This window comes from Octodon degus, unplaced genomic scaffold, assembly GCF_000260255.1.
Source record: "Octodon degus isolate 3935 unplaced genomic scaffold, OctDeg1.0 scaffold00147, whole genome shotgun sequence".
Taxonomy (NCBI): Eukaryota; Metazoa; Chordata; class Mammalia; order Rodentia; family Octodontidae; genus Octodon; species Octodon degus.
This window is the reverse complement of record NW_004524723.1, coordinates 6,171,024-6,228,401: the sequence shown is the minus strand read 5'-3', so window position 1 is coordinate 6,228,401 and position 57,378 is coordinate 6,171,024. Positions and strand designations below refer to the sequence as shown.

The window sequence follows — 57,378 nt, the reverse complement described above, 5'->3', positions numbered from 1 at the left end:
GATCTTAGCATCAACCTGGGTACTGATTTTAGGTATAAAAAAAAAAAAAAAAAAAAAAAAAAAAAGGGGCTTCCACTCAGATTTCAGAAGTCCTGGGAGGCCATGAAGTGTGCTCCTGAGAGAGCAATAGGTAAAGCTATGAAGGTGAAGTCAAAGGTTCAGAGGAAATACCAGAAACTTGAAGAGGAAAGGCACATGCATTGTCTGAGGAAAACTGCAATGATTGAGCAGAGTACAAGAGAGAGGGCATACGAGCTACAACCACCAGAAGTGCCATAGAGGCAGAGCCACATCAAGCTCACGGTTTGCCACAGATTGCCTCTGATGTTGATGTTGCATGTGAAACTACAGGACTTAATGTTTGCCCGGCTGGATTTTTGCTGGCTTTTGTCCCTGTTTGTAACTTTTGAAGCAGTAATGTTTATCTTGTGCCACTGAATGTTTGAAGTGTGTAGTTTTTCATTTGTACAGTGACTCATAGATAAGACTTTGCCCTAGATCTTGGAAGAGACTTGGGACTTGGACTTTTTAGCAATGCTGAAATTTTAGGACTTTAGCAATTCTAAGAGATTAAAGATGCCTTTTGCATAAAGATTAAAATGCCTTTTGCATAAAGAGTTTTACATGTGTCCTTGATGTGCCAGGGCAGAATGCTATGGTTTGTGTCTAGATGTGTCCTTCAGGACTCAACCTAGCCTCATGCATTCATGGTATGGATTTCTGATTGATTCCTGGTTCAATACTGGGATTACGGGTGTGAGTGCTAAAGCTACCCTGGGGCAGGAAACTTGTATACAATATAAAAGAGGGAAAGAAGCTTGCTCTTGCTCCTCACTTTTTGCTCTTGCTGCTTTTGCTGTCTTCCACCCTCCATGAACTATTGCCCTTTTTCCACTCTGTGTTGGAGCCAGCTAATTATGGACTGAAACTTCCCCAAATTGTAAGCTAAATAAACATTTCCCTCCTTAACTTGGGTGTTGGGTATTTTGTTTCAGTAGCAACACAAAAATAACCAATACAGATATCAGAAGAGGCCTCCCACAAAGTACCTCAAATGAGCTGACATTAAGTTTGGACTTGGGGCTTTCAACCTTTCCTGGTGATTGGGGTCTCCGAGTTGTGTGGAGGTGATACTTAATTCCCAGGGATGTGGCAACTCCCTGTGTGATGTGAGATTTGAAGGAGGGTCCACTATCACTCTGGATAGATCTAGGCAGTCAAGATGTAGGGATTAGTTCTTTAAGAAGGACTTTTACCACCTCAGGAGCCTGTTTTGACCTGGCAGGAAAGGCCTCTATCCACCCAGTAAAGGTGTCCATACATACCAGGAGGTGTGTAGGTCCCTTACTCACAGGCATATGGGTGAAATTTATTTGCCAGTCTTTTCCAAGGGGGATCCACATCTTTGCCCTTGTTCAGACAATGGAGAAGATGAGTCTGTGGGTTATGGAGAGCACAGGCAGGACATGCCATACAGACCTGGGCTATAACATTATGGACTTCAGGCTCTACAAAGAGCCTGTGTGACATAGTGATGGTGGCATCTCAACCTAGGTGCAGGGCATCATGTAGGGACTTAATAACTTTCCACTGTACTCACTATGGCAAGAACAGTTAAGAGTCCTACATAACATCATTGGACCTTTGAGTTTCTTTCTCAGTACAAATCATTTAAAGCTCTTCTATAGGATATCCTGGTTCTAAGTCAGGATCTTGGAATGAGACTATAGGTGGAGTTGTTGATGGGTCAGAATTATATTGACAAGCAGGCTGTTTGGCAGTGGAATCATTTTTACAAATTTACTTGAGATATAGAGTCCATGGAGGCTTGATGTCCTTCACAGTGGACAACTTCTACCTCACTTGGGAGAATTACTTTTTTAAGGAGGTTGAGGATTACTGGTCCATGTTTTATTGGAGACTTGTGGCTAGCAAAAGCCCTCTTTCTTTCCAGATGGCTGCATGTGCATGTAGGCCAACAGGACATATCGATCTTCTTCCCCCAGGTAAGTAGGAGAGCCTGGATGAGGGCATCAGGTTCTGTCTTTTAGGCAGAGGTCCTGGGTTAGTCTTCTTGCTTCAGTGACCTGGGTGGAGCTGTCTGTGGCATAGCCTGCTCCCCCAATGCCATCCTTTATGAAACTGCTATTATCAGTGCACCATGAGTTAGACCTCAGATTGGGGCAGTTGGCATAATTTTGACCAATAATGTGTTCACACTCATGTTCTATCTGTTGGTTGGTTGGAAGGATTGTTTCAGGCCTTAAAACGCTGCAAAAGTGAAGAGAGATATCTGGGTTTTCAGTAAGAATGGCATGATACCAGGTGAGGCTTTCTCCAGTCATACACAAATATTCCATGAATTCTAACAGTCTTAACTTTATGTAGAAGTAGAATGGAGAGCTTTTGTCCTAAAGCTATCTTGGAAGCTTCCTTTATTTTCTCCACATGTAGTCATGAAACTAGGGGAAAGATGAATTTGTTCATAGAGCAGTTTCTAAATTAAGTGCAAGGCCATGCACATATAGATACTAAGGCACACACATACTTACACCTCTGCTTGGCCCATCTCCTTTCCATCTGCTCAGAGAAGGGCTTTACATCAAGCATAAAAATAGAAAATGGGGGGAGCTTTAAGAATCTTTAGAGGGAAGGCACAGTCCTTTTCTCTTGGGACTCTGAGGAGCAATACCTGCCTGAATGTTTTTGCTTGGGAAATCTCAAGCCTGAAAGGTCAGGAATAGTCTCAGAACTGCTTAGGTTGGCCTGCTTCTTCTCTGAGCTTCAGTGGAGAAGAAGGTCTAAACCAATCAAGTGAACCAAAGTAGAAATCATGTATTTTTGGGGGCAGTATCTTCATCCCAGTACATTTATTTTTTTTCTTATTTACTTACACCGTATTATTCCCAAAAAGCACATAAAATGATTTTAATGGATATATAATGCATACGAAAATATAAATTAGGTGTAGTGGAGAATGAGCAAACAGAAAATAAGATACAGGAATGACTAGTGCAAAAATACTTCCCTCCTTCTCTTATAATAAACAGCCTATTATAGGGTACATATCTATAGAATTTTCATGCCATCTCAGACTGAAAATTCAAGTCTCAGGACTAGGGATGGGAGTAGATTTCCTCACATATAAAGACCTCTGAGGCCAGGGAGATAGCTCAGTAGAATAAGCACTTGCCTAGCAAGCGCAGGGTCCTGAGTTCAATCCCCGGTACTGCAAAAACAAAACAACAACAACAAAAAAACTCTGAATGGAGATGGACCAGTTTCCATATGAGTTTCCCTAATACTTCATAATTTTCTTCTTCCTGAAATGTTTGACTTCTTAAAGTTTACTGCTGTGGTCTGCACAAGAATGTCCCCCCAAACACTCATGTATTCAGAGGTGCAGCTTTTGGAAGATGATAAGAGACTCTAAACTCATGAAGCTAACCCACTGATGAGTCCAAAACTGAATTATGCTATGAGAAGCCAAGGCCTGGTCAGACTAGGAGGCTCCCTGGAGGCATTCCACAGAAGGATATACTCTTGTGTTCCACCTCTTCCCTCTCTGGCTCTGCTTTCTCTCCTTGCTTCCTGCTTGCCATGAGGTAGGCAGCTTTCCTCCACTGTGCTCTTCCACCAGGACATTTCTGCCTTGGACCCAGCTGACCATGGACTGAAATCTCAGAAACCATGACCCGAAATAAGTCTTCTTAAATTGTATATGCAAGGCATTTTGTTCCAGTGAGGGAAAGCCTACCATTACAATTCCTGAGTTCTATTTTGAGAATGTCCATGGTCCCAACTGCTGTGACCTATCACAGCCCAGTTAGACTCCATTATACCTGAGGGACTATATGGATATTCAGAGAGCATTACTCAAGGCTAAGGTTAGTCACTAATTATTGATCTTGTTTTAAAAATTCTTCTATTTGACAAAAAAATTCTTCTATTTAATTTTTGAAATCGAAGCCAAAATTCTCAGGTAGACTTGAAGTGTCTCTCTCAAGTCAATTGGAAATCTAGATGATGCTGATGACACAGGAAGCAAGAAGCAGCCATAGAAGTAGTGCTGTGCCCGACGACTAAATGACTACACTCCTTCCACTATGGGAGCTCTCTCTCTCCTGAGGAATGAAAACAGAAAAGTCCAGTCAGCCAAAATCTATCATGTGTGCACATAATACACAAAGCATGAAGTACATTCCTAGGTGAGCAGTGGATTCTGGGATGGCAGACATGAGCTTAAAAACATTTCACCTCTTTTTGGAACCAGTCTCAACACCTAGGCTTAGTTTTCTCCCTTGGCAGCATCCCTCAAATAGATTAAATTTCTGAAAACTTCTTAGTTTTAATCAATGCATTTTTTTTTTTTACATTTCTAGTCTCTTATGGACAGTAAAAAAGGTCCCTTATTCTAGTCATTAGTCCATCTCCTTATCATTCAATAGCAAACATGACTCTTTCCTGTTCATGCTCTGCTGAATCATTTTCTGCAGCCATTTTCTACAACATTTGGCTTTGTATCTCAGTATTTCTCTAAAGTTATTTATAGAGATGACTAATTACCTCTTCTTAACAAACTCAGTGGCTTTTCTTCAAAAGTTAATCATTTGGTCTTTGGGCTTTTCCTACTTCTTCAATAAACAGTGAGGTATACATTTCTCAAGTTTATGTATCTAATTATGTGTCGTTGGAGATCATCTCATAACCTAAAGTGCAAGGAATGTAATGAGCAAATTAAAGATCAGTAGTAGGGAACAGGAAAACAGATCCTCACAAGTGGGAAGGGGACCAAGAGCTGGATGCACCCAAGGGGAAGAGATGTAAACTAATTAAGATGTGTTTTGCATCTGTATCAGCTTCCCTGATGAATATAACCACTATGTGCTGCAAACATGTACTAGTAAAAAATTAAAAATTTTTGTGATACTCGGGTAAAATTAAAACTTATAAAAAATTTTATATACTTCCAATCCATGAATATGACCACCCTCGTCTTATCTGAAATAGGAAGATAGGCATGTGTCCATAATATACTATTCCAAAGGCATATATATTCCCATTTTTATTTTTAAAATACTTTAAACTTATCGTAAAAGTGAGATTTTTTTTCTATCAAGTTACTCTGTGATGCATGTTTCCTCTGTCACACAAGGAAAGAGTGAAGTAGGTTAAAAGAAACTTCCCGGAGTTGCAAAGAGGCCAGGAACAGAGGGGACATTAGGTCTGTAACCACTGAAGTTAAAAACTTGAAGTTTTTGCCTCTTGTATTTCTTAACTTGTTTGGCTGTGTGAAGTGAGACAGCTGGAGTCTGGATCAAGTGGAAGATCCCTCAACATAACTTTGGCTTTCTCCTTGGCATGATACAGATGACAGTTCTGCCCTATTTTGGCCTCCAACGAGATTGTGTGCCCCAGAGTTCTTGTCTGTAGCTATTTGTCAAACATTATTCTTGAAAGAGAGGTATTCCTGCAAGCTAAAACATATTACATATAATCCCCATCTCTCTGAATACCTAACGCAGTATTTGTGATAAACATTTTGTAAGAAAGTATGATAAAGCTGTAACTAATAAAGCTTGATTTCCCAGGAAATAGTGGTGCGTGTTATTAACGCAAGGAATAAACAGACCTTCAAGAGATAAGCGATCAAAGCCCACCACCTAGCGGCTGGCTGCCACTCGATTGTAGGAGCGCAGAAGCTCTGATGACGTCACAGGCAGGGCAGTCCGCCCGTGCGAGCCAGGGTGGGGAAGGCTTTCACACGGAGACTTTTGCCTCCTTGAAGGCACTCAGGATTCAAGTTAGAAAGAAAACACTCTCCTTCAAACTAACCAACCTGTCAAGTCAAGCCTTGGGCCTGGGCCTCCGGTCACTGTCAGATTAGGCTGGAAGGGTGAATGTGATCAAGTGCTAAACAAAGGTCTCTGGGGCACAAGCTTAAACCATGGGGCTTCTCCAGATGATCTCGGGCCAAGTCTTCGCATCTCACGAGCGACTGTACCACTGAAATTTTGGCTTACTTTTGGTAGAATTATTGTTGCATTCATCGTGATGATAAAGGAGGCTGTGATACTTTCAGAAAAGTGGGAAGAAATAAGGTACTATACTACAGGTCTGTAATCCCAGTGCTGGGGCGGTGGAAAACGGGAGAATCGCTATGAGTCTGAGATCCTTTACTAAATACTATTGGGCCTAATGTTACTTCTCTCCTTTTTGAAAAAGGGACCATGAGTATTATAAGGGGGACAGAGTGGGATTCAGAAGTCTATTTTCAAACTTAGACTTTACTTTTTGTTGCTGTGTGGTTCTGAGCCTATTGCTAAACCTCTCTGAGTCCTGCATGTTTGTTGTGAGGATTTCATGAAACAGGATTTGGAAATGACTTACCCCAGCCCTTCCCTTCAAGAAGCTATGTAGTTTAACTTAAAATAAAGATTAGAAAATTTCAATTTAGGAAAAAGTAAGGTTTCAATCTGGGGCCAAAAACTTTAAATTTGCTTTTTTTCCTGCTAAAATGAAGAGACATATTTAGTCACTATATGAGTAAAGTAAATATAGTTTGAGTTCTCCCAGCCTTGACTAATTTGGGATTTTTCAGGATTTACTTTACTTTTTTTTTTTTTTAACTCCACAAAATTAGAGCACTGTTATACAAATGGCAGTGAAATGTGGCACATCCAGATGGCTCAGTGGAATAAGCACTTCCCTGGCAAGCGCAAGGACCTGAGTTCAATCCCCAGTTCCACAAAAAAAAAAAAAAAAAAGAATCCATCGCAACACCATTCGTTTGTTCCTTCTTTGTAAGAGTCTTTTGTCCATGTTTTGTACATATTCTGAGTAACACTTTAGCCATTCTTTCATGTGCTACACAAAAGTGTGCAGAATGCCAAGCATTTATGATAATTTTTAAACAAGTGCAACTCGGAACTTAATTTTTTTAAATGGAAACACTGAAGACTAAGCTGCATCACATGCGAATGGGGCGAGCAGTTCTCTCTTTTGCTTCCTTTGACACACAGGGACCTCAGAGCTGTGGGTGATTATCAGAAAAATTGCAGTCTCATGTGGACTTAGATTACAAGGCTGGTACAGGAATTAAACACAATGATGCATTAGCTATCCACAGCCCGGTGCCCTTAGCAGGGGCACTGCACTACTGCTGGTCTTTGCCTCTCATGGGGCACCTGTGAGGATGTACCACGAAGCTCTGATTATTTCAGAAATGCCTGCTGGTGTTCCCTGCCTTCCTCACACATCTGTTCTCTCCAAGGCCTGCTCTAGAAAGTGCTGCCTGTGCTTCCACTCAGGGGCTTGCTCCTTTACACACATCTCATACACACACACACACACACACACACACACAATGTGCGTGAGAATTTTTCAAACATTGCAGCTGAACACTTCTGACTGAGAAGCATATCCTTCAAAGCCCATGACAGACTACAGTTTTTACACTGTCCTTCCAGTCTGGGATGTTATTCCCTCAGGCCCCATTATGGTTTGGTCTGTCTATCTCAGCAGAAGCCATAGAGAAAAAGATTTTGGTCAAATAGAGAAGAAATTATTTTGGGGATATAGTAGTTTGTAAGTTGGCACCTAGTTGTTCACTACTGCTTTTGAGTAACCGTGGCAGTTGTTCCTTCACAAAGTTCCTTTGACATTGTCATTTGGATGTATTCATTATAAAATGATTTTTTAAAGCCACATGTTTAAAAACAGAAGAAATGTCTATTTTCCAGAGGTCCCAAAGGCCTGTGTCCCACACTGCTCCCCTTTTGGTTGGGAAGCTATGATCAGTACCTTGTCTGTTCATAGGTCCCTAAAGTTTGGACCCGTATTTTGGGTACCAAGATTTGTTTATTTATCAATGATTCTTCCCAAGGAGGTATAAAGAGGGCCTCATCCTCAGACACACCAAAGTTTTGCATACTCACTTGAGTGTCCCCAGGCCGGCTGCCTGTTCTAATCTGAGGTATGGAAATAGGCTTGCTAAGAAAAGCGAGGCAGCTGTGACAGGAGGTAAGGTGCAAGGCACAAAGGCCTGTGTTCAAGTCTCTGCTCCTCTACTCACAAGGTGTTTAATCATTCGGAGCCTGGAGCCTTATTTCCTTATCTGTGAAACAGCTTCCCTTGCTAACCTGCCTGTAGGGTACAAGGAGTGCTGGACTGCCACTGACTCTGAGAAGGCCCTTTGGGAGCTAAGCTTTGGCACTGCCTAGATTCCTTCAGCCTTAACAGGAGGTGGAGCCTCATGTTACAAGGAAGCCTACAGGGAAGTTTGTGTCAAGCAGGGAAGAGGCACTCTTCTTGGAGGCCCCATGAGGTAGCCTGTGTCCCTTGTGCCCAGGCCTGGCTGAAGGATCCTCTCTACCCACGCCCGACCCTCACCCGGACACCCCAGGCTCACCGAGCGCCTCTCCACATTCCCATTTTTCCTGCCATTCTTGCCTGGAGTGACATCCAGTGATCGGTAGCTGGGTGGCTTCTCCTCAGGCCAGTTTGGGGAACGGGAATGGCCATGGTATCTTCGGGAGCCCCTGTCTCTGGGCAGTGCCTCCTTCTCCTCCTCATCAGAGCTCCAGGAACTGAGGCCAGAGGGCATGGGAGGCGAGTAGCTGCGGGGCCGGCGTCTCCTCACCCTCCGGCGGTCCTCCTCCGGGCTGGCCCTGTGGGGTCTCTCCCTGTGGTGGCTCCTGGGAAGATAATGAGTGGGCCGCCAATGTGCTTCACTGGATGAGGGACCATCGCTGAGGCTGTCCGGGTCTGACCAAGCTGCAGGTGACCCATGCCGCCTGGAGTAGTAGTGCCTTCCCCTCCCTGGGTGGTCCAGCTCCCTTCTCCCAGATGCCCAGAATCTTGACCCTGGGTCCTGGAGCTCCTGGTGGAAATCTGAGTAATGACACTGCCTTCTTCCCTCCCTCAGATCCCAGGATCTGGAAGGAACAGAGTTAGGCCACTGCTGGTGTGATGTGTCACTGGTCCTTCTCAAGGGCGGCAGGTCTCTGACCAGTGGAGGCAGGCGGATGACTCTGCGTTCTACAACCTCAGAGCCCAGGGAGGACAGCACGCTGCAGGGGTGGCCAGATCTGGCTTTGAAGTCGGGAGGCAGAGGCTGCGCTGGGTTGAAGTTCCGCAGTTCCTTCTCCAAGTACTCCAGGACACCATTGGCGATGGCAGGGTGAGTGGCGGTTTGAGTCATTGGCATCTGAGGGAGGCTGGATCTTAAGGACAAATCTGAATGGAAATAAAGACAGAACATGCCAAACTCCTGACTCAAACCATGCTCCTCAGATTCAGGACATCACAATATCACATTATTTACCTGACTCCACTCCCTCCCATCTTCAATCATAAAGGGACCCCCAGAGGCCTGATGAAGCCCAGGCTCCTACCCTTGCCCTCTGCCCTCCCCTGCCCAAGGCTCTGGCAAGGTTTACCTCGCTGCAGCAGCGGGTTCATTGCATAAGATGAGACCTGGGAGCTCCTGTCCGAACCCCAGAACAGAGGTTTTTCCATCATCTGAGGACCTATGGCCCGAGCCTGCTTCATGTAGCGGTGGCGGGCCAGGGCTGCAGGGGAAGAAGGAGAAATGCAGACCCTCAGCCAGGCAAGCTGCACCTTCCTCTTCTTGTCTGTCCTAACATTCATGTCATGAAGCCAGCTGCTCTCCTCCAAGTCCACTCCTCAGCTGGCATGACAGCAAACATTAAGGGGGTAACGAACCAACTTGATCTCTGGCAAGGAGCTGGGCATTAACTTCTTTGGATGAGGTTGCAATTCCCATCCTCTAGAAATGCACACTCTTCAAATGTAATTTCCCAGCCTCAAAACCATTTCCTCATCCTACCTGCCTACTCCCAAGCACACCTAAAGTGTGCGGTAGATAACATGGGTACTAGAAATCAATGAAATCTCACACCACGCGCCAGCAAATTCAGAACCCAAAAGTCAGAAATAGAAGGTACAAGTGCAAAGGGTTTAAAGGAAGTGTGAGTGAGGGGCTGGGGATGCATGAGTCTGCCAGGTAGCTCAGGGCTGTCTGCTCACAGTGGAAGGAACAGGGAAGCACACGAGTCTGTAGAGCATTTCTGGCTGGAGCCCCAGCACTGGTGGGTAAGAACCTGTGGGAGATGCTGAAGTGGGGCCCAGGAGACCCTGTCCACTCTTCACCTTAGTAAGCATTGGGGTTTCCTCTAGATAAGGGGAATCTTTAAGGGATGGGAAATGCAGGGAAACAGAAAGGGAAATACCACCCCTTTCAGGGCAAAGAAAACAATGCAAAAAGGAGCACCAGAGGCAAAGAAGCAAGGAGCAAAGGAGCAATGAAGCCTCAGTCCACTCTCCTAGGTGTAGCTGTTCTAAAGCACACAAGCTATAATGCACACAAATTAAAAATAAACACATTTGTTTTTGGTCATGAATTTCTATTTTGAGGCAGTTGTGCCGCATGGCTCCCAAGGTTGCTGCCTATTCACGCATGGAGGAGATGTGCTTGCACATCGTGCTTGTGCTCTGAGCGACAGCCTGATGCTCTCCCACCCTCCTGCCTAGGTTGTCAGGTCCTGTGGACTCCCCTAAAGCAGCAGGTGCTGTCTGAGGTGCCCTGACACAGCATAGGAGTCAGAAGGTAGGCAGTCTAGCTATGTAGTGGAGGTTTGCTAAGGCTAGTAGTGGCCAAGGGGCCATCTAAGGGGTCATTGGTAGCTCCACTGTGAAACAACTTCTAGCACAACAGGAAGTGGTTGCAGCAGAGCCCCCAGAAGTATCCGAGCTCCAGCCCTGAAGGTGAACCACAGCCGAGTTGGGAGGAAATCAGATGCAAACTTACGACAACTTAGCCAGCTGCCACCCCTACATGCCAACTGACAGCACTTGGCCTCCCAGAAGACAAATCCTACTCAGCACTTTGCTCTCCCTAATGGATACTTCTCCCGAGCTCCCTCTACTGGCCACCATGGACACACATTAAACTGCTCAATACATACAGTCATCAGCTAACTAATCTAAGAAATCTCTGAATGTGGGGATCAGCTGCGAAAGTTGGGCCCAACGAGGTTGCCTTTCTAGCCCATGGTCCTCCAGTGATTGGCAGAGCCAGGGTATAAACCTGTATCTGTCTCTTTCTGTCACACCACGACTCTGCAGACTTCTTTATTTCCTGTGATGAGGCCAAAAAACAAATCAGAACAATAACAAACCCACGAAAAATCCTTTGCCAGCAGAACCTCCTTGGTTTATTTCTGTCAAACTCAGCCCCACACCTTTCAAGACATACCTCAGGCTAGTCTCTGTCCCCAAGACCAGAGACATCCAATTCCACTGAGAAGAACCCTGCTGTCTGCTACTTCTTTCATTAAACCTTGGCTTCTTCCACCTGGTACCAAATAGCCAAGTCCTTGGGTCCCCATTCTGGACACTTTCCCTCAGTTACTCTGACATAAGGCAAGAAAATATGCATTTTTAAACCAAGTCTCCGATTCAATATCTGGAGGCAACCTAGAGCTTGCTAGAGCTCCTAATATTTGAGATATGCGCCATTAAATACAGGCTTTAAGAATAAGATGGACTTCAGTTTACACACTGGCATGCACTGGCCATGTGGATTTTAGTGAGTTTACAGAGCCTCAGCCCACTCTTCTAATCTGTACACTAAAGAAAAAATTCACAAGCTTGTTGAGATTAAGAGGTAATATACATGAAATGCCTAATAGAACTCACAGTGATTCTCATTATTATAATAAAACTGGATCTCAAACACATGCATTTAGAGACTAAACCACCAAAGGCATATTAATTTCTATCTCTGAGGGAAAACTCAGGCATATTCTTTAAGACAACCTTTTTATGGCAGAAATGACACTTGACACCTCACCTTAATCCAGAACCACACCTCTTCTCCCTCACATCTGCAATCCTCTGTGTCCACAAACACATAGACCTGGTGTCCTTCAGACTGCAAACTTTCCTTTCCCTTAACAAAAAAACCCTGTCCTTTCCCCTCTTTTAACTTGTGGCCATTCTGTTTTTTCCAAACTATCACCCCTGACTTCATTGGTCAGTCATTTAGCAACATCCTCAGGAGCTTCCTGGAAACCTGTGTCTCTTTAAGCTCTTGGCTTTTAGCTGTAGGGAACCACCACTAGGTGTGTGTTGGCTCCATTCAGACACCCAAGCAGCCCTCTTCCCTGTAGGGCATTCCCTGGTTGATTAGTCTGTTGAATATACATTCCCTCCTCGCCAGTACTAGTTAAACACTGCTGAAATCTCAGGTCTTTCCCTCCCTCTGAACTTTCAGCTGATGATGTCTCTGTTAGGGGCAAGGAACCAGCCCTGCACAGGGAGTCAAGACATGTAAGTCTAGCCCACACCACAAAGATGTAGTATAATTGTGGACAAGTGTCTCTGGGCCCCTCTTCCCTCAGCTGTGGGGGCTGTGGAGGAAGGTGTCATTCTCAGGGTGGTCTGGCTCACATGAAGTGTGTCTCCAGGTTCTCTGGGACAGTGGGCCAGTAACTCACCTCTAGGGGTGAAAGCTACTTCTCTAGTTCTCATGGAAAAAGTGAGACTTAACTTCTAAAAGTGCCATCTGCAAATCCTACTGAAGATCGTTTACCAGGACTATATGGATTATCAACGGCTACTAAAATTTGGTGTCACTTTCCCTGTTGTCCCTCCCAAACCTGTGATAACTCGTGGGAAAGTAGGAGTAGGCTGAAGAGTTGGGCTGTGGTTAGAGAAGCTGCAGTATCACTGGCCTCCTCCTCAAAGCTCCCTAGTACTCTGATTTGTTGAAATTGAGACAGGCTCCTATGAGGTGCCTCCCTTCTACCTGAATCATCCTTTACATTTAACAACTTCCTTTCTGTCTCCAGAGGTCAGACCCCCCTCCCTCCCTCCTCTTCCCTTCCTTGGGCCAGTTCTTTCTTAGCAGGCCTGATGCCATCACACATCAATGACTACCTCTCTTCTTAAGTCTTCATTTTCTTCTCATGCTATTAGCCTTGATTCTTTGCTGACATGTACATTGAGGGCTACCTTGGTCTAAAAGAACCATTAACAACAACAAAAGAAACCTTCCCCCTCCAATCATAATGCTTTTCCTGACCCTTGATGTAATTTCTCTTGTTACCAAACTTCTCAGAACAGTGACTCACTTTGAAAGTGACCTCAGCATCTCAAGTCTAGAGCTCTTTGTGGCATTACCAGTTCTTTTAAATGAACTCCAACCACCTCAGAAAAAAAAAAAAACACTCTCCCCAGAACCTGTTTGTCAGCTCACTGACTGAATGTATTTGTCCCCTGTGCTAGCTTTGTCTCCAATCTTGCTGGATTTCATGTCTCATGGGTCTACAGATTCTAAGAAGGAATCCTGTGAAATTCTTCTCATCTCCCATATCATTATTCCAGTGGTAGAGATTTTCCCATGGCTTCTTCCCCTGCTGCCTTGAACAGTGGGGATTCCATGGCCCAACACTGAGTTCTCTGCTATTTGGCCCTCTTTAAGGAGTTCACATTGTCTCAGCTGATGCCAGGGTCATCTACCCACAGAAGCTAGGGTGATGTCTAGGTGAGACACATGGACACTTGCAAGTCACATGTATGTGCACCGAACCCTATGTTGCCGTTGCCACTGCCACTTAACTGGCTGTGAGACTTCTCTGACCTTCTGGCTCCTCATCTGTTAGAGAGAGATGACATCTGCCTTCTAGGGTTGTTGTGATGATTCAGTGAGGAAATGTATGCAAAGGCCACACACATGATGCTATCCAATAAAAGTTAGTTCTCTTTTCCCGTAAGACAGCAATCTTGGAGCACAGGGCTCAAGCCAGACTCAGACAATTGACCTTCCTAATAAAGATTAGGTTTTTGTTTCTATTATAATGGGCAATTCCTTAATTTCCCTTTTAAGAGTTTCCTTTTAAGTGGACCAAAATAGTAAGAGACGTTGTCTGTGGCTGCTCAGATTAGTCCACATTTTTCTGAATTTCGCAAATTTTCTACAATGTGGTAGCATATCATCAGGAAAAGGAAATTGTTATTTAAAATGGAAACAAAAACTTCCATTTAAAACAACTGATTCTACTCCATCCATTTACTAATAAAGATTTTTATAAAATAATTCATTAATTCTTTGCCTTTGCCACATATTCTTTTGTCAAACTTTTATAATTCTATTTTGAAGGATCAAGTTTTAATCCAAATAAAGATTACATCAGAGCAAGCTGGGTGCAGTGGAGCTTGCCTGTGATCCCAGCACTGGGAAAGCTGAAGTAGGAATAATGCAAGTTCATACTGAGCCAGGGCAACTTAGCAAGAGCCTGTCTCCAAAAAACACAAAAAAGGTTGGTCATGTAGCGCTTCAGTTTAAGAGTCACTGCTTTAATGCCTTTCTACTCTGTTCTTTTCAAGTCTTCTTTAAGAAATGGTAGGAAAATATAATAGAATAAAAATACATATTCTTCTGTAAATGGTCCCTGACACATAGCTCTAAAATCCTTGGACTCTCCAGAGTGATGAGTATCTTCTGCACACTAACAAGATGGCTGGTGGCTGGGGACCTCCTAGGTGGCTTCAGGATGGGGGCTGCCCACAAGAAAGACCAGCATGTGATTACAGGGTGGGTACTTTCAGATAGGCCCATCCCTAACCTACAGGGAGGGGAGAGAGGCTAAAAAAAGTTCATCTGATCACCACTGGCTAATGACTTAATCAGTCACATCTTTCTAGTGAAGTATATATAAAAACTCAAAAGGTCTATGTACAGGGAGCTTCTGGGTAGCTGAGCATTAGAGGTGCTAGAGGTCTTTGCTTTGGAGAAGGCTTGGTAGTGCCATGTCTGTCTCACATAAGTGGCCTCGTGTATCTCTTCATTTGTATTCTTTGTAGACATTTGTATTCATTTGTAGCCTTTGTATTAAGTGAATAAATGTAAGTGAAGTGTTTCTAAGTTCTGGAAGCTGCTTTAAGAGATTAAAGTAATCTGAAGATGGATTTTTAGACACCATCAGTTTATGGCCAGTTGGTCAAAAGCTCAGGTAACAACCCCTTACTTGGGATTGTCATCTTATGTGGGAAGTAGTCTTGTGGCAGTACCATGGGATCTGTTGCTAACTCCAGGGAAATAGTGTCAGGGAGTTAAATTACAGGCTACCCAGTTGGTATCTGATAGCGATGGTATCTGGACACACATCTGGTATCAAAAGTAAGACCCTGTCTCAAAAAAAATTACCCCAAATAGTATTTTTAAAGTAGACTTCTCTCTCACTGTCTTATTCATATTATTCCTCTGGCCATCTCATGTCTAAGAAGGGTTAGTCTTAGTGGTATAGCCCAGGCAAATCAGGATCACTGAGAGAGTGCCATAAGTAGGCAGAGTCATCTGAAGGTGGCTTTGGGCATCCTAGCAGGTGAGTAGGGAGAAATCCTCATACTGCAGCCTCCCATGGGGCTTTCCAGATCTATGGGCACCATTTACAGGCTAGTCCTGGAATTGAACAGAGGAGAACCTGGAAGAGCTCATGGCTTTGTTTTGCACATGATAAACCAATCTGTTTGGAGTACTGAGCACATTAATACCGCCCCACCCCACAGCTGGTCTGTTCCTGCTTCACCTTCCTCGGGGCAGCAGCAGCGGGTAGGGCAGCAGGGGCAGCGGACATAGCAGCAGCAGTACTGTGGGCAGCACTGGCACCAGCATATTCCAATCAGAAGCAGCAGGAGGACAGCTCCCAGGATGATGAAGATCACCGTCAGCCAGTCTGGGGGTTAGGGAAAGAAGCTGAGCAGAGATGAACATTATACGGGGGTGTCTCTGGTTCTAACATTCTTAATCTAACACTGAACAACAGATGAGCAAAAAAATAAAAAAATAAAAAAATAAACAAAAAACCTAAATAAGCAAACCAAAAAACTAAACAAGCAAACAAAAAGTCCTGTTTAGCTTTGATAAAGAAACTCAGTGGTTCACAAATGACAATAATATGGGCTTGCTTTTGGTTTTGTTTTGGGTTGATGTTCCTATACTTGAAAGTGTTATGGTAACATCATAGAAAGTGCTGACAGCACTTACGCAGGACGATGAGCTTGACCTCCTTATCTGGGTCTCCAGACGTGTCCCCAGGAGCCTCAATGGTGCAGTAATACACTCCGTGGTCCCACCACATCACTTCATTAATCACAAGATCTGCTCCTACACAGGAAGGAAGGGGAAAGTGCCAGGGACCAGAGGACAAAGCACAGTTTCTGATCCATGGTAGCTTCAAGGCTTCAGTATCACCCTTTGATGTCCTCAGAAGAACCTTGGTAGGTGAGAGAAAGCTCTCAGTTTCTTCCTCTGAGACCTTCCTCTTTCTTTAAACAGGAGTGTGAGGGTAGACCTTACTCCTCATTGGGTCCCACTACATACTTCATAGGGCTTCTAGACAGATCACTCTCTACTGGTGAAGTGGAGATTACCAGTGATCTTCTAGTGTATCTTTTCCCTTTCTCCTATGATCACAGACTATTTGGCCATACATGCAGCTGCTATGGTTTAAATATTTGTTCACTTCAGAACTCACATTGTAATTCTATTGCCACTGTATCAGTGTTAAGAGGTGAGAGCTTTAAAAGGTGACTTGGTCATGTGGGATCCATACTGAAGGATAGGATTGGTGCTATGATCAAAGGGTGAATCTGGTACCTTACTGATTTCTCTCCTTCTGCTACCTGAAGACACAGAATAAGACCCTTGACAAAGTTCAAACTTCTCAGCCTCCAGAGCAGTGAACAACTGCAGTACATGTATACTTAGTATAATTACCCAGTCTCAGGTATTTTGTTATAGAAGCACAAAACATACTAAAATAGGGCCCTAGAATAAAATCCATACTTCCCATCCTTTCTTACACGAACCAGTGATTCGGTTCTAGCCTATAAAATATAAGAAATGTCATATAATGCTCCCCAGGAACTTTCTTAAAAATAGCTTGTGAACACCACTGCCCTTTCATCTTCTTTCCAGCTCTGTTGCCTGGTGCTATGGTTTAGACAGGTTTTAGCCTATTCCCAAGAGTGCATGTGTTGGAATCTTGGGCCTCAGTGTGGAAATGTAGGAAGAAATGTGGCACAACCTTTTAAAGAAGAGGCTGAGAGCAAATCAGCTAGGCCACTGACAATATTTCCCTGGGAAGACACCACAGTTAATTCCTGAAAGGGTGGGCTGTTATAAGAAAGCAAAACTGGTCCTCCCTGCTCTATGTCTTCCTACTCTTCCATGTGATCTTTCTTGAATATTCTCCTATCATGATGCTATCATCTATGCGGCGATCCCATAAAAGGCCCCTTACTAGAGCCTGAACCAGTGATACGGTCTAATCTTGGGCTTTATTTTTTATTTTTTTACTTATTATTCATTTATTTTTATGTATTTGGTACAGGATCTCACCATGTAGCTTGGACTCATAGTGATCCTCCTGTTTTCAGCCTCCACAGTGCTGGGATTATAGTTGTGTGCCACCAGGCCTGGACTCAGTGGCTGGCTCAGTGCACCTGGGGGCAGGGCTGGCACTGCATGTGGTGCTAGGGATTGAACCCTGGTCCCTGTGCTTGCCTAGGCAGGCACTTAGTACACTGAGCTATCTCACCAAACCTTAATCTTGAACTTTTCGCTTCCAAAATTATGAGCTAAATAAGCCTCTTTCTTTATAAAGACAAACCCTTCAGTAACAGAAAATGGACTACTGTATCTGGCAAGCAAATGTAATAGCTGCCATCTTGGATGAAGAGAAAGATGACATTCTTAAGTCAGGAAGACAGAAGTTGGATTCTTGAGGACTTAATGGAACAGAAACCCCATCTTAGGTCTGGGCTGTATACGCCTCTGGTTCTACACATGAGAGTGAAACAAACTTCTTTATTGCTTAAGTCAAGCTTATTTTGGGGATTTTGCTTACTGATAAGCAAACGTAATCCTAAATGTGAGAGGGGTATGATTATTTGGCTGAATTTCAGATGAGGAAAATAAAGACACAAAGAGACTAAGGAATTAGCCGAATAACATACAGATAATAGTACTCAGTAGAGGTGGCTCCACACCCATCTCTCTGACTCAAAGCTGGTGGCTCTTAAATATCAGGCTCTATTACCTTTTCTAAACTGGGTAGGAAATATCACAGCCTGGACTCTTTACCAGCCTAAGATATACAAATACCCATGGATCTTGAAAGAAAAGGTTGTAGAAGATGAAGTTACATCAGTATGGATGGAATACCAATATTTTAAATAGTAAATCATACCCAAGAAAATTTAAGTCCTATGAGTCCTAAATGTTTTGATACCTAATTAAGGTAATAAATGGTTAACATGCACTCCAGTTTAACAAATTAGACAAATATTTACTCAAGACCTTTTGGAGGTTCAGCATTATGTCAGACACTGTGGGAACACTGAAGAGAAATAAGATTTTCTCTATTCTAGAAGCATTTAATAGCCAGTCTCAGGCAACAGAACCCCTCCACATCCAAAAGGTATGGCTGTACCTGCTCTTAGCCTCAGAAAGTACAGGAGGACATCTTCAAATTCCTAAAGACCTTAGCCAGACAGGCTTGTTCTTGCTTGGTTAATGGTCATATCTGTAATTCTTTTTTAAAAATTTCAATTATTTATTGATTCCTAAAAATTTCATTCCCGTTAATATGGACCAACATAAAAAAAAAAAATATGGACCAACATGTAATAACTCCTGTTGTTGAAATATTCTATAGGTAAGTAAAACCAGCTATTACACATTTACATGAAATAGATTAGATATGGATTCTAGAACCATTAGCCATGACATACAGTATCATCAGTATTTTTTAAATGATCAAGAAACACTTAAGGGTAAAATTCAAGGAATAAATATAAGCTACAAGGCCTAAGCTAATGAGAGGCAATTTACACTGAAGAAGTTCACTAATAACATACAACAAAAGAATTTACTCTTAGTTTTTAAGTTTTAAGGCTATCACTGTACAAAACTTAACTAGTCATAATATGTTTAAATTCCTCATAACAAGTGTAAGCAGTCCATGAGAAATAGTGCCCAGTTTGTTTTGTATATAGTGAGTCTTCTACTCACAGATGCTAACTAGAAGTGGTGTGGACACGGGCTAGCAGAGAATCCTTGGGCATGTGCTATACTTCTAAGTGGAAGTGGATCGGTACAATACAGCCACATCTTTGGAAATGCCCTGTTCTGGGGAACTCAAATCTTCTAGAGAGGAATCTTAACTGCCGACCACCGTGAAACTCATCAGGTCATGTCTGCTAGAAGTCCCTTCTTCCTTGTGGTTTTGACATTTATATCATGTGCTCTTCTAGGTTATAACTGGAAGAAAACTGAGCAACATCTTCAAGTTTATTCCACTTGATTGACAGAAGCAATTTTGGCAATGACTGGGAAATTCTCTCTGCAATCTTGTCACAAAGTCCAAATAAGATCCATTTCATTGTCACACAGCTGAGACAAGGGATACCTGTCCAAGATTTCCTTCAATACAGGAAGAAATGTTTTTCCACCTCGACTTGATACATTAGCACTCTCACTGCTTGCAATTTCAGCTGCCTTTTCAATAATCTTATCGAAGGGAGGGTAATTAACAAGGTTGCTTTTTATTCTCTGGACATTTAATACACAAAGCGGTTGCATTTTCAGTATATGGATTTATTTGAACAGTTCCCATTGGATTTAACATTTCTTCAAGTCTATCAGGAAACGAAGATCAGCTGTGTAATGTTATGCCTCCAGACCTCAACTGTCCTGTAAAGTAAAAAACCATGGTATTCACCCATGCTACAGGATAATTCACTTTTCCAATGGTCTGATATTTAGAGGGATTAATAGCTTTGGTTGATTTCTTTGTTTTTGCTTTATCCAGAACTGCATAAACAGCAAAACACAATCGAGCCATTCTTGGTATTAATATCAAATTCCAGTGTTTTGTTCCAAATATGATCACTTTTTCCCCTGATATCTCAGAGCTTACGATGGTTTTACGCAGGAGTTCAGCGCCATGAAAAAGACCAGCCTTGACATGAACTTTTACAGTTTCTTCTGTGTTAAGTTTATTTCCCTTAACCAGAATAATTTGGAAAGGCTTGTTATTGTCCCAAATATGATTAATAATCCATATTTTCTTTAGTGGTAAGAGAAGAGGAAAGTTAGATGAATTCCAATTAATGGTCGCTTCGATGGCAATCATTTCCTGCTCATGCATCTTCCTGACCTTGCAGCACTCCACAAGTACAACATGGGGCAGGCCCTACTCACAATACTGTTCCGGATGCTCAACTTTCCTCCATAAATCTTATCTTGTAAGTTTTCAAGGCTGGGTGGATCATGCTTCGGTGGGTATGTCTGCTTCAGCCAGTCAATCCATAATGAGGCCACAAGTGACTGAATCTTTTCCTCACTGAATTTGCACATTTTTCTTCGAAATTCATGCACTTCAGGATCCTTTAAGGCATCAAAGTCATGGAGCCCCTTTCCTATAAGGACTCCAATTTTTAAATCCAATTTTTCTCCTGGATCACAACTTTGGGTCACTAACTCAAGAACTGTTTGATACAAGAAATGGTAGCTTCCCGAGGTACCTCCAACTGGATATAAACCCCAGTGGGCAAAAGGCAGCCCACAGGTATGGAGCCATCCCAAGCTACCTGTGAATGCACTGTCCAGATCTCAAGGATGCCTGCCATAGCAGCAGGCATTATGAGGCTGAAGCACATTCATAACCACACGGCCCTCAAAACGACAGCATCTATTTCAGTCTTTTAGAAACAGAAGATGATTTTTTAAAAGTGAGGTTTTCATGGAAGCTGTTTTCAGTTTAGGATATACTACCTGGAGCTCCGCCACCGCCGCCACCGCCGCCGCTGCGGGTTCCTCCGGGGCAGGCAGTCAGCATCCAGGCCTGCGACGGCCAGCGACGGCGCCCCCACGCCTGCTTCTCTCAGCCCTTCCCGCTTGTCTGCACAGCTCTACCCCGCCCGCCCACCACCCACCTCCCTGGCCCGCGGAGCACGCCCGACAGCCCCCCCCCCACCGCTGTGCCCACGCCTGTGTGCGCCTGTAATTCTTTATTCTCTCTTTGTCACGTTATTGAGGAAATGAAACAAAAACATGAAGTCACGCAACACTGGAGCACATTCTGACTTCTGTTTCCTTCTCTTTTACGTCAATCCCTACAAACTTTTTCCAATCTATCATTTTCCAAACCCCCCATCTTTCCCGCGAACATGAACACACTCACCCCAGACTGGAAAGAATGATGAAAGAGCTTTGGGCAAAGATCTTCCCAAAGCTTGATGGGCACTGTGAACCTGCATAATGTCCGCGTAAGAAGGGTATTCAGGTACGTTAATGGTTTAGATGATCCAACAACTGATTTGACCGAGTCATCTTTTTTTGTTGTTGTTGTGACTGCTTGTTTTCCACCAGTTATCTTAAATCATAAAAACACAGGCCTGGAGTATCAGAGAGTCAGGGCTCCAGGAAGTCACAACAAGCCCAGAGGTAGAAATAAAATCCAAAGGGAAATTACCACTTCCTTATAGGAGTGAGAAAGAGGCAGGGTTTGACCCAAAGGGAGTAGAGGGGTACAGGGAGTGGAAGGCGCTGTTTAGAATCAGATAAAAACAGAAGAGCAGAGGTCTCATCTCTGGGTTTGTTCATTCTTCAAAAATCATAAACGAGACTTACTAATGATAGAGGGCTTAAGCTTTGGGGTCAGATAAGAGCTAATTCTCCTGGCTCTGGAGAAACTACAGCCACCTTGAATCTTTGCACTTGGAAACTGAAACAGATATTCCCTAGGGAGAAGGGTTCAAGGGCTAGCCTAAGAAAATCTGAGGATAGGTGTAAAAGGATCCAATTTAAGTGTAACAGAGTTGGAAGCAATAAGCCAACTGGCTAAGTGATCTACCTTTAATTGGCCACGGAGTAGAATACTCACTGATTTCCTAACATTGGGACTGTGGGACCCGTGAGTGGCTAGCTGGGTGCTCGCTCCTATGTTTTTCTTTTAGATTTTTTAAAAATATTTCAATCTCGCTGAAATAAAATTTCAACACTGTGACAATGACTTATTGCAGTAACGCTGGATTATGGGTTAGCAGTGAGAGGAATGAAATCATCCACCTCCAAGTTTACGAACTGATAACTGATGATCACCGCGTCCTCACTGCTTGCTGAGTGATTTTTGACACAGTATCTTGCCCAGTCCTCCGTTCTCTATGATGTGGGTATTGGCCCAAGTCCTACCATACAGACACTGCCTGCACTGTGCGCTTCAGTGTAGGGAAGCAGATCCTCATTTCTCAGATGAGGAAAGAAAAACCAGGGAAGATGACTGCTCTGGCTCTGATGCCCGAGCTGGTGAGCAGAAGGCCTGGGATTCTCACACAAGACTCTTGATACCAGCCCAGTGCTCCTCCTTCTCTCAGTGAAGACAGTGGCCTAAAGTGTTCACCTGCTCGCAAGCCCAGTATTTCCTTTGTATAAAGTAAAAGAAGTGTCCAGGTGGAGACCCAGGGACCTGATTGGATCTTGATAGCAACTTATGGACAGGATCCAAAAAACAAATCCATACCTCACTTTAAATTTTTTTTTCTTCTTTTATTTACTTATTTGATACAGGGTCTCACTATGCAGCTCAGACTCCTAGTGATCCTCCTGTCTCAGAATCCCCAGTGCTGGGATTATAGGTGTGTACCACTACACCTGGTCCCATTGGCTTGCACAATGTGCCTGGGTTCAGGGGCCAGAACAGCATGCGGTACTGGAGATTGAACCCAAGTCTTTCACTTGCCAGGCAGGTGCTTCAGCCACTGAGTTATCTCCCCAACCCCTAAACCTCACTTTGAATCTTAAGAAAGCCGAGGAACCCACCCAGACCTTTAGCCTGCAGAACATCCTCTGATCCACACAGCAAGTTCTAGGGAAGTAATTTCAGACAGCACAGCACATTCTAAGAATCTAGCACTTTTCTCAAACAATGACAGTGCCCCAGTAGATCAGAAGAGAATGGGAAATCCCGTGCTGACTCAGCCTGCCAGGCCTGTATCTGTCTGTACCTCCTCCACCTTGATTTCCCCCGCCACCTCCCCCTCTACTCACGGTTCTGGATGGTGATCTTGCGCTGTCGGTAATCCACCCCCAACACCGGCTCATTCTGCCCCCTCCGCTGGGCCACGATGCGCACTTCCCTCTGGTTATCATTGCAATCATTGGAGGGGTCTTGGCCCAGAGATAATGCTGCCTGGTATGCTGAGGAGAGAAGCCACACTGAGTCCAAAGAAGCCCCCAACTGATGCCTGGCAAGCCCAGGTGATGACAGAAACCCCACTTTCAGAAACAAGGCTCCAGAGCCCCTAAGAGGCCATCATTTGCAAGTCTTGGCTGATTCCTCCATTTCACCTCTTACAGCCTCTGATCTCACAATGCTCCTTCACCTGTCCTTACAGCAAAGATGGGAGAGCTGCCAAATCCAGCAGTGGCTAGTGCCTACTCTAATCTCTCCTCCCTTCCCACTTAGCCCAGGCACTTTAAGAGTAACCCCCAGGAAATGATGTCTTTGGGGAGTCTTTTGGGGAAAATTTCAGGAACAGTGAGTAGCTCAGAAAATTAGATATTTTGATTCTATTCAAATCCTCATGAAGACCCTAGCCCCAGGATGCAGATGGTAAAGTGGGCACCTTGGGCTCCCTCTGTCTCATCACAGGCCATGCACTTCTTCTAGGCAGTGATGATGAACTTTTTAGGGACTGAGTGTCCCAATTGCAACCCCAACCCTACTTATGCATCACAAAGTGCCAACACTGCAAGTAAACCTGAACACAGAGGTTTTGGTTCATAAAATACAACTGTTATATACTGGTCTTGCTGCGGGGATGACTTGGCTCATGTGTAGTCAGAGAGGGCTCTGTGCATGCCATAGGTTTGCCACCACTGCTTGAAAGTGCCTGCTTCTATTCTCAAAATTTCTAAAAGTTTGTCTCCCGCTGACTATGGGTTTCTGACTTCCTTTGCTTCTAGAAAGAGGGCAGAAATGAGCAGCTCTGGAAGAGCTCTGGATGCAGGTGGTTGTTACTCAGAGGCAGGGCCTGTCTGAGCAGCAATGAGATGCCCAACTGCAAAGGGGCTGCTGGGGATAGAGCATGCTTTGACATTCAGAGTACTCATCCATGGAAGGACCATCCCCAGGAAGGGAATGTGGCCATAACAGGGTTTCACCAGTGACACTTTGATCTTGCATCCTGAGAAGGCTGAGGTGTCTTGTTGCATGAATGCAGTGGGGTGATGGGCAGAGCCACATCATGGCATTGGCATAAACCTGGAATGGACAAGGTGGCAGGACTTGCTCTACCTTTTATAGAACAGTTAAGCTACCTTAAATATTTTTTTAGAATAAGGAAGATGTTTTGAAAATAAAATAGTATCTGACCTTGAGAAAGTTATATTGTCAGCTTTGGTTCAGCTTATCTATAAACTGAAGGCTCTGTATCTCTGTTGCTCCTCACTACGAAGGTTTGTGATCTTAAATAATTCCTAGCCCCAATGATGGTACATCACAGAGATACCTGGGCCCTGCACAGAACATGAACGGAGAGGGAACTCACAGGCAGAGAAGTAGTCGAAGATGGGGTCCTTGCAGAAGGACTTGAAGCGCCATGTCACCACCACGTCCTGGAGCTGGGCAGAGGTGGTATAGTCACATTTGAGGGTAACAGAGGCAAACAGGGTGACATAGCGTTCTGTGTCCTGGACTGTCACCAGCAATGTCAGGCATCCTGCAAGTAAGAATTGAGGATGGTGTTGAAGGAGACCTACTTCCTCTCATATAGTGTAAGAAAGCAATACAAATGGGCAAAACATCCTGTCTTGTCTTCCTTCCTGCCCAACTGGATGGAAGCACACAGGTAGGGTCTGAACTCTCCCTGAGCAGGGCACCCGTGGAGATGGCCCGTCACACCCTGGCACAGCACAGGAGAGGAGGAGAAAGCAAAACTCCCAAGAGCTCACAGTCACCAGCAGTGATAGCACATCCAGCAACAAGAGCTGCCCCAGAATGATCTTGGTATGTATTTTTTCCACATCACTTCTCTTCCTGAAGGGGTTCCCCATTTCTCTAAAGTTCAAATATCACCCCTAGGCCTCTGAAGACTCTCAAGTCTGGCTCCTTCCTCCTTCTGATAGCTCATCTTTCTCCACACCCCACTCTCACTGAAGGCTGCAGCCTCTGGACTTGGTGCCCGTGCTGGGCTGATTCTTTCCTCCTGCTCCCCACCAGAGCAGCTCACTCAGCCTGGAGTCCTCCTCCGAATCCCCCACTAGCCCTCCAGTCCTCTGCATTCCCAGTCCTTCCAATGCGCCTCTGTGGTAGCCTCACCTTCTCCACCAGCTTGCTGACTGTGAGGATGGAAGACAGGCTTTCCTGTTCCTGAGGGTACTGTGCCCTACACTCAGGCAGCTCTTTTCTGCTTCCTGCCTGCTCAAGCGAGGCTCTCAGATAGTACCTGCATTGGTCTCCAACTCACTGTTCAGACACTCACCTTATGCTATGCCTGTCACACACATGACATTGCAGTGTTATTAAATAGATGAAGGATCAAGAACACACCATCCAGTGGAAATTTGGCAGTACAGGCAGTAAACACAGGCATAGTGCAAATCCAGCAAGAATGATTAGGGGTGATAAGATATATCAACAAAGATGTGAGGGAATTAAAAGCTTTTCTTTTAAAAAAAATATTCCATTTCAGGGCCAGCCTGATAGCTCAGTGGACTACAGTGCCTGCTTAGGCAGGTTCAGGGACCCTGGTTCAATCCCTGGTGTGCAGTGCCGGCTCTACCCCTGGGGTGCACTGAGACTTCAACTGAGACTGGGTGTGGTGGCACTTGGGAGGCTGAAAGCAGGAGGATCAGTACAAGTCCGATCTGTGCAGTGAGACCCTGTACTAAATACATTAAAAAAAAATTCCACTTCAAGACCCTCTGATTCTCTAGGCATTTTGAAAACTCTGGGTCTGCCTTGAAAGGAGCCAAATGGCCCAGAAGCATCAGGTGGGACAGTCAAGGGTCCATGAGTAATCAGAATTTTCAGTTTCCCCGGTTAGTATGGTTTCCAGGCCAACTTAGACATGGGTCCTCTGGTGGGAGGCACAGTATGAAACAGTAGTACTCAGATTGGACCATGCAGCACCAGGACTTGTGACTGTTCAGATCTCTGGCCCTACGTCTGGAGTTTCTAGTTCAGCAGGACTTCGATGAGGCCCAAGAACCTACATTTCTGGCAATTGTCCAGGAGATGCCAATGCTACTGCTCTGAGGACCACACTTTAAAGATTATGGGTACAAATAAGATGGAGTACTATTAAGCCATAAAAGGATAAATTTGAGTCATTTGTAGGAAAATGGGCTTATCTTGAGAGTGTAAAGTTAAGTGAAATAAATCAGACATGGAAAGTTAACTATCACATGGTTTCCCTTATTTGAGAAACTCAAAATAGGTATTTTTTTGTGGGTGCAGGAACCAAACTCAGGACCTCATGCTCGTCAGGCAGGCAGTGTGCCACTGAGCTACAGAAACTCAAAATACAAATAATTTAAAGAGCAAAATAAAAGAGAGATGGGCCAGCCAGAGAGCTCAGTGGACTAAAGCACTTGCTTAGGCAAAGTGCAGTGGCCAGGGTTCAATCCCTGGTGTGCAGTGCCAGCCCTGCCCCGAGGCATGCTGAGACCTCCACTGAGACTGGGTGTGGTAGTGCGTGCCTATAATCCCAGCGCTTGGGAGGCTGAAAACAGGGGAATCACTATGAGTCTGATCTATGTAGTAAGACCCTGTAGACCTTAAGACCCTGTCCTAAATCCATAAAAAAAAACGAAAGAGAGATGATAAGAAACAGGGAGCTATACTTTGTAGAGATAGAAAGAGGATCTGAGAAGGGGAGAGGGGAAAGGAAAGCAAAAATGATGAAGATAGAATAGGTATTTTGCTAACTTCCCATGACGACTGTAATTAGTATGTATTACAAACAAAAAATAATAATCAAAATGACAATGGAAATCAAAATAAATTTCCACTTTCTCTACAAAAAATTAAAAAATAAAAAACAATACAACGAATAACTCTTGTAGACTTTGGATTCAGATACACCTGGGTTCACATCAAAGCCAGTCTGTCTTTCACTCAGACACTGGACAAGCTGTTTCCTGTCTCTGAGTTTGTGTTTTCTCAGCTGTGAATGGAGATAGGGATAGCACAGGCTGCACTTCCCTACTCTGAAAATCCCAAATCTGAAAGGGCTGTAAGATCTAAAAACTTTCTGAGTTCTTATGTGATGCTCCAACAATTTCTAATTTTAAATCAGTTCAGACATATTTTCATGTTAGAAAAGTTCAGCTGGCAAGGTCTATGTAAATATTCCAAAATTCAAAAATCTCAATCCCAGCAACACTCAGAATTTCAGAGTGGGATTCTCAATCCATACTAACCCCATCAGACCCTTGTGGGAATGTAAAAAGCTAATCTACCTCTGATGCATGGCACAGTGCCTGGAACCTACGCTGTTGTGTGGTCTTATAATCTGTTGGTTTTTTTTTTTTTTTCCTTAATATGAGAGCCAAGAAAAAAGGAATTCAAGCTGGGGTTCTTCTTAGCAGAGTGAGTTCTCAGACATGACCACTTTTTGAGTCTTCTCCTAACAAAACAGGTAGGCATGCTTATTTTGGTGGTTAGAGTCCACTGTTCTAGATGCCATCTCCCCTTCCGGTAGTAGTCCTCTGAAGCTTAGGATGGGCACCTTCACCTAGTTTTCTCAAACCCATGGAGAGAAAACTGAATGGTACTTGGGACAGGTTCTGGTTGGCAGAAATGACCTCACTGGTCTCTAGAACTGAGTTGTGATGCAAAAGCCCTGTGACAGATGTGATAGAGAAAGGCCATAGTAGGCCAGGAGGGATGTGTGTAGGAAAGACTGCACGGAAGGAGATTTAAGGTAGACCCTAGAGCTAAGGTAGGATTAAGATTATACATGAGAAATAGGGAGAACTCATTTCAGGAAGAAGCAAAAAGGAATGAGCAAAGGTCAACTATCAAGGGAACTGCAGAAAACCAATCTAGCTGGTGTCTCTGGTTGTGACATAGACAGAAGGCAAATAAGGAGAGGCTGGTGGTGGTGAGTGGAAGATGAGCCATAGATTTCAATCCAATATGTGCTTCTAGTTCATGGATAATTACTGAAAGCTTTGCTGCAGAACAGCAATAGAGTAAAAGGGATGATTTTTAGGGAGCTGGATGATTTCCTTATTCTGCTGTGAATGAGAAAAGGACATCATTTTCGGAATCAGGCTTCAGGAGTTTGTAGGGAGGAGATAGTCGCTATCTGTTCCAGCTGTAGGAATCTCAGAGATCAGGCCAATCAGGAGAGGCCATGACCAGCAGTTCAAGCCTTGCATGGATTATTTCACAATCTGGCTATTTTATTCTTGTTCCTCCTCTCTCACCACCTCTTTGCAGGGTTGCTTTTTTTTTTTTTTTCCCCATAAATGACCCGAAATAGACCTCAGAGCTTCTACCCATCACAGCTTTAACTGAATAGTAGAAACAGCTACAGATAAGATTTTGACGGTGAATACAGTGCCATTGTCAACACTTGCTTATTTTGTTCAGCAACACACAGGGACTAAAACAGAAAAAAAAACAAAACTGATTTGTATCTAAACAAAACCTTATGTTCACATACCACCACCTTCAAATACGTTCTTTTATATATTAAATATGATCCTGGAAGGAGTCAAGCTATGCCCACTTCGTATACAATTTGTCTGAGACTTGGAATAATGAAGAAGCTTGTCTGTAGTTATTCTTAGTTTCCATGCAGGTCATAGTCAGTATTTTGTCCCTGCACAGAGTTCTTGGTGCTCTGCATAGCAATTTCTTAAGTAATAGAAGGTAACTGTTGTTCATAAGTTTGACAATAGTTGGAGTTTGGGGGCAGACTATGCAAGCAATAATTAAAATATTATTGGCAGCAGTCATTAATGGTGATTAATGACTTACATTTCTTCAGTTGTTTGGAGGGTAATTTAATTAGTATCAGTTTATTAAAAAACTAGTCAACATTACTTCTATAGAGGAGCATTTGGGAAGGGGGAGTTGCTAAGGGTCAGGAAAGGGCATCTTGGTGGAGCAAAAGTTGCTCTAGAGTGCTGTATCTTTGAAGATTGCTAAATGTGACCCCTTTGTGGAAGGAGAATGGGGACAAGGGTGATCATCTTGATTACAAACACATGCTCAGCTCCCATGAATGCCCTTATTATTGTTAAGCCATGTGTGGAGAGCAACTCACCTTTCCTGACGTCAGTGCTGGCTCTGTTGCTAGAGTATTCCTTGATCCTCTCTGCTATTTCATCCCCAGCATGGATTTTAAAGCTTAAAACAAGCCAATTCTCCACATATTCTGAACACACCGAGTTCACAATTTAAGGGGTCCACCGACCCCATAGCATCCTGCACAGATCTTACACCTTCACTTTACACACACACACACACACACACACACACACACACACACAGGGACAGTGAGGGAGAGTCCCAAGCACTAAAAACCCAACTACTTCTGCTGCCCTCAGCATCTACTATGTGTCAGGTGACATACACTCTTTATCTATCATTCATCTCTCACACTCCCTCCCGCTAGAGTGGATATGAACTCTACATACCTATGTGGATGAAAGTCCAGGAGGTTTAATACAAGCTCCTATGTGCTCAACAACGTATACCTAACCCAAATAGTATCAGTGTTGGGTCTTGCTGACACCAAAACATAATTTTCCCCAGGCTGACAAACTTTATCTATAGAAGTGTAAGCTATTCCTCCAACTCTCAAAAAAGCAGTAGGAGTCTCCAGATTGGGAGGGTGAGAAGCGAAGTTGCAAGTAGCCCATATCACAGACAAGCACCTCCCATTTTTCTTTTTCTTTGGCCTCTACCCAGCTTGTGCAACCAACCACTTTAGATAGCCACAGCACTCAGTGGGTACGGTTTTGAAGAAGAGACCAATACCCAGAAGAATCTGGGATGAAAACTATGAGCAGGCTCAAAGGAGAAACAACCTGATAATAGACATCTTGGTTTCATCTTTGCATTTTCAAACTTAACACCAAAAGTTACTAAATTATTGAGTTCTCTTCAACCTATAGTATTTCCTTCTCATCAATTCACTGTCACATAAAACCCTAGCTGTCTTTCTCATTTTTTCCTATTAAAAACTTTACATGTGGAGCCGGGGAGATGGCTCAGTAGAATAAGCGCTTGCCTGGCAAGCACAAGGGCCTGAGTTCAATCCCAGGTTCCAAAAAAACAAACAAACAAAAAAAATAAAAATAAAAACTTTACATGTGGAGCCTGAATTCTACCTTTTATTGTCTTTATATTCTACTTTTATATTTTATATTTACTCGGCATCCTAAGTTATGTAACTAAGTTATTTCTAAGCTTTAGTTTCTGGTCATGTGAAAAATTGGGATGACAGCAATTTCTGCCTTGTAGGGTTATGGTGAAGATAAACGTGTCCCACTTAGCAAAGATCCTGGCACATAGGCAGATGTTGAATAAACATTAGCCCTCACATATATCACTTGCACTTATCTTGTCTAACTTGGGAGACTGAGATCCATTAAGGCTGACATAGAAAAAAAATCATTTAAAAAGAATTAAAATTATACAAATGTAAACTACCATGACCGTCTTCTCTTTGCAAAATGAATTAATGGGTTAGAAACTTTGTAGCTTTGTACTCCAGAAAATTCATTCATAGTTTGCCTCTGTGAAAGAGAAAGGGAAGGAGACCTGTCACTAAGGGTAGAAAGGAAACTTCAGATGAGGTATTAGAGGGCACTGGAAGGAGGGGAGTAAAGGGGATTCTCTATTTCCCTCCCTGGGGTGCTTTCCAAGACTATACTGCCATGCTGAGTGGGGACTATCATCCTTCACTAAAGCAGAAGGAAAATACACTAACGAAGGCGGAAAATTTTGTCAACTAAATGCCATATATTTCCAAATATGCATACAGCTTTGCACATGTTTTTAGTTGAGCATCTCATGTAATATCAGATGGGACAAGATATCACAGTATTAGAAGATATCACCTACGCAGCATAGAGATACAGAAACAAAACAAAATAAGCATTTTAAACAATCAAGAACTATTTTGGGTGGACTAGAAAGTGTTCTTAATGAAAGAGGGTGTGCTGTATATTGGACATGGGCACTCCTAAAAGACCATGGGTAAAGGCTCGGTACTCAGCAAAGGATACTATTGAGAGGTGGCTTCAGGCATCAGGGGGTGTGAGAGCAAAGGGCACTGTGGAATACTGGTTTCCTACTCTCTGTCTTTACTTCCAAGCCACCCTTGGGAAGATGCCTTTTTCTACCATGCTTGCCTGCCACTACAGTCCCCAAAGCAATTGGCCCAACCAACCATGGACTGCATTCTCTAAAACTGTGAGCCAAGATAAGGCTTTCCTTTTTCTAAATTAATAGAAATTAATTTGGGTGTTTGTTACCATCATGTAGAGCTGACTAACATAGGGACACAACATGGTTTCTTCCCTGGAGGTGGTGATGGGCTGGTGCTGACAATGAAGGGAATTCACAATTTCTGCATGCTTTTTAAATTTATAGGCACCCTGACTCCACTCAGCAAGTTAACAAAAAGTACACAGCTTGAATCGTATCATAGTTTACGTCTGTGCAAGTTATCTACTCTAGTATATTTGCCATCAGTATCTGCTACATTTCCTTAGATAGCAGTGCAAATATGAGAAGAACCAAGGGAAAGTGGACTGGCAATGAGTAACAGATTAGAAGGAAGGGAGAGAGGCATTGGAAGAGGGGAATGAGGACAAGGGATGTGGGATGAGTGGGGGAGGAATTGTGCCAGATATGGTGTGCTTAACAGAGGTCTGGTACGTGCTACTCAAGAGTACAAGGTTGAGGAGGGGAACTAAGTGTGTTGCTACCCTAAGGGGGATAGTGCTGTATACCAAGCACTTAGTATTTTTTTGTACACTGAGTGTCTTATTACATATAATCTCATTTAATTTTTGTACAAATAAAGTAAATATTTTTCAGTTTCAACAGTGAAAAAAAATCCTTAGAGGTTAATCTGTTTAAGGCCATATAGTCAGTAACTAGAAAAGATATATTAAGCTTAGCTGTCTAAAATCCGATGGTCTGTACTGTTCCCACTCTGCCACCCTGACTTTCAGAGAAGTTTTCTAAATGCTTTGGATATAACTCTTTTGGGAATATTCACAAATTTAAGATATGTTCACAAACTTATTTTAACCATTTTGTATAGAAACATTTCCCCCTTCAAAAAGTTAATATGAAATAAGAAAAAATAATTCAAATAAAGAAGGTAAAAGTAAAAAGTTTCTTTTTGTTTACCATACGTTTTAATTTCTAGAATCTAGAGGAACCTCTATTGATAATTTGATGTACAACATGCCATTTGGTGTACAACCCCTTTTCTATTGCTATCTTTATATATTAATCATATCATGTACATAAGTATTGCAACTTTGTATTTTCAGACATACACATAAAATATTCTTTACCAACACATGCACATCTAAGATTTTAGTGGTTGCATGAAAATTCATGTTTATCTGTGGATAAATACATTTTCCTAACTAAGAATATTTAGATTGCTTCTGATTTTTCACTATGACAAACAAAGCTGATGTCAATTGCTGAAATGAGTGTTTTTATATCAGTTTCTCTTCCATATGTATACTTTTATTCCAGGAGAATGTTTCTCAGAGCAAGCTTATTCTCAAAGAGAATAAGACCATTACATTTCAATAGATAATTCAGAAAAGAAATTTATATTTCCCAAAACAGTGACAGCCCCATGCCATAGCATAAATATTTCCAAAAGGGGAAAATTTCAACCTGAAAAATTTAGGTGAAAAAAATAGCTACTCAGGTGGTTTGAACATGACATTCCTTTGATTACCACAAGAAGACAAGACCTTGTTGAGAGGCAGATACATGGGGTTTCCCAAAGTCATTGACCCAGGTTAGTGACTCATGTCACCACACACTAATTTCAGAGCACATGCAAATTTGGACTCCACCAGAATGCACACATTTTCATTCATTTTTTTAGTACCTCTTCTGAGCCAGCCACTGGTCCAGAAGATAGGGATACAGTAGAAAGAAGAAAGGGGGGGCCTGGACTCTTGGAACATATACTCTTGGTAGAAGTCAAAATAAACAAGATGAAATGCTTTCTATCATAGATAATAAATCTTAGAAGGATGCTCAAAAACTACTAGAATTTTATATATTAAATCTTTTTACTGTAGAGCAAGGATCTGGACAGATATATGTACTCAAATGGCTCTGCTGGCTCCTCTTGGATGTTTTAAATTCTAATTTAAGCCCCAAATCCAAGTCATTATCCTTCCATAAAAACCTAGGCCTCTCCCATTCTTCCCATTTTAGTGAATGGGCAAGATCAAACACTAGGACCCATCCTTGGTATCAATTCCTCACTCTTTCTACATAACTTATTATTGAATTGGGTTTATTTATCTCCTAAATATGTTGGGGCTTTCTCTATCCATTATCACAACCATTTTAGTGAAAGCTACCATTACTTCCAGCCTGTACACTGCCTTAGCCCAACTAATTTCTTCCATGTGAATTCTACATTGCTTTTACCTCTCAATTCTTCCTCCTTGAAAACTTCAAACAGCTAAATGAATGTCCTCTTTTAAAGTTGTATCTTGGTACAATAATGGAAAGCTTACCAGCAGTCATCTCACTGTTCAATTTCTTAGCCATGGTCAAAGGAGGAGTTAAGGTTAGCTTTAAACAATCCTACATGGATCTATAACATGACCACCGTCATCACCAGGGCTAATATTTATGAAGTTCCCCCTCACTGTGCAAGCACTGTATGAAGTACATTAAAACCTTCCTTTTATTTTGTTTTTTTGAGACAGGGTCTTACCATGTAGTTTAGATCAGCCTTGAACTCACTTGAACTCACTCGTCTTAAATTCACAGTAATCTTCCTGTCTCAGCCTCCCAAGTGCTGGGATAACAGGCATGCACCACCATGCCTGGCTAAAACTTCCATTTCAATTAAGCCTCACAAAACCTTATGATATATGTACCTCCATCACCCCTACTTACTGAAAGCTTTGAACAGTATATTGTCCAGAGTTACCTAAATATCTCTGATACCAAACCATATTAAATAGCCGAACACAGTTTTATTCACATCTGCACATATTCAGGGCAAGTATCCACTAAAATAGCAACTTTCTCCTCTAAGTGTTAGAGTCAAACAGTCAAATTTTCAACTTCTCATCTGTGAAATGAAAGTGATGGGTCACTTAAGACTTTTCACTTTTGGCACACTCTGGTTCTAAAACGTGTCACACAGGTGGGTTTCTATTCAAGGGCTTCCAGACAAAGAACAAAGTCAGTGTAACCATGCTAGTCCACTATCCTTGCTACTGACACTGTACGCCTGGTGCATAGACACTGAGAGCCACGCTTTCTAAAGGCCCTGTCAGTTGCCTACTGTAAGAACATAATCTTTGGATCTTTGGTAATGATCACCTTATTTGAAAAAGCTTTAGTGTTCAACATTCTTTGTAAAAGTTAGAACAGCTTTTTAAAACAGGCTGGTGGTTTAAGGATTGGAGTTTATACCTTAATGGCATTTTTGTTTGTTAGGCTTCTTTTCTCATTCTTTTGACCCAAACAATTGCTCTCTCTGAAATCTTGATTCTACAGATGGAGTAACCCCAGGACAGAGGTGGGAACAGTCCTCTATTTTTCTGAAAACACAGCTCAAACAGCTTCAGAAATGTGCAGCCGTGGTGGAATTTGAGATGAACATGTGAGGCAAAGGTGAAAAGACAGCACAAAGCCACAGAGTTTTCTGAATGTGCTTTCATGGTGTAAGATGGTGGCTACTGGGGTGGAATTTGAGGTACTGAAATTTAGGTGACATTCAGTCCATTTCCTAGTGTGTTGTGACTATCCAACATCTAGGCTTGGTATCTTCTGACAATTAATAGGTCCTCTGTACTGAAAATAAATTTTATAAGCTTGAGTTACTGTAGAATCCTATCTGAGCACGATGCAGCTTTACTTGAGCAATTCTCAGTCCTCTCGAGAAAATTCTGCCTCATCTTCATGTTAGATCTTTTTCCTTAAAGAAACATTCAAGATTCAAACTTGCAAGCAAACTCCAAGCAGAGCATCCACTGGCCGGTTAAAGGTAAGAGTGCAGCTATTCATAAAAGGATAGAGAAACAGGTAAAATGAAATAAAACAGGGTGGAACTTCCAAGGGAACTTATAATTCTTGTTTGCAAAACCACTCCTACACTCTAATTTGAAAAGGTTGAAAGTACCTCACATTGTGCCACTCGACTGCCCTTTTCTGCCTGGTTTCACTCACACAATACACACTTCTGTTCTGCTTCCAAGAGATGGGCCAACACACACACACACACACACACACACACACACACACACAACCATACAAGAAAGTAACAGGAGTTAGTGTGGAGGTTAAAACGATGAAGCTGATGGGACAGGGAGGCTGGGCCCCTAAGGGAAGAGAATGTGCAAGACACGAAATGAAGGAGGCAGCGGATACAAAGAAAGCAGAAAAGTGACTGAACACGCTTAACAACGTGCCACAGGCTGGAGACCTGTAACACTGACTCCGAATTGTGCTGGACTTTCCTTCCTTTGACCATGACAGAAGCTCCCAGGAAGGAAATAAATCCGCACAGGGCCAAAATGGTTGTCACCATTTCTAGAACCTAAAAGCAAGTATAAGGTAAAAGGAAAAATAGGAATTTCACGAATAATGCTTTTGCTCTATTGATGTTAGAGACCAAGAAATGACTACGGGAGGGAAGGCCAAAGCTCTGGATTTCTTGTTTGCACCTGTTTCGAAAGGGCCCAGGTTTATAAAAGTGAAAAACAACCAGTTCCTACAGGCAGAAACTTGACCCAGGCCCCGCATCTGCTGGTGCTGGTGCCCAGCGCCAGCGAAACTCAGCCCGGGCCGCCACTGCCCGGCCGGTGGCCAGCTTGGCGAGGCCGGGCAACAATGGCTTCCTGCTTCCCTGGCCCGGGTGGGTCCCATCTTTCCACGGCTCACCTGCAGGGAGCCAGGTGAAGAGTAGCAGCCAAGGCGCGGGCAGCTCGGGGCCCATGCCGGCCTCTGTCTGGCCCCTTTCAGCTCAGGGGCCTCGGGGCATTGTGCCCATTCGCATCAGCTGCCGCGTCAGGACGCACATCCACAGAGAGCACCTGGGTTTTCCCGTCCCGAGGCTCAGCGCTGCAGCCGGGTCGCCTTGCTCTCCGGCAGGTGCCACCCCGCCCCTCCGCACCTGTGGCGCTCGCAAAGGCTCCGCCCCCGCCCCCGCCCCCGCCCCCGCCCCACGCCACCCGGCTTCCTGCCCCGCCCCCGCTGCCCCGGGAGGCTGCCAACTGCGCTGCCTGGGCGGGCTGCCAGCTGTGTCCCCCTTGGCTCCGCCCCGCCCCACCTCGCCCCGCGCGCCGCAGCAGAAAGTTATCCTTTTCTTCCCAGACTTCTCGCCCCTGTCTCCACCTTGGAATTTTCTCCTGTTGTGTAGAATTACGTGCATATTACTTTCTAGGGTGTGTTTCTGTACCTCGCCTATGCTTTTTTTCCTCCGTAAAAAACACACTAATGAAGCTAATATACAATGTCTGTTCAGGTTCTCTACACATTGACCTTTCTAGAAAATAGAGTGTGACCTAGAGGTACACATTTAACTCTCCACAGTTATAAAATTAATAGATGCTCATTACAGAAAAATGTAGCACTCCAACATCCGTAGGTACGTATTGTTAATATTAGTAAATATTTCATTTTCTTTTTCTCAATTCTTCCTTGCCACTCAGCAGCCCCTGGAAGTCTGGGCCTGTCCAGGGCTAAGTCTCTGCACCAGGCCACTCAGGATGTAATCCAGTCTCTTCTATAGGTAGAAGAAAAGGGTAACAGGAGGCCGGCGCACTTGCCTTCAGGGAACAGCCAAGAAAGGACGTTAACTTGGGAAATGGCATGCACATTGGACACTGCAAACAGATAGCAGCCGTTCTACACACATACAAAATCTTTTATCAGGGAGTTTTCATTGACTTTTTCTACAGTAAACATCCTCTCTGCTGCAGACAACATCTTTCCCTTCAAGAATACAAGTCTGAAGATGCAGTAAACATAGTTCAAGAGGCTCTCATTCTGTCTTGGACCTTCAGGGTCACTATTATTTTTCCTAAGCACCCTTCCTTCCCCAACCTGCTATGATGAGTTCTCTTCACCAATATTGCTGGCAACCTTTATCTCTGCTCCTCCTGGAGGAGAATGCTTGTCCCGTACCTGGGGTAAGGTCTCTCAGTCAGCCCTTCTTCCTTTCCAGACCTGAATTTGACCTCTGGTTTCCCCAGCGGGCCATTTCACTTTAAATGTTTTTCTTGTAGCATCTTCTCTTCCAGAAAATAGGAAGTAAATTCAGGAAGTGTGTGGCCAAAGGCAGATGACAAAGTATGTGAGAGAGCCTTTCGAGTGATCTTCCATGGTGGGACTCCAGCCCTTCAGCTGCAGAAGGAGGCAGTAGTCTGAGGAGCCCACTGGACGCTCTCCAGAGACCTTGCATGTACTGCAGGGATGTCATATTTCTTTGAATGTCTCTGACCTTGAGGGTTTCTATGGCTAATGACTTTGTGAATTGTCCTCAGCAATGTCAGTCTAAAAAAGTATGAGCCCTCTCCTTATCACTTTCCTCCCATACCCTTCTGCCCTTGATTTAGTATACAAGCCATTTTGATACTTTTCTAAGCAATCATTTCACTGTGCTTGTTCTGTGGAATAGTAGTCAAGGGATTTTAATAGGTAGCATATTTGCAAAAGGACTCTAAGATCAAATCCGTTTGATAAATTCTGAATTAAACTAAATCAAACTTTTTTTCAAGACTTAGTAAGCCCCTAGGGAGTTACATTTGAGGCTCCAAAGGAATATGGCATGCACCACCCCCCAAAATTATGCAACTACAAAAGCCTTTTTTTCCCCTCACATATGTGTTAGGGCAGATATTCCATGGAACACATGCTGGGAAATTCTGGTGCTCTGAACCCAACATAAATGGTAGTAGGGGGATAAGTTGGAAACTTTTGTAAAAATAAAAAAAGACTTTAATAAAGATTATTCCGTGCATGTAATTATAATAAAATTTTCCCTTGGGAATTACTCATTTAGTCAAATACTTTTATAGCAGCTAATTTTATTCCTGCATTCTGTCCATTATGTGCATCTTTTTAATTTATTATTTGCTATGTACTTTGTATCAAGGAGTGTTTTCAGTGTTTTTATTAATTTTATTGAGAAAGAGGTAGCAATGAGACAGTTTCAAAACAGTGGGACAGTTACAATAATTAATACATTGCATATTGTTGTCTTAATAGATAAAGCAAGACCTATATAACAAAAAATGTAAATTTTGTATCTCACAAAGTCAGTCAAATCCCCTCCAGATTTACCCTGAAACCCTGTACCACAGTTTGTAGATCTTTTGTCAGTGTCAGGCTTTTAGTGTTTTGCATGTGCTATCTCATTAAGTTTCCACAATAACTGTTTAAAATAGGAGCTCTTAAATGGCCATGACTCATCCACATGGCTGACACTGACAAAGGATCTACAAACTGTGGTACAGGGTTTCAGGGTAAATCCTCAGGGGATTTGACTGACCTTGGAAGATACAAAAGTTACATTTCTTGTTATATAGGTCTTGCTTTATCTTGGTCTTAACCATCCAGCAGAAAAGTATAAAAAGGAAGTATAAAAAGTAAACCCATATTAATATGCTGAGCTGTAAAAGGCTCAAGTCAACAACTTCTGACATTGCCAGTCTTACAGATAACCCACTAATATTATGGACTACTGGACTATATTGGAATATTTTTCTAATTTCATGCACCCACAATATTTAAATGACAATGGAATACCTATCTCTGACAAAACTAAACAAAAAAGGGGGATACAAATGAACAACCATTTTGTATCTGTATATTAAAAATAGTTAGGATAGATATACAGCTACTTTCTCTTAATTCAATGAATAGAAAGATTTGTTCTAATAGTGTTTTTGGACAGGATATCATGTCTGCATCTTGTACAGTGAATAACCACTAAGACAACAATATGCAATGTATTAATTATTGAAACTGTGCTACTAATTGGTTTTGAAACTGTCTCATTGCTGTTTGTTTCTCAATAAAATTATTTTTAAAACATAGACTAGGAGCTTTTATTATCAGTCTCATTTTGTGCAGGTGGAGACAGAGACACAAAGAAATAACAAGGTCATGGGACAAGTAAATGTTGTCCCAATGAGATGAGGTGATTCCAGACCTGAAGCCCTAAGCTGTTACACCATAGACTTTCTCCCGCTATGGCTCAGCCTGTATTTATAGCTGTCTGACTCAATCAGTGTGTGTGAATGCAGTTCCCCACACACACCTATGTCATTTATCTCTATGCAAACAGAAACTCAGTTCCTAGCTCTGGGCTGTCTCAGGCCAGTCATTGTCTGACATGTGCTGTTGGTTCAATAGCAATTAGGTAAAGGTACATGTTTTTCTCAGCAAAACAAACAGTTCTTTCATTGCTAAATATTAAAGTTGCTGGGCCTACTGATAGTGAGAGACATGACGTTCTCATACAAAGTAACAATAATAGTTACCATTTATTAAACAGTTACATGTGCTAGGCAATGTTCTAAGCATTTTTTGGAATGGATAGTCTCAACAACCATAGGAGGTAGAAACTGCCTGCTATGGTTTGTGTGTATTTGTCCCCCCAAAGCCTCATGCAGTCATTGAGGTGCAGTTCTACAGTTTGTGATTGATTCATTGTCCAAGGCTGGGATTATGGGTCTGAGTACTGCTGGGATTATAAGTGCTACACCCAGCCTGGGGTGGATACGCTGAGTGTAACATAAGAGACAGAAAGACTTTCCTTCTGCAGCCATTGTTGCTGTTACCCCTCCCTTTTGTTCTTGCTGTTTTGCTGCCTTCAGCCACCATGAACTGCTGCCCTCTGCCATGTGCCAATTTGTTCTCAGAGTGTATGCCTTCAATCACTACCCAATCTGTGCTGTGCTTTTGTGAGTTGGCTAAGCAAGGACCTGATTGCAAAGTGTTAAGGTGTGATCTCACCACTCATAATTATACCTTTTAATAGAAACTATGTCCATGAATCTCTCTAAATACTGTATGTTTTGTCAATACTGGGCATGTGCCTACGAATTTAAGATATAATGCAATACTTCTGCATTTCTAAGAACAGAAATTGTTTGTTGAGTCCACAAGAAAGAAAATGAAGAATGATATAAGTAAAAAGCATGCATCAAGCACCAGGGCTAAAGGAAGATAAGAAATGAAAGTAGTTGACTAATGCTAGATGATTTGGACTAGGCTCTAGGCAGTTTTATATGGCCACCTTCTAGCATAGGACCTGCCATATAGATAATACAAATATTTGTTTAGCTCTTTATCAGTAGTTCCTTTAGCAAATGGTATCTGGTCCGGGCTTGAAAATGAGTAAGACTTTGCCAGAGCAAGCCAAGCAAAAAGACCAGTGTGTACAAAAATCACAGCATCAAGGAGCAGCATAGCTGGACTATGAATATTTCAATTTTTCTGGATTAGTATGTTAGAGAGCTTGCCAGGGTAAATAATGGTCCTTGTATGACCAGCTGGACAACTAAAACTTCATATACTAGAAAACAGGGAGTCAAGGAAGTATTTTAAGTTGGGTGAGGCAAGACAGAAGCATTTTAAAACATAGATGTGGCAGTGATAAGAATGGTAGGTGGGAACTGAGATCTAATGAAGGGGACTACTTAGGAAACTTTGAGAGAGGAGAAAGGCAGAACTAAACTTTCTTTAAATTTGACCTCCTTCAGAGAAGACTCTTGCTGGAATCCAATCCTTCTAAGCAGAAATCCATGTTTTGCCTAAGGCATGGAACCAAAAAACTTTCACTTCCCATGCAAAACTGCAGAATACAGTTCTTCCAACATTTTCTTTTTCAGTACTGGGGATTGAATCAAGAACTTTGCAGTGAGATATATGTCCTGAGTCATTTATTTAATCTTGTTTTGCTAAGTCACTAAACTGCCATGCCTAGGTTCAAACTTGAATCCTCCTGCCTCAGCCCCCTGAAATGCTGGGATTACAGGCAAATCCATCACATCCAAATGGAAAGCTGTACTCCTCACACCATCGGTTAGATCTTTAATCCCCTAAAGGCTTGATCACTGGTGTGGCAATATTGGGAAGTAGCAGAGTCTTTAACATGGGGTCTGATAGTAGGTCACTGAGTCACTGGGGGTGTGTCTTCAAAGGAGAGAGTAGAGCCCTGCCCTTCCTCTCTTTCTTTTTCACTTCCTTGCTGTGAGGAGAGTGATTTGCTCCACCCTATGCTTCTGCCAGAATGTCGTGTGCCCCCACAAGCCATGAAGCCAACCAATGATGGATTGAAATCTCCAACATTCTGAGTCAAAAATCAATCTTTCTACTTTGTAAGTTGATTCATCTCAGCTGTTTGTTTTAGTCATGGAAAACTGATTAACAGCCTAGGACTGGAGCCATAGAAAAGAGGCCCAAGTCTTCAGGTTACAGCAACAAAGACCTAGATGCTGGTTTGTTGTCATCTCTCCCCAGACAATGTGAAGTTTATAAAATGAGGAAGGTATAAGAATACAGTGGGGAAACAGAAACAACACCACTCATCTAAATGCTTTTCCCCTCCAATGCCCATTGCCACTTGCCATTGTCCACACAGCTGTGCATCCTCTTGATTGAAATGCAAGGGCTTGTGATTAGTGGATATGAATTCCTCCTGTTGATTCATGCTATGCCTCACTAATGCCAACCATGGATATACTGGTTTCAATAGCATCTTTTCACTGTATTTGTGGGCTCAGCTCCAGAACAAGGAAATCCTGGGGATCTCCCTACCAATGGTGTTTCTTGACTTTCTAATAAAGCTCACACTGCTGTTCAGTCTCAGGACTTTTTTCTAACAAGAAGAGCTGAGTCCCTGAACACTTGATAAGGGTCAGAATATCCAGTTCTCCCAGCACACCCCAGAAAGTCTGATTAATGAGTCTATGGGAGACCCAGGAAAGAGATATTTTTTTAAAAGTTCCAAGGTGGATCTAATGTTCACCCAAAGTTGAAAGTGTAGCTAAAAAGTGAGCTGAGTGAGAGAATGCCCCACATATTGGTGGCCAAATAGGGCATTCCTTAGGGCAATCCCTAAATGGAACATATTTCCAACATATGCTATTGAGAAGGTATATTCTGTTGTTGAGTGGCACACTGTGTATATCTATCAAGTTCATTTGTTCAAAGATTTATTTCAACTCTGGTACTACTTAATCGATTATTTTCCTAGTTAATCTATTTGTGACAGTGTGTTATTAAGGATCCTCATTAATTGTGTTGATGTTTGTCTGATCTTTTATGGCCAGTAGTATTTGTTCTATGAAGTTGTGCCCGGGTGTTCAGTGAATATGTGCTTATAATTGTTATCTCTTCCTGTTGAATTGTTCCCTTAACCGATGCATAATGACCCTTTTGCCTCATCTGATCTGTTTTGGCTTTAAGTTCATTTTGCCTAAAATGGGGTGCCTCAACAACACACTGTCACAAATAGATTAGCTAGAAAAATGTTAATGAAGAAATATCAGAGTTGAAATGAACATGCCAAAATTTATGGAACACAATCAAAGCAACCCTAAGGAAGATCATAGTTGTGAATGCCCACAATCAGAAAAACAGAGTAGGCCAAATGTGTAATCTAGTGATTCACTTTAAGGTCCTAGAAAAACAAGAACAAACCAAATCCAAAGTTAATACAAGGAGGCCATCCAAATAGCTCAGCAGATTAAAGGGCTTGCAAGCAGGTGCAGAAGCAAGGTTTTCGATCCCCACTCTGCTGTGCCAGCCCTGCCCCTGGGACACACTGAGACTGCAGTTGAGACTGGGCATGGTGGCACACACCTGTAATCCCAGCTCTTGGGAGGCTATAAACAGGACAATCACTACGAGTCCCATCTAGTAGTGAGACCATGAACACCCTGTAGACCTTTCCCTAAAAAATAAAAAATTTTTTTTTAAACCCACAAAACACAAGGAATGAAATTATTAAGATAAGAGCATAAATTAATAAAATTGAGACTAAGAAGAAAGGTTTCTACTAATATTGTTTAGATAAGATATCATGTCTACACCTTGTCCTCTGAATAATTACTATGAAGACAACAATATGCAGTGTATTAATTACTATAACAGCCATACTAACCTGTTTTGAAACTGTTTCATTGCTATTTTATCTTTTTTCTCATTCAAATGGATAAAGATAAAAGAAGAAAATTTCAAAATATAGAAAAATAAACAAAGAGGCTGAAAACCATCCCAAAAGGAGAGGCAAACTCTGTTAACTAACAATATAGTACAATTTCTTTCCATTTTCTAGGCAGCATCTAATTGATTTCATGTCTCAGACATAGGTTTTAATTCTCAAGTAGTTTTGGAGATGATAAACCTATGAGGGCTCAGTCTCAACCTTAATATATTAAAGCAATAAACATTTGTCAGAATTTTTTAAAAAATAAATAAAATTAAGACTAATAAAACAATATAAAGAATTATTGGAGCTGGCCAGATAGCTCAGCAGATTAAAGTGCCTGCTTAGGAAAACGCAGGGACTGGGGTTCAATCCCTGGGGTGCCATGCTGGCCCTGCCCCCGGGGTATGCTGAGGCAGAGATTGAGATTGGGTGTGTGGACTAAATACATAAAAAAAAAGAATCAATGACTCAAACAGCTGGTTCTTTAAAAGAATTTTAAAAATAACCAAACGCTTTGCTAGCCATAAATAAATAAATAGGATGACCCACATTAAAGCAATTAGAAATGAGAATGGTGGAATTACATGGATACAATAAAAATCTAGAAGATTATTAGTAACTACTTTTAGAATCTGTACTACAATAAATTGGAGAATCCAGAAGAAATGGATAGATTCCCAGATGCACACAATTTGATCCAAGAAATAGTTCAATAATAGGCAATGAAATGATTTAAAAAAAAAAAAAAAAAACACCTACCAAGTAAGAGAAGCCAAAGAATGATGGATCCACCAATGAATTCAACAAGAACTTCAAGAAAGACCTAATATAACATTCCTCAAATTGTTTAATGAAATTGAAAGAGAAAGAGCACTTCCAAATTCATTCCTGGAAGTGCACATTACCCTGATTTCAATGTCATAAAAGGACCCCACCAAGAAAGTGAACCTACAGATCAGTTTCTCTAAGGACTATACACCTGAAAATTCATAAGTATGTGCAGTCAGTCATCAAAAAAAATCACATATCATGACCATGTAGGCTTTATCCCAGAAATAAAGGATGATTCAACATACACAAATCAAGGAATGTAAAACATCACATAAATAGAAGCAAAGATGAAATCATATGATTATCTCAATAGATCCAGAAAAAAAGTCTTTGACAAAATTTAACATCCATTCATGATAAATGTCCCTAAAGAAAATAGGTATCAAAGGACCATATTTCAATCTGATAAATTGATAAACGAATGGCCAACATCATATTAGGAGGGAAAAGCTGAAAGTTCTCCCTCTAAAATCAGGAACAAGAGAAAGATTTCCACTTCTGTTCTATATTGTATTTGAAATATTAGCCAGATCAATCAGGCAAGAGAAAGGAAAAAAAGTATATGTATAGGAAAGGAAAAAGAAAATCACTATTATTTGCAGTAGCATGATTCTTTACATAGAAGACCCAAGAACTTTTACCACAAGACTCACAGAATTAATAACATAATTCAGCATTGTAGCAGGATATAAAATCAATGCATAGAATCAATCATATTCCAACACACCAATGATGCAGCCATGAAAAAGAAAATAGAAAAGTAATACCATCCATAGTAGCAACAGGAAAAATTAAATACTTAAGGGTTAATCTAACCAAGAAACTTTTCTACAGAAAAACTCCAGTACTCTGAAAAATGAGATTGATGAGGACACCAGAAAATAGAAAGATATCCTATGTTCTTGGATATACAGAGACAATATTGTCAAAGTGGCCATACTTTCAAAACTGATACACAAATTTAATGTAATCCCAATCAAAATAACAGTAGTTTTCTTCACAGAACTAGAGAAAACAATCCTAAAACTCACATGAAACCAGAAAAGACCCACAATAGCAAAATCTATTCTGGACAACAAAAGCAAAGCAGGAGGAATCACTATCTTAGACTTCAAGGTATATTTACAAAACTACACTGAGAAAACAACATGGCATTGTCACAAAACAGACTCGAGGATCAGAGGAACAGAACAGAGAATGCAGAAATAATTCCATGTACATTCATCTATTCGGCCTTTGATAAAGAAGCCACAAACATTCACTGGAGGAAAGATCACCTCTTTGATAAGTTCGTTAGGTATAGTGGCTACCCACATGAAAAAGATTGAATCTAGGCACATGTCTCACCATGTAATAAACTACAATGAGAATGAGTCAAAGGTCAAAATGTTAAAACAGAAGCACAATCTGCAGGAAGACAAAAATAGGTAAAACCCTTGAAGATATGGGCATAGATAAGGACTTTCTAAGCAGAGCCACAATTACACAATAAATAAAACTAAGAATCAGCAAGTGGTTTAAGACTCAGGACATATGAGAACTTGTACTGTAACATCATGTAACTCAGTTGGGTCCCAAATTTTCTGATCAAGGAGATTATGGGCCCAAAGAGGAAAGTGACTGATGATGTAGAATGTGCCTAAGGAGAGCCACATGGAGAGAAAACATTTTCTCAAGCTTTCACAGAGAGCAAATTGGTCAAGCAATGGCCGTGATTCATCCACATGGCTGACATTGACAAAGAATCTACAATCTGAGGTACAAGATCTCAGGATAAATCCTGAGGGGATTTGACTGACCTTATCAGATCCAAAAACTACAACTCTTGTTGCATATATCTTGCTTTATCTTGGTCTTAACCATCCAGCAGAAAAGTATAAAATCTAAGTATAAGAAGTAAAGCCAAGTTGTTATGTTGAACTGTAGGGGACTCAGGTCAACAACTTCTGACATTGCCAATCAAGTGGAAGACCCAATACTATTATGGACTACTGTACTCTTTTAGAATATTTTGCTGAGTTCACACACCTATAATATTTAAATGACAGAACTAAACAAAAAAGGGGATACAGATGAATGACCATTTTGTATCTGTGTATTCAAAAATGGTAGGATAGATATATAGCTACATTCTCTTAATTCAATGAATAGAGGGGTTTGTTCTAATAGTGTTTGTAAGTAACATATCATGTCTGCATCTTGTACAAAACATAACCACTAGGAAGACAGTATGCAATGTGTTAATTATTGGAACTGTCCTACCAATTTGATTTGAAACTGTCTCATTGCTATTTATTTCTCAATAAAATTATGGGAAAAAAAAGAAAAAAAAAGAATCAGCAAGTGGAATTATCAAATTAAACTTTCTACACAGCAAAGGAAACAAGCAAATGAGTGAAGAAACAGTCTGCGCTGAGAATACAATTTTGCAGACTATTTCTCAGACAGAAATACTAATATTTAGCATATATAAGGAACTAAAAAACTCTAGACCCCCCAAATAAAAAACTCAATCAATCAATAAATAAATTTAATGAATAGCCACTTCATAGAAGTACAAATGGCTAAGAAATATGTGAAAAAAATTTTCAACATCTTTGGCCACTAAAGAAATACAAATTAAAACAATACTGAATTCCATCTTACTCTATAAAGAATAGCTGTTATCAAGAAATCAAATAATAATGTGTTGGTGAGGCTTCGGGGAAAAGGGACCTCTCTATATTGCTGGTAGGATGTAGACAAGTATAACCAATATGGAAATCAGCAATGATATTCCTTGAAAACAACTAAAAATAGAGATTCCATTTGATGTAGATATTTCCCTCCTATGTATCTTCCCCAAAGAATTAAAGACATAGTGTCACAGTGATACATGCATACCCATGTGTAGAGTGGCAAACTCATAACAGGTAAATTTTGGTGACAGCCTATATCCCCATCAAAAGATGAATAGTTAACAAAAATGTGATACTAACGAACAACAGGTTACTATTCTGCTATAAGAAAGGATACAGTTAAGTCCTTTATAAGAGAATGAATGCCCCTGGATATCATAATGTTAAGTGAGATAAATCAGACACACAAGCCTAAATGTTACATGGTTTCTTTTGTATTAGAAACTCAAATTATAAATAATGAGCAAAATAAAAGTTAGATATTAAGGAATAAGGAGATAGATCTTCTGCAAAAGTGAAGGAGACCAAGAGATGGAAAGAGGGGACATTAAAAATAATAAAAATGTGTCATTTACATGTACCAACTCCCCATGATGAATGTAATCATGATGTACCACAAACATGCACTAACAAAAATAAAATAATAAAGTATAAGGCAATTTTAAAATATATACAAATCAGCAATACATAGCCCAGTGAATGACAGTATAGTCATATAAAAACACCTTCGCAAACACCACACTGAGCAAATGTAACAGTGTTGCCATCCCAGACGCTTCACCCAGAAATCCATCTCACTCATCCCCTCTTCCCACTTCTTCAAAGGTGACTACCACCTTGGCTTTTCCAGTACACATTTTTTTCATTTTTTTTCTTTTAAAGAGAATAAAAAACTTTAAAAAATTAAAATCAATACAGAGATTTTAAAAATATGATACAAAATTAACAACGGTTGTTACACTGCATATTGTTATCTTCAAAGTAGTAGTTTGGATTGCCAGATATAAACATGCAAAATTGTTCAGCATTTTTTGAAAACAAGCATTAACGGTTTCTGTCAATAAACCAATAGATATTAGAAATATAATTATTGGGCTGGGGAGATGGCTCAGTGGAATAAGCGCTTCCCTGACAAGCACAAGGCCCTGAGTTCAATCCCTGGTTCCACAAAAAACAAAAACAAAAACAAAAACAAACCCCACAAACCCAGAAATATAATTATCTAACTTGTGTGTACATACGTATATACATATATTTTTCCTTTTTTTCTCATCCCAATTGTTCTTTCCTTTTGAGCAGCTTTCTCCCTTTCACGTTATCTATTTTACTTTTCAGATTTTGTTTACTCTTTCAGTTTCTTACACTAGGGAGACAATATAATGCTTACACACAAGGGTCTGATTATTTCACTTATGGGTATGGTCTCTAGTTGCATCCATTTACCTATAAAAACCTCCAGTTTATTTTTCTTTATAGTAGTACTGAATTGTATAAAAATACCATATTTTTTAATCCCTCCCTCAGTTGCTGGGCATTTGGGTTGTTTCCAAGATTTAACTATGACAAACTGTGCTTCTAGAAACATAGGTGCACATAGATCGCTGTGATGTAGTGTGTTCAATTCTTCTGGAAAAGAATACCTAAAAGGTAAATAGCTGGGTTGAATAGGACATCTAATCCTAGTTTTTCTGAGGAATCTCCACACTGAATTCCACAGTGGTAGTACCAGTCTACACTTCACCAATAGTGCAGAAGCATTTCTTTCCCCCCACAGCCTTGCCAGCATTTGTTATTCTTTGATTGTTTGATGATAACCATTCTTTTTGGTGAAAGGGAATCTCAGTGTTGCTTTAATTTGCATTTCTCAAGTAACCAATAATGATGAACATATTTTTCATATACTTATTTGCCATTTGTATTTCTTCATTTGAGAAATGTGACTTCATCACAGATGCCCATTTTTTGATTGGGCCTTTACATTTTGAGAGCAAGTTTTTAAAATTTCTTGATATTTTCTAGATAAAAATCTGTTGTATGAGGGAGAGTTGGATAAATTTTACCCAATTTTTGGGTTGCCTTTTGACTCCATTGGTGATTTCTTTGTTGTGAAAAAGCTTTTCAATAAGATGAAATCCCAGTTGTTGATTCTTTGAAGTATTTGTTGTGCAGTTTAATTTTTGCTCATGAAGTCTCTGCCTACCTTTATGTCATCAAGATTTCTACCTATTTTATCTTCCAGTAGATTTAGTGTTTCTGTTTTAATATTTTGATCTTTGATTCATTTTGAGTTCAGTTTAGTACACGGTGATAAACATGGGTCTAGTTTCAGTCTTTGGAAGCCATTTTTCCAACACCATTTATTAAAGAAGCTATCTTTCTTCCAGTGAATATGTTTGGCCCCTTTACCAGAGATAAGGTAGCTGAGTATGTTTATAGCTGTGTTTCTACCTTCTAATCAGTTCTACTGACTTTCAGGTCTTTTTATTGCCAGTACCATGCTGATTATATCACAATAGCTTTGTAGTATAATTTCAAGGCAGGGATTGTGATGCCTCCTGCTTTTTCTCTGTTTCTCGGGCTTGCTTTTGCTATTTTATGTCTCTTCCAGTTCCAGATGAATTTTACAAATGTTTTCTTTAAATCTTTGAGCTATACTAATGACATATTGATCAGAATTGTGCTGAGTCTGTATAACAGTTTTGGGAGCATGGCCATTTTCACAATGACTGCTCTTCCTATCCATATGCAAGGAATATCCTTTTGTTTTCTGAAAGCCTCTTTAATCTCCTTTTACAGAGTACTTTAATTTTCACTGTATAAATCTTTTACTTCTTTTTTTTAATCTTTTACTTCTTTTGTTAGATTTATTCCTAAGTATTTCAATTTTTTGTTTGCTATTGTGAAAGTTATGCTTTCCCTAATTTCTCTCTCTGTGAGTTTGTTGTTTATGTATAGAAATGCTATTGATTTTTGAATACTGACTTTGCATCCAGATACACTACTGAATTTGGTTATTAAACCTAGAAGTCTGTTGATGGAGTTTTGGGGATCTTCTATGTAAAGTATTATGTTATCTGTGAATCATGGTAATTTCACTTCTTCTTTTCCTATCCTTATTCATTTTATTTCTCTCTCTTATCTAACTGCACTGGCTAATATTTCCAAAACCATATTGAAAAGCCATGGCGGAAGTGGATCTCCTTGTCTTATTCCGGATTTTAAAGTGAAACTGTTCAGTGTTTTCCCATTTAGTATGACGTTGCCTGTTGGTTAGTCATAGATGCCTATTATCAGATTGAGTCAAAGACCATATTTTTCCAATTTTCTATGGATTTTTATCATGAATGAGTCTTGGACTTTATCAAAAGCTTTTTAGGCATCTATTGAGATGATCTTGTGATTTTTGTCTTTGGTTCTGTTGATATGGTGTATTAAATTTATTGCTTTATATATATTGAACTATCCCTGCATTCCTTACCATGAGGTATATATAGTCTTCTTGATGATTTGCTGCATTCTCTTTGCTAGTATTTTGGTTTTATTTTTTAAACATTTATATAAAGGAAATAATCTATATATATTTTGTGGATTTGTCTATTTTTCTCTAGAGTGTGTTATTGAGATTTGTTTCTGTTTGGGGATATATTTGTAGTTTATTTTCATTTCTACATGGTATTCTACTCTATTAAAACACACTAAAATTTATTTAGCTATGCTACTATTGATCAAAATTTGATTGTGTTTGTCTATTATCTATAATAACTTCACAAACATTTTTTACATGTTTTGGGGGCCACATATCTATCCACTTTTGCTTGTGTAAATCAGGGTGAAATTAATTGTTTATAATATATGTTCATTAATTCTTCAATTATTCTTCTTCTAAAGTGGGGAGACTCAATCCACACATGAACTCACTTAGTCAGTCTAATAAATTCTAATAAATAGAATAGCAGAAGTCACAGTGCATTACTTCTAACACTACATCATAAAGAGCACTATAGTTACTTTCTTGCCTAATCTAGAGGAAGCCAGTTGCCATATTATGGAAAGATTCAAGCAGCTCTATGAAGAGGTCCACACAGTGAGAAACTAAGTCTTCCTGCCAAGAGTTGTGTTAAACAGTCATCTTTTCGTTTATTGGCACATGTTTGCAATACATAATGACTTCTTTCATTGTAGATATTTGGTATATATACATAATATATATATTAATTTGTTTTATGTCCCCTTCCCTGTCCATTCTTCACCCATCTTTCTATTTCAAAGTTCCCTTTCCATTTGCAAAACATGTATCTCTCTATATTATTTTACCTATCTTTTATTTTGCTTTTTGTTTGTATTATAAGTTTCTCATGTGCAAGAAACCGTATGGTGTTTAAACCTGTGTGTCTGTGTCTTGGTGATAGTTTTCATTGCTGAGTCAAAATACTCAACACTCATAGTTAAGGAAGAAAGGTTTATTCAGATCATAGTTTGTAGTGGTTTCATTCCATAATCATCTGGCTCAAAGGCAGGGTGGTGAGGCAGAGGGACAACCACTCATGCAGGTTGGGGCAGTGGAAGACAACAACAAGGGCAAAAGGGGAAAGCAAGCTTCTTTTATGTTCTTATACTGTAAGAAGGTTACCTGCCTGAGGGCAGGGGTAGCAGTCATGAGCTAATCCTAGCACTAGACAATGAAACAATCACAAACTCTAGCTTCAGCTACCTATGAAAAGACCACCCTTTGCATGAGGCTTTGGAGGGACATCTAGACACAAACCATAATAGTATGATTGACTTCATTTAACATTGTTTTCAAGGTGCATTACTTTTCTATAGATGACTCATGTTTATCCTTATTTATAGCAGAGTAGTATTCCATTATATGTAAATACTACTTTTTTATCCATCTAGAAAGTCATCTTAAAAGTAAATTGTTCAGGTGCAGTCAGGTCTTCAGCAGAGCTCCACCTTGACATCAAATTCATGAAGGATCCTAAACCAAAAACATAGAGCTAAGCTGCTGTCAAATTCCTGAGCCACAGAGACTACGGGAAAACATGTGCTTATTGTTTTCAATCACTAGCCTTGGGGTGATTTATTATGTAGTAATGCAAAAACAATATATTATGCATATGTTCAACCTTTGTAGAAATGCCAAAGATTTTCCTCAAACCAGCTATGTTTAAAATTTTAGTTGGCCCATATAGTTGGCAACATTTGGAATCAACAGTCTTTTCAATAACAGCTCTATTCATGGGTGTGTTATAACACTGTGACTTAATTTATATTTCTCTGATGACTAATAACGTTAAACGCTTTTTCATGTGATTTAGAATATTTAACTTCTAGATATCCTTATGGTGGCCTCATTGGAATAATCTGCTGATTTTTCTATTCAGTTTTCAATTTTTTTCTTATTGGAGTTTGTAGTAATTTCATACATACCTTAGATATAAGTTCTTTCTGTAGTTATACATATTAAAAATATTTTATCTCAATTTGAGATTTTGTCTTTTGCTCTTTTAATGATATTGATACCTATTTATTATTTATCTCAATAGCATTTATAATTTTATCTTCTTGTGTTTGTTGTTCGCATGGATATATCCAATTGATTTTATATATTAGCTATAAATCTATAAGCCTTCTGTTTCTGATCACTTTTGTTGAAGTTTAGAAATTGTATATGGAAAATTATAGAGACTAATTCTGGCATTTCCTCTTATAGGTAAAGAGCTAGAAAAGTGTGCTTTCACCCTTACAACAAGGAAATGCTGAACAAACAGCAAACTAATCATGTTTTCTTAAATGCTTAAGAGAATTGAGGTCATAGGTCAAACATTTAACAAAACCTGAAAGGACAGCTTTCTGCCTCACCACAGGAAAAGCAGGTTCAGATTATTTATCTAGATGCCACATATGTCAGAAACAAGAACCAGCTGGATTTTTTTTTAATGTATTTAGTACAGGGTCTACAGGATCTCACTATACAGATCAGACTTAATGTGATTCTCCTGTTTTTAGCCTCCCAAGTGCTGGGATTACAGGTGTGCGCCACCACAGCCCAGTCTCAATCCCTGTCTCAGCATACCTGAGTGGCAGGGCCAGCACAGTAAGCCAGGGATCGAACCCGGGCTGCTGCACTCTCCCTAAGCAGGCGCTTTAGTCCGCTGAGCTACCTGGCCAGCCCTCAGCTGGAATTTCTTAAAAGACTGCTAAAGGCTGAATGCAGGTTAGTATGATACAGTAAACTCTTGGAGTTCACAACTTGCAGCATTTTTTTTTTCCTGTAAGAATCCTATGAGTTCTTCACAAGGAAAACTGGAAGCAATCCTAAGAAAGTTTTTCTCCCCAGCCAGAAAACTTTCTGGTTAGGTGAAAGGAATTGCCACCCTCACCAATACTCTACCCAGATACCGTACCCCATTTGCCCTATAGAATGGAATGTTTAATCTGTAAGAATGATGGAAATGCAAATTTATATTCTTTAGGAATGTTATGGTTTCAGTATGAAATGTCTCCCAAAGGCTTCAGTCGGGAGGGACAGATCAGCACACAGCAGTATTCAGTAATGGGGCCTGCAAAGGTGTTTGGAGCAGGGAAGAACTCTGCTGAATGGACTATTAGGAGGTGAGAGCCTGGGAAGAGCAGCCTCTGGGGGACTGTGTCTCTGAAGAGTTATCTTTTCCCCAACATGGTATTCTCCCTATCACTGTCACTCTCTCTGTTTCCTGGTTGCCATGAATTGAGCGCTTTCTTCTACCAGGCCCTTCTGCCATGGTTCTTTCGGCCTCTTCACAGACCTAAAGCAACAAAACCAGCTAATGGGGACTGAAACCTAGCGATTGTGAGCCCAACGAAATTTTCCTTCCTTATTTGTTTTTCTGAGTCACTTTTTCATGGTGATGGGAAGCTAACTAACACAGGGCAGTTGTGGTAGCCCATTACCATGAGAAGAGAAAGCTGCAGGAAAAATGTTTACACCCCAGAAGAAGGCAGGAACAAGTTCTGTGCTTAGCACTGTGTGTGGAGGAGGGAAGGGGACACTAGTAGAGGCTTCCTAAAAGATTCATGGTGTCTTACTAAAACAGGAACCTAATCAGAGTATCAGAGAATCCACCTTAGTATTGCCCTGGCAATAACCTGGCAATGAACTAACACAAAGAAAAAACTATGACTCTCTGAGCATGTTTGAGGCAGAGTCCCTCTCTGCAGTGTAAATGCACACAGATGTTACAGAGATGACATGCACAATAGCCTTATAAAGAAAGAAAGTACCAACAATCATGCAGCACCTGCTGTTCCATGGTGGGAAAAGGGTAAAGAGGAATCTCTAGCAATGCTCACTAACCCCAGACACACGTGAAGCATCTGCTGTAGAAGCCTACAGCCCTCACAGGCCCTGAACCCCATTTTTGGTACTTCCAGGGATGGAGAAAGAACTCAGTTTATCTTGTGCCCTCCTGCCCAAACTCAACAATACCATCTTGAGACCGTATACTTGGGACCTTGGGCGCAGCACAACAGTCACACCCAGAAGTTCAGCAAAGCCATTGTGCAAAGCATGTCACAGCATTGGGAAGCAGGAAGGTAGCCCACTTAGAGAGCTTCGGCCCCTGGGAAGTAGCTGGGTGGTCCTGCTCAGCCACCTAACCCTAAGCGAGCTGCTGGGCATCCTGCTCTGAGCAGGTCTCGAGATGAGCAACCTAGCTGAGCCCACTGGTTGTGCCATTGGTGCGGATGCTGTGCGACACTGCCTGCGACCACTGGAGTGGTTGGTCAACAGGCATCCTGCCTCCAAGGGACACTGCATACTCCCTTTGGAGTAGTTCCCTCCTGTGGAGTCCATGGAGACTCATGCACTACTGACCCCACCGCTACGCGCCCCACATCAATTAAAATTATGCTTCGGCTACACTAATTACCTGGTTGGAAACAAAGACAGTGGATCCTATCAGATACCCTAAACAGCAACAGCAACCTCTGCAGCATCAGGGATTGATTTCCTGGAAGATAACTTTTCCACAAATATAAAACTTAAAAGTTATATTTCTAATTAAAAATAAGACTGTCAGATTAAGAGGGACTGGAAAATATAACAGGAAAAGCATACATACTTTTACAACACATGTATAAACTTCTGAATTTTGAAAAATGTTCTTAATGCTAACATACTTGGAAAAGAAAATATAAAAATTAGTATCTTATAATATTGAAGGAGAATAACAAGTGTGGAGGAGAGATACTACTGTTTCTCTTTTCTTTTCTTCTCCTATTTGAGACATGGTCTTGCTGTGTGGTTTAGGTTGGCCTTGAGTTCACTTTGTAGTGCAATCTGGTCTAGAACTCTAAACAATCATCCTGCCTCAGCCTCCCAAGTTCTGGGATTACAGGTTTTACCACCGCATGGCAGACACTACTGTCTTTATATTCCTATGAAGCTAATATGATCCAGACAATGCAATATTGGCAAAAGAACAGACAAACTAATCAATAAGACAGACAATTGAGCCCAGAAACAGATGCACACAAATATGGTCATCTGTCTTTGTGAAATGACCAAATCCAAAACAGTGGAGAGAAGCCAGTCTTTTCAACAAGTAATACCGTAAGAACTTGGAATGCATGCTCAAAAAAGTGAATCCCAACACAGACTTCACGCTTTTCACAAAATTGGATAATATTAAAAATGGCTCATAGACATAAAGGTAAAATGCAAAGCTACAAAATTCCTCAAAGTCATAAGAGAAAATCTATTTTAAGGTGACAAAATATAACCTCAATTACATATGAAAGATCTACATTTAGTATGTCTCTCCAACTCATACATTGTTACTGACGCCATGTATTTTGTATTGTATTTACATTACTGCATTTTATAGTGAAACTTTTTCATGTTTTTGTCTTTTAGCTTCTAGATCACAATTGGACGAGTTGAACAGTCACTTGGACAGTTTGGCTGGTGACATTAGCTAGTGCTCGCTCCACTCTCTTTTATAGTCTGCAAGAGACTGAACTGTATCTGCCTCCATTTCCTACAGACTTTCTATCATACAAAAAAGCCAGGAAAAGTTTATTAATCATTTTTAAAAGTTAATATAAAATTATACTCAAAAAAAAGGAACCTGAACTTTGTAGCAACAATGCTGGAACAATCCTCATTGGCGGCAGCAGAGGCAGAAGAAGAGATTAAATTTAGCTGATTTTTCTGTGGTTGTTGGCTGTTCACTAGTCTCATGGTGATGGAAGCTGCACTTTATTTATTTATTTGATACAGGGTCTCACTATGCAGTTCGGATTCCTGTCTCAGCCTCCCCAGCACTGGGATTATAGGTGTATGCCGCCACATCCAGTTTCAGGACTGTCATGGCATGCCACACCAGGGATGGAACCCAGGTCCTTGCGCTTGCCAGGGAAGCGCTTATTCCACTGAGCCATCTCTCCAGCCCTGGGATGTACTTTTGAAGGATATGAAATTCTCAATCATAAGTGTGACAAAAACTGACAAGCAGGAAGCTTATGTACTCAGTGAGAGTAGCATATTTGTCTCCAAGAGACATTTTGTTTTGAGGACACAGCACCACCATCTTGCTAAAATCACCGGTTCCCCTGTCAAAGCTTGCTAGGGATTACAGTGTGTTTGACTCTGTTCAAAGCTTCTTTTATTCTCTTAAGAATTTCATGAAGCCTTCTCACTAAGGGTACCCACATCAGAATTTCCAGGAAGAGATAGAGTTTCTTCTTCTTTTTTTATGTATTTAGTACAGGGTCTACAGGGTCTCACTACACAGATCAGTCTCATGGTGATCCTCCTCTTTTCAGCCTTCCAAGAGCTGGGATTACAGGTGCAAGCCACCAAGCCCAGTCTCAATAGTGGTCTCTGTGTACCCTGGGGACGGGACTGGCATGGCAGGCCCAGGGATTGAACCCTGTTCCCTGTGAAATAGTTTTTTAATGTAATTTTCCCAAACGGAGCAGCATATCATATGGGACGCATGAATTCTGACTATAGTTATTTGTATACTTTGGATTTTCCAGAGAATTGAGTAATCAGCCAACCAGATCAGATCCTGGAAATTCTGATGAGTGAGCTTGACCCAGGAGTTATGGACCAGTTCTACATGAAAGATGGTGTTACTGCAAAGGATAGGGTAAAATTCCTGACCTGATATCAGTTTCAGCCATTGATGCCACATTGCTCAATCTTTGTGCATATTGAGTGAATTGAACGTAATGGACTATTCACATCACTCCAGAACGAGAGTTTTCTTACATTAGCTTTGAAACAAACTTAAGTCAGACCTCCTATGATGACCTGATAAGGAACCTTATGAAAGTCTTCGGGGCTGGAGAGATGGCTCAGTGGTCT

At 41.3% G+C, this 57,378-nt stretch overlaps 1 protein-coding gene across 7 annotated transcripts; it reads right to left on the bottom strand.

Annotated features, from left to right (window-relative positions):
* Positions 1-1,676: 1,676 nt before the first annotated feature.
* On the bottom strand, positions 1,677-36,462 carry Ildr1 (immunoglobulin like domain containing receptor 1). Of its 7 annotated transcripts, none has more exons than XM_023702263.1 (8): positions 36,231-36,462; positions 24,643-24,813; positions 23,141-23,290; positions 16,073-16,192; positions 15,615-15,761; positions 9,441-9,572; positions 8,411-9,237; positions 1,677-2,271 (listed from the first exon to the last, which is right to left on the bottom strand). In XM_023702263.1, the coding sequence occupies exons 1-8, from the start codon at positions 36,283-36,285 to the stop codon at positions 2,257-2,259; spliced, it is 1,617 nt and encodes a 538-aa protein (XP_023558031.1). In that variant the 5' UTR covers positions 36,286-36,462; the 3' UTR covers positions 1,677-2,256. The 7 variants fall into 7 exon arrangements, with proteins under 7 accessions (XP_023558031.1, XP_023558030.1, XP_023558032.1 ...); XM_023702262.1 differs by lacking the exon at positions 1,677-2,271 and adding an exon at positions 3,917-4,124; XM_023702264.1 differs by lacking the exon at positions 1,677-2,271 and adding an exon at positions 3,917-4,124 and having other exon boundaries at positions 8,452-9,237.
* Between the last annotated feature and the right edge of the window lie 20,916 nt (positions 36,463-57,378).

What these genes read in the sequence shown, in the direction of transcription:
- Ildr1 (XM_023702262.1), bottom strand. Translation starts at nt 36,285, where the DNA reads ATGGGCCCCGAGCTGCCCGCGCCTTGGCTGCTACTCTTCACCTGGCTC. An exon ending in GAACCCGCTGCTGCAGCGAG is followed by an intron (nt 9,238 to 9,440) that starts GTAAACCTTGCC and finishes ATTTCCATTCAG; the next exon opens with ATTTGTCCTTAAGATCCAGC. An exon ending in GGAATGTGGAGAGGCGCTCG is followed by an intron (nt 4,125 to 8,410) that starts GTGAGCCTGGGG and finishes TTCATTCCTCAG; the next exon opens with GAGAGAGAGAGCTCCCATAG.